This window comes from Solanum lycopersicum, chromosome 5, assembly GCF_036512215.1.
Source record: "Solanum lycopersicum chromosome 5, SLM_r2.1".
In the NCBI taxonomy this organism is placed as follows: Eukaryota; Viridiplantae; Streptophyta; class Magnoliopsida; order Solanales; family Solanaceae; genus Solanum; species Solanum lycopersicum.
Genome location: NC_090804.1, coordinates 37,932,840 through 38,004,928, shown reverse-complemented (window position 1 = coordinate 38,004,928; position 72,089 = coordinate 37,932,840).

Genomic DNA, 72,089 nt, shown 5'->3' with positions numbered 1-72,089 from the left:
TTACAATATAAGTAATGGGGGATTTTTAGGGCTTAGTAATCCCTTTGGGGTGAGTTGGAAAGCTAAATATTTCAAAAGATCTAACACTATAAGAAAAAAATGGGACACGGGGGAATCACATACATGGAAACACATGCTGCAAAATATAAGTCAAGTTGCACAATACATTGAACAGAAACTCAACTCGGGTAAGTTCTCTTTTTGGTAGGATAATTTGCTTCGTTTTGTTACATTAGCTCAATTCTCTAACGTTACCAACAGACTCAACAACTCAACTGTAGAAAAATTCTAGAATGAGGACAATGGAATTGGAAAATGTTCATTAAACAAGCCCCTGCTGATCACCTAGCAAATATCTTAGCTATTGAAGTTCCTCTACAACAAAACTTGCTAGATTAAGCTTTTTGGAAACTTACCACTGATGGAATCTTCAGTTGTTCAATTTCTTGGAATGAAATCAGGGAAAAGAGGAGAAAAAATAACTTCAACTCACTTATTTGGCATAAGAGCTTGGTTATAATAACATAATACTAGAGCTTGAATCCATACTTGTGGTGCATTGAATTCTATAGAAGGCAGCCCCTCAATGGAACATCATAACACAATTGGGGAGGATGCAAAAACATATCAATCAAACTCAAACATCAAATGCATGCATGTATTCAGAGAATCAAATTGGGTGGCTGGTGCACTATCTAAACACAGTCACAAGACAGCCACCCCACAGGTTTACTTCAACATCCAGCAAATGCCTAAGGAAGCAAAGGCGTACTATCATCTTTATTTTTTCCTAGATTTAAAAGGAAGAAGATCAAAAGGATTAAGAAACCTCTGTGAAAATAATTTGTATCTTTTAAACTTAGCTATAATTAAAAATATAGCTACTTTGAATAGGTTAGTTTATTTTAGAGGCTTTCTTGTAAAGGGAGAGTCTCCCTAGTTTATGTTTCCTAGATACTTTGTATTGAGAGGATTCCTCTCCTTAGGTGCCTAATATTTTGGTTTCATTTTTTTGTAAGGGGAGGAGTTTAATTTCCTTGGGAAGTTGATTCCTAACCATCTTAGGTTGGAGGTTAGGTTTATACCCCCCTCCCTGTACTTTGTTTTTTTTTATTAATGATACGGCCAGGGGGTGTTTCTCAGCCCCTACCCCTCCAAGGGTAATTCACCAGAAAAAAGAAAAAACAAACAAAATACAAAAACAAAAACATTAAAGAGTGAACCATAGATTTTAAATCTCAAATGCTAAACCCTGAACTATAAAACCTAGAAAACGCCTACAGTGTAACCCTAATCCTAACCCTAACCCTAAACCCTAAACTGTAAGACAAAAAAATCCCAAAAAAACTCTAAGTCCAAAATACCTAAACAGATACATTAAAAACTAAACCATATATTTTAAAGCAAAAATCCGAAACAAAAAAATCTTTAAAAAAATAAAAATAAAAAATTAACCCTAGCCCTAACCCTATCCCTAACCGAAAACTTAAACCTAACCCTATACTTAAACCTAACCCTAAACCCTAAATCCAAAGACAAAAATACAAAAACCTTAACATTAAACACTAAAGGCAGATATTACACCTTAAATTCTTAACCCCAAACTCTAAAACCTAAGATCAATCTAAACCTAATCCTATCTTTCACCCTATCATAAAGCCTAAACCCAGGCAAAAATTACCAACACCAAAAATTCAAACTAAACCATTGATATTAAATCTAAAATTGTAAGCCCTAAAACAAAAAACCTAAAAAAAAACTAACCCTAACCCTAAATCATTAATTCAAAACCCTAAGCCAAACATTACATACTAAATCATAGATTTTAAACCTCATATGCTAAATCATGAACCATAAAACCGAGAAAAAACCTACATACTAACCCTAATCCTAACCATAAACCTACCCTAAATCCTATGTACTAAAAAAACCTAAGTCCAAAATACAAAACCTCAAACATTAAACACTAAAGCATAGATTTTCAACCTCAAATTTTAAAAAAGAAACCCTAAAACCTAAAAAAATGTAAACCCTAACCCTTACCTTAACCCTAACCCTAACCCTAAACCGTTAACGGGAAACCCCAAAACCAAAATATCGAAACCCAAGAATTAAACACAAAACGATATATTTTAAATAAAAAATCCTAAACTCCAAAAGCTAAAACTATAAAAAAAAAAAACCTAAACACTAATAGTAACACTATCCCTAATATGAACCCTAACACAACCTTATCCTTATACCTAACTCAACACCCTAAACCCTAAACACAAAATGCTAAAACGCTTACATTAAACACTAAAACATATATATTACAACTCTAATTATTAACCTCAAACCCCAAATCTAAAAACAACAAAAAACCAAACCATAAACCATAAACCTGAAACCCTAACGCTAACCCTATCGCGCCTCACTTTATGGAATTTTTCTCTCCCTAACAGACGCTCTCTCCTCTATCTACAATGGCTAGCGAACAGTCACATTCACGCACCACTGCACAGGCGCGTGCGCTTCAAGTGGCCGGTCAAACACTGTCAGAAAAAAGACATCTGCAACGCCTTTACAGGGGAAATAAATCCCCGGGTATCACGGTCAAAGATGAATCTCAAAACATTCCAAATCGCAGTTAAAAGATGAGATGAACACTGCGCAGGAAGAAGAGTTCGATAGAGAATGTGAAATTTCCAAAGGATTTTCTAGGTGGAATCAGTTAGAAGGGATTATGAAAAAAATCCACATCAGATGTATCATATATCCAAAAAAAGCTAATTCTACTGTCCGAGTCAGTCAAAATGGAGATGCGAATCTTAAAGAATCCGCTAGTGCATTGGAAGAGTTGCGCAAGAAAATTTGGTCGCTTTCAAGCAAACTTCGTAAGGATTCCATCATTGGGGTTAGTTCCCCTAGTGATGGCATCCATCTTACAGGATTTTCAGGCTAAAAAGAAGGTGAAATAGCCGGCGAGTATAACTCCAGTGTAAATAGATGTCAAAATATGGGAATCCATGGAATCTTGTCGATCAACACTGTTTCTCAGGCTAAAGACACAGGCCTGACAGTCTTCTCTAATCATCTTAAAGGAAAAATCAACATCAATAACACTTTTACAGCTTCCAATGATTCTACTATAAAAACTCTGAAGGAAAAACATGATTTTAATAAAGAGCACTTTGCCTCAGATCGTAATGATGTACAAGGAATTCCCCTAGCCGATTCTCAACCAAACGGGGCAACAACTACGGGGGAAGGAAGCAATTTCAATGATGGGGAGAAGTCGATGGAACAACGGCCTACCAACAGGTACACTAGGAGGCCACACACAACAACCTCATCAAATGACACACAACCTTAAAGTGTTTCCTTTGGTATTGCAGGTAGCTCATCATATCTAAGTCGTAATGTTGTTGCAGGTTATTCACAAGACACAACAAACATGAATATCAAAGGTGAGGAACCTGTAAAATGGACAACTACAAAACCAACGACAGCCAAGTCAACAAGTTGAGTAAGGAGGCATCGAAATTTAGAATGGGAAGAATGGACAACACAATTTTAAAGAAGAGAAGCAGGCTACTAAACAAGTTCAAGGAGGAGAAGGAAGGAAAAAAGAACAGCCTATGAACAACTACATTCTGGCTAGAGCTAGCCCATCAAATCAACCAAAAAAAACATACGAACTATTGAACAATTTGCCCAAGATATCCAACAACATGACAAGGTATGAGCCTAACTGTCAGACTTACAAAATTACTAAGCAATGCAGTAATGATGGACAAGGTACTGCTAGAAATAATCAGTTGCAAGGTAAAAATTCCAGCAATAATTCTAAAATTGATAAAATCTCTATGCCAGCTCCTTATACTGTTTTGCAATTTTTTGGTAAAAGATTAAGCTATAATAAAGCTAAGAACGAAATCCCTATAGTTTTCAATGATCCTATACATACAACTACGCAAAGAGTTCAGGTTGTGCTTCTTGAGGAGGATGATTAATATGTGAAGATGGTTGAGGTGTGTATGTACACAGTGGTGGGCAAATTTACTAATACAATGCCTAAAAATGGAGTTAGTAACGAAAAGTTTCAAACTCTAAACTCAACTAACAAGGAGTGTGAATATCACACACTTCAATGCTAGGCATGTATACATTGACCTTGACAGTGAGTTTCATTGCCATACTATTTGGATAATGCTTAGGCTGAACATTGAAAGCCAAGTAATGAGAATACAGACATGCACTCCAGATTTACCCCCTGAAGATGAGACTCCCATCGTCCCAATTTTGATGGCTATCCGAGGTTTGCCTTGGCATTGTATACAAAGTGTTGTTAACAACTAATCTTAGTTCAATTGGGAAGATGTTATTCTTAGAATCACAATCCTCTCAAAGAACTATACGTAGCACACTTAGAGTCAAGGTTCAAGTGGATCTTACAACAAAATAGCCTTGTAATGTTTGATTGGGTTTTAAAAACTCTAACCCCAATAAAGAAAGGGGGTTAAAATTTAATATGAGGGCATCCCAGACTACTGCATGTATTGCAAGAAATCAGGGGCATATGGAAGAGTAATGTACAATTAAGAGGACGGATGGAGAAATCAGGAAAAGGAAGGAATGTGAAACAGAAAGAAAAGCCAAGGAAGATCAGGAAAAGGGTCGTCAATTCATGATTCAAGGACAGGACACAAGTAACTCTGAGTTTATTGCAATAACTCAGAATAAACAAAATACAAGTCAAAAAGAAGAGATCAAGAAGCCTGTTATACACAATCAATCAAAGAATCAACAAAAGGAACAATGACATACACAAAATAAGAGGCAACAAAAAAATCAAGATCAAATTACTTACATGGCAATTTGGAAACCTTCCTGACATCCAAAACAAAGAACCAGTAGCAACCACCAAAAGGAGAAGGAAACAACAGGTATAACTAAATTTCAGACTCAATTTTTTTTTGCTAACCTTTATATGCAAGAACAGTAGGAGGTAAATAAAACAGGGGAAGGAAAGTCAAGGCAAGTAGTAGAAAAAGCAGACCAACCAAAAAATGGGACTTTTAAGGGCCCAACTATAAGGAACAACCTTAGCATTCATACCTTACAAAACAAAAAGCTACTACATAAAACAAGTTCAAAAGCACAAGTATTGACTCAATGCACGCAAGTTCCCAAACCCCAAATATTATTAATTTAGATGTTTGTTATATTGAAGAAATTTCTACAGGAACGGATGGGGGGTGTAAGGAGATAGCCACTAATTTGCAGGATGGGGCTACCAAAGGGGGGAATTTGCCTCATGTTATGCCCGAGGGGTTGGATTTTGAGCCTAGTACTTACCATAGAGCCTTTACTAGTACCAATAACAGACATTAACAAGAAGAACAACGGAAAATTCAGCAGCAGGTGCAGAATAGAGACACAAACAAATAGACTGCCAAGGAAAATAAAGAGAAACAACAATCTGAAAAAAGAAACGATAAAGATCAACGGAAACAAAGTGATACACATACTCCTGACACCACACCTAAGAGGAGGAATAAGCCTAGCAAACAAAAAAGAGATGCTGCAAAAAGGAGGCAGAACAGGCACCAAGACATGGACAATGAACAAGACAAGGAAAGAAGGAAAGAATCATGTAACAAATTTATCATGGTGGATGATAACCATGGGGTTGGATATGCTTTCCTTAAAGGCTCAGTATAATACTCCTCCAAACGAAGATCCTCCTGATAAGAGACAACAATAGTGTAAATATAATACAGTCCCTACATAGGAGGAATATGTTTTGGATAGTTCTTAAGATGAACATTTTGGTAATAATCATCTCTAGAAGATCCAGATGATGATGATGATACTAGTAACGCCCTTATTAAGGACTTTAGTCCTCATAATAATCAGACCCTAGAGAATGAAACCCAACAAGTAACTCAAAGTTAGGGGCTATCTCCAAGGGGTTTTCAACCTGAAAAATTCCACTTCAAAAAAACAAGATATTAATACTGTCACTGCCGGCAGACCTAATACTAGGCTCTTCTCCTCTAGATCTTCCCAGTGATTAGTACAGTCATATGGAATATGAGAGCGATCAACATTCTAGGAGTGTTGGGGAGACTCAAGATGTCGAGGAAGCTCCACCATTTATAAGTTATTACCATATTTGAACCTTTCTCAGACAGTGTTCATGTTTATAGATTTATAGTGCAGTTAAACATGGAAAACGCTACTAGTGATTGTAATAGTACGATTTGGGTTTTCTTGAGTAGAGATATTGACTGTAAAATTTTTGATGAAGATGAACAAATAATCACTTGCAACATGATCAGCAATATCAATTTACTAGTACCTTTGTCTATGCTTAATGCAAAGATCATCTCAGAAGACCCTTATGGGACAAAATGATTCAACAAGCTACTTTGAATTATAACCCTTCATGTGCTGTTGGTAATTTTAAGGTTATAACTTCTATGAAGGAAAAGCTTGGGGGTGTCTTATAACATAGGGAAAAGTATGGATTTTATTGTTGTCATTGAATCCCGTGGCCTTTTGGACATTGGTTTTAGTTGTATGAAATCCTCTTGGTCCAACAAGAGAGGTATTAATCACAGAATCTGGAAGAGGCTCGACAAGGCTATGGTAAATGATTTTTATTTGGAAAAGATGCCTCAAGCACTATAACTCACTTGTCATCTACTGGGTTTGATGACTTCCCTCTTCTTATGGAAATGATTTCCACATGTAGTGATCACATCAAGTACTTTAGATTTCTAAACTTTTCGGTTGACAACCCTCAATTCTTGGAAACAGTAAGAACGTGCTGGGAGAAGGAAGTAGCAGGTACATGTATGTGGAGATTACACCAAAAAATGAAAAGGCTGTCAAACACTCTTTGTGGTTGTTCTAAGAATGAATTTGGTGATATTTACCAAAAGGTTAGGGTGTATGAGGAAAAAGTGTACAATGCAGAAGTAAACTACATCATTAACCACATCCTCCATGACATTAATGCAAAGTACATCAAGTTTCTCAAGATAAAAGAAAATATTTAGATACAAAATACACAGCTTCAATAATATAAGGTGGGTGGTGCTAACTCTAAATACTTCCAGTATGTGATAAGGGGAAGAAGAAGGAAGTTATTTATTCAAAAAGTTGTCAATGAAAATGGAGAATGGATACAAGGTGATGACAACATTGCTCAGGTAGCTTGTGACAAAGTTCAAATAAATCTTTACTGGTGAAGAAAATTTTATCAATGAGCATACCTTAGAATGCATTCCAAGGAAGATTAATCAAGACCAAAATACCCAGATATCGATTTTTCTAGTATGGATGAACTTTAAAAGGTGGATTTCTATATTAATCCTAAGAAAGGAGCTGGTACTGATAGTATGAATGGGTACTTCTTTCAAATATGTTGGCATATTATCAAGAATGATCTAATGGGAGTTGTACAAACGTTTGTTAGTGGACAGATGATTCCTAAATACTTCTCCCATTCGTGGATTGTGATGCTCCCTAAAGTGAATAATCCTAACCAGATGACTAAGTATAGGCCTATATGTCTGAGTAACTTCACAAGCCAAATCATTTCTAATCTAATGAGCATCAGACATAGCCCTATCCTTCCTAATTTAACATCTACTAATCAATCTGGGATTGTTTAAGGTAGAAGTATTTTTGAGAACATCATGCTTTCTTAGGAAATCATCCACTAAATTAAGAAACCCAATATTGGTAGCAATGTAATCATTAAACTAGATATACCAAAAACATATGACAGGGTCTCTTGGTCATATATTTGCCTAGTACTAAGGAAAATGGGATTTGTTGAGGTGTTCATTGATATGGTGTGGAGAATACTGGCTAATAATTGGTACTCAATCATCGTCAATGGTAAGAGATATAGTTTCTTAAACTCATCTAGAGGTATGAAGAAAGGTGATCCACTTTCTCCATCCTTATTGATTTTAGGTGCTAAGGTACTATTAAGATCTCTAAAGAGGCTTCATAACCATCCGGGTTATAATGGTTTCTTCATGGAAAGGAGAGGGCCTCAGGTGAATCATCTTAGTTTTGTTGATGACATAATTCTATTCACATCTGGAAGATGTAAGATTCTAAAACCCCTAATGGAATCTTTAAAAGAGTATGAAGATACATCTGGGAAACTCATCAATTGAGACAAAAGCAACTTTATGCTACACTTTAATGTTTTTAATAGCACTAGAGATAGAATAAAGAGGCTGGTTTGTTTCAAACAAAAGCAAGTCCCTATTAATTACCTAGGCTTCCCTTTATTTGTTGGTAGGCCTAGGAATATCCATTTCTTTGATCTTGTTAACAAGGTTGTCTGTAGGATCACAGGTTGGCAAAAAAAACAATTAAATTATGGAGGAAAGGCAATTCTAACTAATCATGTCCTTCAGGATCTTCCTATCCTCCTTCTATCTGAAGTAACACATCCAGTTACAATACTCAGGCAAATCCAAGGACTTATAGTTGACTTTTTCTGGGGATGGAAACATTATAGAAAGAAGTATCACTGTGATTCATAGAAAAATCTAAGTTACCCTTATGATGAAGGGGGGTGGGAATGAGAAACATGAAAGATATTTGCAAATCCTTTCAATTAAAACAGTGGTGGATCTTCATAACTAAACAATTATTGTGGGGGGGGGGGGAATTTTTTAGAGCAAAATACTGTCAAAGATCAAACCTAGTAAGTGAAAAAAGGGATAAAAGAGATTCACTGACCTGGAAACAGATGCATATGAACAGACATCATGAGGAGCAACACAACCATTGGACGTTTCAAGTTGGGAATTGTTCATATTTGTGGGATAACTGGCAGGGCAGTGGACCACAGGCTTAGTTTAAAACCAATAGCAACAGATTTAATAATTCTACTGTGGATGAATATTGGGAAGAGGGGAACTGGAGTTGGAGTAAATTGTTATAGAATTCTCCTGCCAGTGAACTCTTAAACATCCACGCAGTAGAGATCTCTCCACAGTAGTAGCTACCTGATCTACCGGTGTGGAACCTCAATAACCATGGCAGTTTTAGCTATTCTTCAGCTTTAGAAGAAATCAGAAACAAAAGAGCCAAGAATCAATTTAACTTGATGCTACGTCATAAAAAAATTCCCTTTAAATCTTCTTTTATTTTATGGAAAACCCTAAGGGGTAAATATCCTACAAATGAAATATTGACTAGCTTTGGCATTGATCCATCACATTGTTTTTGTTGTCTTGATAGAGTAAGTATGGACAGCTTAGAACATACATTCAATTCAGGGCGATTTGCAGCCAAGGTATGGAGTTTTTGTGGAGGTAGTGCATGCCTACAGTCGGACTATTCTTCACTGCAGCAGCTGCTACAACAATAGTGGACATCCAAGCCAAGAAATGCAGCCCACAAACTGCTGCTACAAGCTACACAAATATTCATCTCCTGGAATCTGTGAAAGAACAGGTGTGTCAGCAAGTATAAATGTAAAGCAACAAACATCAGCAAACATAAATATGCAATCTACAAGGACAACTACAAGATGCTGAAAATTGTATTTCCTCAAGTTAACTTGCCGGCCATGTGGAAAGATTTAATTCAGAAGAGTGAAAAGTTTGTGCATGACATCAAAGTGAGCATGGTGAAGTGGCTTAAACAAGCAGACCAGCGGCTCAAAGTGTACACTTATGGCAGTGCACTCCCGAACTCTGGCAGGCTGGGGGCTGAAGGAATCCTTAGACACTAACAAGGAAAAGTGGTGATGGCTTTCGCAACACCACTTGGTTTAGGAACAAAAACAATGCTAAAATAGAGGTAGCCATCTTTAGTTTAACTTTGGCACTTGAGCTTGGATACGGGAATATAATTCTTAACAAGTAGTGCAATGGGTCATAAAGAAGGCAGTCAGCAAATGAAGCATCATGACACAACTTGGAAGGCTGCAACATCTTATCAATCAAGTACACAACTTCAAATGAATTCATGTATTCAGAGTAGCGAATTGCGTAGCGGATGCATTATCAAAAACATAGTCACAGCATTGGCACTCATCATGTATATTTCAATAGCCACCAACTATTAAAAAAAGCAAAGGCCTACTATCAAATCAACTTATTGGACATACCTAACTTAAGAATAAGGAAGAGAAATAAATTTTTTTAACCTCGTTGAGGTTGCATATCGTTTCAACTTAGCTATAATTAAAATTATAGTTACTTTGAATAGGTTAGTTTAGTTTATACGCTTTCTTGTAAAGGGAGAGTCTCCTTAGTTTATGCTTCCTAGATACTTTGTATTGAGAGGAATCCTCTCCTTAGGTGATTCGTATTTTTGTTTCATCTTTTGTGTAAGGGGAGGAGTTGACTTCCTTTGGGAAGTTGACTCTAAACCATCTAAGGTGGGAGGTTCGGTTTGTGTCCCCCTCCTTGTATTTTGTTTTTTTTATCAATGATAAGGCCTAGGGTGTTGCTCAGCTCCTACCCATCTAAGGGTAATTAAAAAAATAAAAAACCATAATTACCACAACCCAAACATGAAATACTAAACAATTGATTTTATACAAAAAATTCTAAACCTCTAAACCTAAAACCTTAAAAAGAACCCTAAACACTACCCCGAACTGTATCCCATACATGAACCGTAACTCTAACCCTACCATTAACACTAACCCTAGGCAGCAAACCCTAAGCCCAAAATACTCAAACCCTAACATTAAACCAGAAACCACAGATATTACAACTGAAAACATTAACCCTAAACCCTAACACCTAAAAAATATCCTAAATTCTAACGATTACACTAACATTAACCTTAACCATAAACCTAAAATAAACCCTAAACCCCAAGCCCAAAATAACAAAACCCAAACATTAAACACTAAACAGTTGATATTAAACCTCAAATATTAAATCCAATACACAAATACATAAAAAACCATAATTTTAACCCTAACCCTAACCCTAATGATAACAATAACCCTAACCCTACAACATATACCTAAAACCCTGTGCCAAAAATACAAAAACCCAAATATTAAATATGAAACCATAGTTTTAACCTCAAATTCAAAACCCTAAATCATATAACCTAAAAAAACTCGACCTAAAACCCAATTCTAACAATAACACTAACCTCAAACCCTAAATCCTAAACCCAAAATTAAAAAAAAATGTCCAAAAACAATAATACTTAGGAAAAAATACGAAATCCCGAACATTAAACACTAAACTATAGATTTTAAACGTCAAATCCTACGCAACAACCGTAAAAGCTAAAAAAAACAAAAACCTAAACCATAACCCAAATCCAAACCCTAAACCTAACCCTAACTATAAACCCTTAACCCAAAACCCCAAGCCCAAAATACAAAAACCCAAATTTTAAACACTAAGAAATAGGTTTTAAACAAAACATCCTAAACCACAAAACCTAAAACCTAAAAAATCACTAAATGATCGCGCCTCATTTACTCGATTTTTACTTTATATATATTTTCTCTCTCTTATCATAAACTCACTCTAACGGATGCTGTAGAGTATTCTACGAGCATCGCTGCGTAGGCACGTGCACCGCCGGTGGTAAGCCAAATATTGATGGACCAAATCAAACTTGAGTGCCTCAACAAGGGAAACAAAAGCCATAGTAGCACGGTACTCGATAAACCTTAGAACTCTTCGAAATTGCAGTTCGAAAATGCGATGAAAACTACGCATGAAGAAGAGATCGACAGATAATTTGAAAATATTTCCCATGGTATTTCTGGGTTGAATCGAGAAGAAAGGATGATGGAAATTAATTCGTCACATCATGATCTACTGCATAACCAAATATCAGCTAATTCCATATTCGTAATCGACCATAATTGAGAGGCAGAGGTTCAACGAATAGCGATTGCCATCGGCAGAGTCGAAATCTAAAATTTTATCGACTTCCAGTAAAATTCGAAAAGAATTAACCACTAGGATTTGCTCCCCTATTAATGAGGTCTATCTCACCTAAATTTATGGTTAAATGAACGGTCGAATAGACGACTGGGAAAACTTCGGTGGAGAAAGAGTTTGAATCATCAGAATTCATAAAACCTTGGCAAACGAGTATCTTTCTCAAGCTAAGAACATCCATCTAACAGATTTCTCCAACAAAGTCAAAGGGTCACACAACAATAACAACAATTCAACAACTTTCATTGATCCAAATTCCAGATTACATCAAGAAAAACATGAAAGCGAAGGGGAGACCTTTGTGTCTGATCGAAAGGCCAAGCAAAATACCAATGTTGAGTCTTCAAAGTCAATCAAAGCAACAACAATGAGAAATGAAAACAAAACACAACTAGTGAAAACTCTATGGACCAGCAGGGCAACAACAGAAGCAATATGAGGATGCAAATGCAAATAGAAACCTCATCAAATGATACAAACTCATCAAAATTTTCCTTTTGTATAGTTGGTTATTCATCCTCTATATAACTCCTTCATTTAATGAAGGTATTGTGCAAAGCACATCTCACCAAAATGATCAAGGTGAGGAGAATGGGAATGGACAAATGCACAGGCAAGCACACATAAGCCAAAAATAGGATCAACGATCCAAAGAATTGCAGAATGGAGTAGAAGATCAAAGGAATGATGGAAATAGTAAGCAGGGCTAAGTACAGCTGCAAGGTAGTGGTGGAAGCAGAAAGAACAATCGAAAAATACCATCAACCAAAGAGCAGTAAACTCATCGAATCAGGCAACTATGGAGTACCACAACAATTTTCATTACATATCAAAAAAATATTCATGGTATGAGCCTAACTCTAAACTTGATAGAGTTAATAAGCAGGGTATTAATGTGATTCATAAAACTGCTAGAAATCCTAACTCTCAACAGCAAGTTCAGAATGCTAACAACAATGTTAATAATGACAAAAGTTCTGAACCTAAACCATATACTATGGTGCAATCCTTTGCTGCAAATTTTAGATACAATCACTCTAAGAATGAAATCCCTATTTTTTTAAATGATCCTATACATACAACTACACAAGGATTTCCATTTGTTCTTCTTGAAGAGGATGACAATTATGTGGAATTGGTTGCAGTTTGTAGATACACTCTTGTGGGAAATTTTACCAATCGTATGCCAAAAATGGAATTTGTGAGAAAAGATAATATTTTACAAATTCCACTAACAAGAAGTGTAAAGATAACTCACTTCAATGCTAGACATGTTTATATCGACCTTCATAATGAGTTTGACTACCAAACAATTTGGAAAAAATTTAGAATGAATATTGAAGGGCAAGTGACGATAATACAAGCATGGACCCCTGATTTAACCCAAGAAAAAGAATCCCCCATTGTTTCTATTTGGGTGGCTATCCGTGGCCTACCATGGAATTTTTATAACAAATCTCTCTTAACAACTAAAAGTAGGCCCACTTATGTTTGACCGGGATTCAAGAACTCTGACCCTAACAAAGGACGATGGTTAAAGGTAGAATATGAAGGGATTCCAAACTATTGTCTGTACTGTAAACATCAAGGCCACATTCTTGAAGAATGTACAATCAAAAGAAGGGATGATGAGTTTAACAATAAAATGAAATGTAGGCTGGAAAAAACAATAAAGAGCAGGCTAGAAATAAAAATTCTTAGGAACAGGAAAAAATGACAAATGAGACTGCAGGAAGGACACAAAATCAGTAGAACAAGGTGGTAAAACCAAACTCTTCCAAATAAATAACTGACAAGCCATCAACAAGAGAAAGAGACGTACAGCCAGAATGAACTAGACCAGCATGTAGAGTTAAATGAAGAGTAGTGGCATACTCAAAGGAAAAAATAGCACAAAAACAAGGAAACTAATAACTCCAAGTTAGTCCGGAGACCATTTTCACCACAAACATAAAGAAGCAGGAACAGCCAACATTAGGAACAAGAAACAATATGTATGACTAATATCCCAACTCAAAATATTTTTTATAACGTTGGAGTGCAGCAAAAGCAAAAGACATAAAATAGAGAGAAAGAACATAATAGTGGAATAGCAACACAGCATAACAACCAAAAACAAGGGGTTAATAACATCTCACCTAAAAAAAGGAACAACATAAAAATGAACAAAAACAATAGGCTGCTGCAGATCACAAACGCAAGACCTTAGGTATTGACTCAATGCTCCAAAACCTCAGAACACCGAATATTATTAATGTTGATGCTGCTTATATTGAAGAAGTTTCTTGAGGTATGGATGGGGGGCTGTTAGGAGATAGCCACTAACTTGAAAGATGGGGCTACCAAAGGGGGGAATTTGCCTCATGTTATGCATGAGCGGTTGGAATTTTACCCTAGTACAGACCATAGAGCCTCTAACAGTGCTGAAAACAAATAGCAACAAGGGGAACAACCACAACTTCAGCAACAGGTGCAAAACATAGATACCAGGAAACAAAATGCAAAGGAAAATCAAGAGAAACAAAAAGCTTAAAAAAGAAATGAAAAGATCAAGGGAAACAAAGTGATAAACTTGATACTGAAAGTATACCTAACACTAAGAATAAGCCTCGTAAACAAAAAAGAGATGCTGCAAAAAGGAGGCCGAACAGGCAGCAAGACAGGAACAGTGAACAGGAACAGAATGGAAGGGAAGAATCTTGTAACAAATTTATCATGGTTTATGTTAACCATGGATTTGATATTCTTACTTTACAAGCTTCGTACATGACTCCTCCTACAGCAAATCCTCCTTTTAAGAGACAACAAAAGTGTAAACTTAATACAGTGCAAATTTTGGATGAATATGGTGTGGATAATTACAAGGATGAAATAGATTGGGATAATCACTCCTTAGAATAGGTTGATGAGGACGATGAGACTTGTGAGGCCCTTATTAAGGCCTTTAGTACTCATAATGATCAGACATTAGAGGAAGATATTCAACAGGTAACACAAAGCCAATGTTTATCTCAAAGGAGTTTCAATCATGAAAAATTTCATTTATAGAAGCAACATGCAAATATTGTCACTGTTGGTAGAACGAACACTGGGATCTTTTCCTCAAGATCGTTCAAATGATTAGTAAAATCATATGGAATGTCAGAGGGATAAACAATCAAGGGGTGTTGGAGAGACTGAAGATGGTCAGGAAGATCCACCATTTATCTGTTATTGCCATTTAGGAACATTTCTTAGATAGTGTTCATGTTCAAATCTTAAAAGTGCAGTTCAACATGGAAAATGTTACTAGTAATTCTAATGGTAAGATTTAGGTTTTCTGGAGTAGTTATATTGACTCTAATATTCTTGATAAAGATGAACAACAAAATCACTTTAAACATGAAACATAATGATTTACAATATAAATTTAGTAGTACCTTTGTATATGCTAAATGCAAAGATCATCTCAGAAGACCTCTTTGGGACAAAATGATACAGAAATCGACCTTGAATGATAATTGTTGGTGTGATGTTGGTGATTTCAATGTTATAACTTCTGTTAAGGAAAGACTTCGAGGGTTGCCTTATAACATGACAAAAAGTATAGAGTTTTTCTGTCATTGAAGCTTGTGGCCTCTTGGACATAGGTTTTAGTGGTCAGAAATTTACTTGGTCCAACAAGAGGTGTATTAATCACAGAATATGGAAGAGTCTTGACAGGGCGATGGTAAATGATTTTTGGCTGGAAAAGATGCCTCAAACCACTATGACTCACCTATCATCTATTGGATCTGATTATTGTACCCTTTTTATGGAAATGAATTTCACAACTACTGATCACAGCATGTACTTAAGATTTTTCAACTGTTTGGTAGACAACCCTCACTTCATGGAAACTATCAAAACTTGTTGGGAGAAGGAAGTGGAAATTAATGGTATGTGGAGATTTCTTTAATAATGAAAAGACTATCAAACACTTTTAGTGGTTTGTTTAAGAGGGTATTTGGTTATATTTTCCAAAATGTTAGGATGTATTAGGAACAAGTGCACAATGCTGACGAAAACTACATCATACACAAAGTGTCACAAATAGAAGTATACTCTATAAGATTAATGCTAAGTACATCAAGTTCCTCAAGTTGGAAGACACTATTTTGAAACAACAAACGCTGCTTCCATGGTTTAAGGAGGGTGATACTAACTCTAAGTACTTCCATTCTGTGAAAAGGGGAAGAAAAAGGAAGTTATTTATTCATAAAGTTGTCAATGAAAATGGAGACTGGATACAAGGTGATGACAACATTGCTCAAGTAGCTTGTGATCACTTTAAGATAATATATAGTGGTGAAGAAAAGCTTATCAATGAGCATACTTTGGAATGTATTCCAAGGATCATTAGTCAAGACAAAAATACTCAGCTTAAAAATAGGCCTAGTATGGATGAACTTAGAGAGGTGATCTTTACTATGAATCCTTATTCTGCAGCTGGGCCAGATGGTATGAATGGGTATTTCTTTCAAAAGTGTTGGCATATTATCAAGAATGATCTAATGGGGGTTGTACAGACATTTTTCAGTGGACATGATTCCTAAATACTTCTTCCATTCTTTTATTGTGTTGCTCCCTAAAGTCAATAATAAAACAAGAATACTGAGTTTCGGCCTAAAAGTTTGAGTAACTTCACTAGCAAGATCATATCTAAGCTAGTGAGTCATAGACTAAGTTCTATCCTCCCTTCCGTAATCTCTCTTAATCAATCCGGATGTGCTAAAGGCCGAAGTATTTCAGAGAAAATTATGCTTTCTCAGCAAATCATTCATCTTATAAAAAAACCCAATATTTCTAACAATGTAATCATTAAACTAGACATGGCTAATTCTTATGAAAGGGTGTCATAGTCATAGATCTTGGTAGGTGTTGATCTTTTGGGAAGTTAAGACTTGGACCATAGCATCATTAAAGAGAATTTGAAGTATGTTCATATTTGAGTCGAGGGCATAGATGTCTTTGATGTTTTCCATTTCAAGTATTGTAATAGACTAAATATTTCTATATTCGTGTTTTGAATGGGTCGTGTCCCAAGTATTCTTGAGTCTAAAGATGATGATATTAATACTTAATATTTACTATGAGTTTATTTAAAACAGTTTTTAAAAGTTATGTTAAGTTTTGTGAAAAGTTTCAATTCAACACAACTTTTCACTATGTTTATACAATGAATGATCAGTAAGGGCTTGTACAAGACCTCCGAGATGTCAAGTACGCCGGTTGCAATCTGAGATTTCCTTAACTTCTAGGGTGTTGTTTCGGGATGTGAAAATATTGGTATCAGAGCGTAGGTTGTGACAGTATTAGTAATTGAAAAGGCTCATCAAGTCACGTCTAGTAGAGTCTTGAACATCGGTTTGAGTCACGACACATATATGGGCAAGACGCTACAGGACGATAGAGTTTCCCTTTTTATCTACTCCTATTACGTGTGGTAGAGTTAATGTTATGATTATCATTCTTAATGTGTTTCTTTGTGTTTCTAGGAGATGAATACTAGAAGGATAGTCGTTAGATGGTTGGAAGAGGAAAGGGTGAATGAGGAGATTCCTCCTCAAGTTGAGCAAGTTCCACAACATGAGAAAGTTCTTCAGGATGAGAAAGGATTTCAAGGTGCTCAACTGCTTCCCCAAGGTGATGATGTCCTAATGTGGAAGGAGGTAATGATGTTCCGGTGGTTCATCCGGATTTGACTAATCAAGAGATTAGAGAGACTTTGATTGCTTTAGCTCGATTCGTAACTACTCAAGATAATTTTATTATGGGGCATAGGGTTGTGAAGACAACTATGACCTTTAGTTTATTAGATTATGTGAGGATGAATTCTCCAATATTTCTTTGCACTAAGGTGGGAGAGGATCTTTAAGTGTTTCTTGATCGAGTGTACAAGTTGTTTAGGGCTATGTAGGTTACATCTAGGTAGAAGGCGGAGTTGGCTTCGTATCAATTGAGGGATGTCTCTCAAATATGGTACACTCAACGGAAGGATAATAGGCAGGTATAGTTGGATTCTATTGTGTGGGAAGAACTTAAGGAACTATTTCTTATTAAGTACTTTCCCCGTTAGAGGAGGGAAGTTAAGGTGGAGAAGTTTATCAATCTCAACCAAGGAAAAATGAGTGTTGAGGAATACCCTTTGAAGTTCTCAATGCTATCTAGATATGCCCCTTTCCTGTGTCTAATCCTAGGGATGAAGTGATTCGTTTTGTGATGGGTGTGGCAGATCTAGTGAGGGAGAAATGTTGTACAACAATGCTACATGATGGTATGATCCTAGATAGAGTCATGGTGTATGCATGGTCGATTGAAGAGTTTAAACATAGGAGGGTGGCTAGAAGTTTGAAAATGAGTTGTGCTATTGATCAAGATCAACCTAGTTTTAAATATAGGGCTCAACCTCAAGAAGAATCTAGGAGTACTAAGTTCAATATTGAGAAAGGAGGTGATTCAAAAAATTCCAAGCCTACATGTGTCACTTGTGGCAAGAAACATTATGGTGAGTGTCTATTAGGTACCGGGAGTCACTATTGTTCTGCAAGGAAGGACATAAGGTGAGAGATTGCCCTAACATTTCTTCTAGAAGAAGAGAGGCTAAGCAAGTTGCCCCTTGTGTTCCAAAGGATCATGCTCCAACAAAGAAGAGTTTCTAAGCACTCCAGACTAGATGATCCAGGTGATGGTGATGATGAGGGTAAGTCCTTGTAATTCTTATTAGTGATATGAGTTCCTTCTATGTGGGGGAGTATGATTTGTAGATGGGATAGAATGACATAGAAGTTGTTGCATTTGCATGATGCTTAGGAATTTTGTGGCAATTGAATTTCATTTAAATTCTTGCATTGTGATTTTTATGAATTTATGATTATGTTATAAGATGTGTTTATATTATTTTACTTTGCATTATAGCATGTTTATATCATCAATAAACTAAAAGATGGATTTTTGGAAAAATGACCTAAATCATTGTAATATTTTTCTCTACGAACTGCAAAATTTTTGGGAATTTGACTTATTGATTCTTTGGTCTAAATTTTTTTTAATGTTGTTAGAACTTATATGCATGAGTATGATATTGAGTATAAAATGAATTTTTACTAATTTGAATGAAAGATGTGAGTTTTGTAGTGTAAGGAGTTATAGAATTTTCTTCTAGTTTCTTGTTCTGTTGTAAAATCTCTTGACTATGTGGAAATAGATTTTTTATCCATGGTTATGTGTTATATGTTTTGATCATGAGCTTCTAGTTGATTCTCTTTTCTTGGAAGTGTTCGGCGAGTGGCAAATATTACTTGAGGACGAACTTTGTCCAAGTGGGGGAAATTGTAAGACCCCAAAAAATGACTTAGGTGAACTAGAGACTAAAATTGTTGTCTTCATGGTCTAAGGTACTAAATAAGTATGTAATTTTGTATTGAGGCAGTAGATAAGAGTTTAGGTGCATTAGAAGTCAAATGTCAAGGGGCGACTAAGACGTTCGACGATTATGTCACCTATATTCCTCATATGTGGTTCTATCTGTTTATATGTGATTTATGTTGTTGTGAAGTCATTAAATGAGTTATTATTATTTATATAGTGAGTGTGTCGATTTTAGTGAATTTTGAAGGTCAAATATCCAATAACGGACATGACGTTAAAAAGAAGTGCCTTGAAATGACCTTATGTGTCTAAGAATGTTTCGTTAAGTTTTACGTTTTTGTTTTTGATGAAATTAATGTGAGAGGTTTTAAAATAGTATAAAGTCCTCTTTGGGTTGTAAAATTCCGGGAAAACATCCCCAAGGACCAACCAAGGGTCCTTGAAGAAGGACCCAAAACTTGGTGTCAAGACACTCCAAGGCAGCCCCAAACGACGGAGTCATTGACGGTTGTGGGAAAATCAATGCACCATCAATGGTTGCCATTTTTAGGGACTTAGGATTTGAAGGTAGGATACTAATTTTGAGTCTCTAAACCAACCAATGGAAGAATAGGATGGTCTGTTTGTGGACAAACATTCCGTCGACTGCCAACCGTTGGTGGACTGCCTCCCTGCATGTAGTTCACTGTTAAACGAGTAGTGAAGTTTAAGGTCACCCCTATTCAAAATAGAAGGTTTGGCGGTTACTAAGGGGTATTTTGGGTATTTTGAGTGTACATATAATTATTTAACACTTAGAATATTTCATTCTTAAAAATCAAAACCCCATAATCCCTCGAAATTCTTTCTAAACTCCAGTGAAGTACAAAGTCAAAGAAGATCTTGGTATGACAAATTTAATTGAGATTCCTCATACAAGTGATTAATTATCTTCATATTGGTATGGATTTTTATCCTTGAAACTCTCTTCATCATGTAGCCCAACTCTCAAGATGTTTTCTTAAGTTTTCAAAGTTGAATTGTTTAATTTCATGATTCTACCATGGGTTCTTGCATCAATTATTTTTAAACGTTTAGTATGGATAAAATTTTTATTTTATTAAATATTTTAACCTAAATTACCTATGAACCCATGAATTGGAGGAACCCTAGATTTTTACTAAGTTATAGGGTACTTGATATTGAACTAATGTTGGTGAATTGAAGTGTAGATTTCAATGGGCTTTCTAATGATGAATTATTGTGTTCATTTGATTTCTAGGTTTAATTAGATTGATGAATTTACATTGAATTTTATCTAGTTGCATTGTTTATTATAGTTTCTATATTGAATTATTGTTCATGGTCATTGGTAAGGGCATTATGGTATCGAATTAAGTGATTTAGCATTGAATTGAGGTTTTCAGGGGTAAGATTCCCTATTTCCTTTATTTTGATGTTAATTAGGCTCCAATTATTTTGTGATTTTTATAGTCCACTTATGGTGGCAGAGTTATGTGTTTTACTTGCATTTGGTGTGGCCTTGTCGGTATTATTTTAAGTAATGTAATGATCATGTCCTTGTTGATAACTACTTGATGTAATGTGATTATTTGTGTAGTTGATTATGTTAATCATTAACATATGTATTTACTTATGAAGTCATATATATGTTCTTCTATTCATGTTGTAACGACCTGTTTGGTCGTTTTGAGCAGCAGATTTTATTTCTGGAAAAACAGGCTGAGACGACGGAACCCACGACGAAACGTCATGGGCACGACGGACCGTCGAGGGTGTCTCGTCCCAAAACACTTAGAAATTCTGAAATTTGGGTGCTGAAATCGACTCTCTGAACTTTGTAACGAAATGGCAGGACGGACCGTCACAGGTGTGACGGACCGTCACAGACCCTTGGTGGAAATTTGGGTCTCTGAACTTTGCGACGACCTGCAGGACGGACCATCGCAGGCACGACGGCCCGTCACAGGTTGCGCAATCCCAGTCCGGGTCGGATTTCTTGATACGTTTTAAGGGACTTTTTTGACTATTCTTGCCTTAATTATTAAGTTAGTGGGTTAATGTTAATAAGTCTAATTACTTGGGGGTTAAAAGAGGTAACCTTAAGTTGATTAGTGGGTTATTATTGTCATCTTTTATTCTTAATTATATACTAATTAGGGTAAAAGAAAGAGGGTTTGAATAAAGAAAATAGAAAGATAAGAGAGAGAGGGAGAATCGAAAGAGAGAAAAGGGAAACGAAGAGGATAGCAAAGGTCTTGAAGATTTGCTTGCTTGATCACGAATCTTCGGTGGAGGTAGGTTATGGTTTTCATGCTTTCATAGTAAACTCTTAATAGAGAATGATATGTATTGGTAGTATTGTAAACCCTGCTATGTTCTTAATTGTATGCATGCATGAACGTGATTATATAATTGTGATTATATTAAGCATGATGAAGTTATTAAATCCCAAATCTTGATAAAAACCTAATCTCTTTTTAATGATGATGCCTTGGTAAGGGAGAAGGCTTTATGAACTAAAGTAATGAGATTGATGATGCCTTGGTAAGAAAGAAGGCTTGATGAATTGATGGAAGGAGATTTAGGGGATATGGTGTCACGAACCGACATGTAGATTTAGGGGATCGGGTGTCACGAACCGACACGTAGATTTAGGGGATCGGGTGTCACGAACCGACACGTAGAATTAGGGGATCGGGTGTCACGAACCGACACGTAGAATTAGGGGATCGGGTGTCACGAACCGACACGTAGAATTAGGGGATCGGGTGTCATGAACCGACACGTAGATTTAGGGGATCGGAGTGTCACGTACCGACACAAGAGGAATAAAGATAATGAATCTTGAAAGATGTTAATATACTCAATCTAATGAACATAATTCCCAAATGAGTATGGTATTGAGGCTTGAATCCTCATGCGTGAACTTGATGGTAATTGTTAATGATATAGTACTTGTTGTTGCTACATGATGAGTATCATGGTTGATTTTATGAAATTATTGGTATATATTGATTTCTATTTTGAGTTGGCCGATGATATCTACTCAGTACCCGTGTTTTGTACTGACCCCTACTTTTATGTTCTCTTCTTGTTTATTTGTGGAGTGTAGCAAACGTGCCATCGTCTTCAACTCAACAATAATTCAAGTCAGTCTTACTACATCGGAAATTCAGGGTGATCTAATGCTTCTAGCTTGGACTGGATCTTCTTCTTCAAGTCTCGATGCCTTGAACTTCAGGCATGGACTAGCTTCTTATGTAGTTTTAGCTTTTAGAATACTCTTAGTCTAGTCGTTTGATCGTAGATGTTCTTGTGATGATAACTTCCAGATTTTGGGGAATAATAGATGTTGAATTTTAGAAGTTAATGAATTGGTCTTTATTTAATGAGTTTATGTCTTCCGCATTACTTTCTGTTGATATTATATTGAAATGTTAAGGTTAGATTTGTTGGTTCGCTCACATAGGAGGGTAAGTGTGGGTGCCAGTCGCAACCCGGTTGGGTCGTGACAAACTTGGTATCAGAGCATTAGGTACGTTGGTCTCATCACACAAGAACGAGTCTAGTAGATTCTTAAGGAACGGTAGGGGGACGCCTTTACTTTTCTTTGAGAGGCTATAAGACTTTAGGAAAAAATTCCATTCTTTCTTTCTTTCTTTCGTGCTACTACTTGAATCCAATTGGTATCTAGGTGATACAAATTGGTATCTGACCATCTTCACTCTCTTTCGCATATGGTTAGAACTAGAGCAACGACTACGCCAACACCAACACCAGCACCGGCGGGACAGGGTGCGTCTAAGCAAGCCACTGGGGCTGTTGCTCGAGGAAGAGCAGCGGCAAGAGGCCGTAGTAGAGGTCGTGGGAGGACGTCCTCTAGGGGAAGAGGACGAGCACCTAGCCCATCTGATACTAGGGAAGTGACTCCTCCACCGACTGAGGAAGTAATAAGAGAAGGGGAGGATGGGGAAACTGAACAAGTGCAGAATGAGGGATTGCCACCCCAACCTACCCCAGAGATGATCAATCAGGTTCTCGCCTATCTCAGTGGGTTGTCTGATCAAGGTCAGGCACCTCCAGTGTTTTCTGCGCCAACACCTCCGGTTTCAGAAGTACAACATGCAGCCACTAGGGCTCCTCGTATGGATGCCTCATTGGACATAGGCACATTTCCACGTCTGACTACTGGGCCTATAATGACAAATGATCAGCATGAACTTTTCAGTAAGTTCTTGAAATTGAAACCTCCGGTCTTCAAGGGTGCTGAATCGGAGGATGCTTATGATTTTCTGGTTGACTGTCACGACCTACTACACAAGATGGGTATAGTAGAACGGTTTGGTGTGGAGTTTGTGACTTACCAGTTTCAAGGGAATGCCAAAATGTGGTGGCGGTCACATATTGAGTGTCAACCAACAGAGGCACCACCTATGACTTGGGCCTCATTCTCTAGCTTGTTTATGGAGAAGTATATCCCCCGAACTTTGAGGGATAGGAAAAGGGATGAGTTCTTGAGCCTAGAGCAAGGTAGGATGTCGGTCAATGCATATGAGGCTAAGTTTCGTGCATTATCCCGGTATGCCACCCAACTATGTTTCAGTCCACAAGAGCGGATTCGCCGTTTTGTGAAGGGGTTGAGGTCAGAGTTGCGGATTTCAGCCTTACAGGTAGCGGCTATGGAAAAATCCTTCCAAGAGGTGGTAGACTTCGTGATAGAGGTGGAAGGAGTGAAGCCAGATGACTTCACCACGACATCGACATCAAAAAGGTTTCGAAAGGGAGGCGAGTTTAATGGTTCTTACTCTAGAGGACAAGGTTCCGGAGGTTACTCAGTTCGACCCATTCAGTCTTAACTACAGACTGTAGTTGGGGGTCCACCTCAGACCGGTCAACACTTCTCTGAGAGACTATGCTTGACTCCACAGAGTGTTATGAATGTGGGGAGACTGGACATATTAGGAGGAATTGTCCAAAATAGAGTTATAGACCCCCAATGGCTAGAGGTAGAGGTGGTCCTGGTAGAGGCCGTCATTCTGGAGGACGTGGTAGTCGAGGTAATGGTGGTCACCAAAACGGCCTAGGTGATGGGCAAAATGGAGCCACTACATCACAACATGGTAGGGGCAACGGACAGATGAACGATAGGTCCCATTGTTACGCTTTCCCTGGGCGGTCTGAAGCGGAGGCATCTGATGCTGTCATCACAGGTAATCTTCTGGTTTGTGATTGCATGGCTTCTGTATTGTTTGATCCTGGATCCACATTTTCTTATGTATCTTCCTCATTTGCTAACGGTCTAAATTTACATTGTGAATTACTTGATATGCCTATTCGTTTTTCTACTCCGGTGGGTGAGTCTGTGGTAGTTGAAAAGGTGTATAAGTCTTGTTTGGTGAACTTTGTGGGGAGCAACACTTATGTAGATTTGGTTATCTTAGAAATGGACGATTTTGATGTAATTCTGGGTATGACTTGGCTTTCTCTGCAATTTGCGATTTTGGATTGTAATGCTAAAACGGTGACATTAGCCAAGCCTGGGACAGATCCGTTAGTGTGGAGGGTGACTACACTTCCAATCCGGTGCGTATCATCTCCTTTCTTTGTGCTAAGAAAATGGTTAGTAAAGGGTGTTTATCTTTCATGGCACATCTCAAGGATGACACTACCCAAGTACCTTCGATTAAGTCGGTTTCAGTGGTCCGTGAGTTTCTAGATGTGTTCCCTGCAGATCTTCCTGGTATGCCACCAGATAGGGATATTGATTTTTGTATTGACCTTGAACCGGGTACTCGCCCCATTTCGATACCCCCTTATAGAATGGCTCCCGCGGAGTTAAGAGAGTTAAAAGCCAAACTTCAAGAGTTGTTAAACAAAGGCTTTATTAGACCTAGTGCATCTCCTTGGGGTGCTCCGGTTTTGTTTGTGAAGAAGAAGGATGGGAGTTTTCGAATGTGTATAGACTACAGACAACTAATCAAGGTAACCATAAAGAACAAGTATCCTCTTCCCCGCATTGATGACTTGTTCGATCAGTTACAAGGTGCTTGTGTCTTCTCTAAGATTGACTTGAGATCCGGTTATCATCAATTGAAAATACGGGCAATGGATGTGCCAAAGACTGCTTTTTGAACGAGGTATGGGCATTACGAATTTGTAGTGATGTCTTTTGGTCTTACGAATGCCCCTGTTGCGTTCATGAGCTTGATGAACAGGATTTTTAAGCCATATTTCGACCTCTTCGTGATCGTATTTATTGATGATATATTGGTATACTCAAAGAGCAAGAAGGAACATGAAGAGCATTTGAGAATGGTATTGGAAATGTTGAGGGAGAAAAAGCTTTATGACAAGTTCTCTAAGTGTGAGTTTTGGCTAGATGCAGTGTCCTTCTTGGGGCACGTGGTTTCTAAGGATGGAGTGATGGTGGATCCTTCTAAGATTGAGACAGTGAAGAATTGGGTAAGACCTACTAATGTGTCAGAAATAAGGAGCTTTGTTGGGTTAGCTAGCTACTACCGTCGATTTGTCAAGGGATTCTCTTCTATTGCTTCCCAATTGACGAACTTGACTAAGCAGAATGTTCCATTTGTATGGTCGGACGAATGTGAGGAAAGCTTTCAGAAGCTCAAGACTTTGTTGACTACCGCACCTATCCTTACCTTGCCAGTAGAGGGTAAGAACTTCATTGTTTATTGTGATGCATCCTATTCTGGTTTGGGTGCAGTACTAATGCAAGAGAAGAGTGTGATTGCTTATGCTTCAAGGCAACTAAAGGTGCATGAACGTAACTATCCGACCCACGATTTGGAATTGGCTGCGGTGGTGTTTGCATTAAAGCAATGGAGACACTATTTATATGGGGTTAAGTGTGAGATCTATACGGATCATCGTAACCTACAGTATGTCTTTACTCAGAAAGATTTGAACTTGAGACAGAGGAGATGGATGGAACTACTGAAGGACTACGACATCACTATTTTGTATCATCCGGGGAAGGCGAATGTTGTAGCGGATGCTTTAAGTAGAAAGGTGGGAAGCATGGGAAGTCTAGCTCACTTGCAAGCTTCTAGACGCCCATTGGCTAGAGAGGTTCAGACTCTAGCTAATGACTTGATGAGATTAGAAGTAAATGAGAAGGGAGGATTGTTGGCTAGTGTGGAGTCAAGATCTTCTTTTCTTGACAAAATTAAGGGAAAACAGTTAGATGATGAGAAACTAAGGCAAATCCAAGATAAATTATTGCGAGGAGAGGCTAAGGAAGCACAAATCGATGAGGAAGGTGTTTTGAGAATCAAGGGAAGGGTATGTGTACCCCGCGTCGATGATTTGATCAACACTATTCTGACAGAAGCTCATAGTTCAAGGTATTCTATACATCCGGGTGCAACCAAGATGTATCGTGACCTAAAACAACACTTTTGGTGGAGTAGAATGAAGTGTGATATTGTTGACTTTATTGCCAAGTGTCCAAACTGTCAACAAGTAAAGTATGAACACCAAAGGCCCGGAGGAACACTTCAGAGAATGCCCATTCCGGAATGGAAGTGGGAGAGAATTGCAATGGACTTTGTGGTTGGTCTTCCAAGGACAATGGGTAAGTATGACTCCATTTGGGTGATTGTTGATAAGTTAACTAAATCTGCTCATTTCATTCCGGTAAAGGTGACTTACAATGCAGAGAAGTTAGCCAAGATCTATATCTCAGAAATCGTTCGATTGCATGGGGTTCCACTATCCATCATATCAGATAGAGGTACGCAGTTTACTTCTAAGTTTTGGAAAACTTTGCGTGCAGAATTGGGTACTAGGTTGGACCTTAGTATTGCGTTCCATCCTGAGACCGATGGTCAGTCTGAAAGGACGATTCAAGTGTTGGAGGATATGCTTCGTGCATGTGTGATAGAGTTTGGTGGCCATTGGGATAGCTTCCTACCCTTAGCGGAGTTTTCATACAATAATTGCTATCACTCAAGTATTGATATGGCCCCATTTGAAGCATTGTATGGGAGGAGATGTAGGTCTCCCATTTGTTGGTTTGATGCGTTCGAGGTTAGACCTTGGGATACTGACCTTTTGAGGGATTCGATAGAGAAAGTAAAGTCTATTCAAGAAAAGCTTCTAGCGGCGCAAAGTAGACAAAAAGAATATGCAGATCAAAAGGTTTGAGACTTAGAGTTCATGGAAGGTGAACAAGTCTTGTTTAAAGTTTCGCCAATGAAAGGGGTGATGCAATTTGGTAAGCGAGGTAAACTTAGCCCAAGGTATATTGGTCCATTTGAAGTACTTAAGTGAGTAGGGGAGGTGGCTTATGAGTTAGCCTTGCCTCCAGGGCTGTCCGGAGTGCATCCGGTATTCCATGTGTCTATGTTGAAAAGATATCATGGGGATGGAAATTACATTATCCGTTGGGATTCAGTTTTGCTTGATGAGAATTTGTCTTATGAGGAAGAACCTGTTGCCATTCTAGATAGAGAAATTCGCAAGTTGAGATCAAGGGAGATTGCATCCATCAAAGTTCAATGGAAGAATCGACCCGTTGAAGAAGCCACTTGGGAGAAGGAGGCGGATATGCGAGAAAAATACCCATATCTGTTTACAGATTCAGGTACTCCTTTTCGCCCTTGTTTTCCTTCTTGTGATCGTTCGGGGACGAACGAAGGGTAAATTGGTATCTAATGTAACGACCTGTTTGGTCGTTTTGAGCAGCAGATTTTATTTCTGGAAAAACAGGCTGAGATGACGGAACCCATGATGGAACGTCATGGGCACGACGGACCGTCGAGGGTGTCTCGTCCCAAAACACTTAGAAATTCTGAAATTTGGGTGCTGAAATCGACTCTCTGAACTTTGTAACGAAATGGCAGGACGGACCGTCACAGGTGTGACGGACCGTCACAGGTGTGACGGACCGTCACAGACCCTTGGTGGAAATTTGGGTCTCTGAACTTTGCGACGACCTGCAGGACGAACCGTCGCAGGCACGACGACCCGTCACAGGTTGCACAATCCCAGTCTGGGTCGGATTTCTTGATACGTTTTAAGGGACGTTTTTGACTATTCTTGCCGTAATTATAAAGTTAGTGGGTTAATGTTAATAAGTCTAATTACTGGGGGTTAAAAGAGGTAACCTTAAGTTAATTAGTGGGTTATTATTGTCATCTTTTATTCTTAATTATATACTAATTAGGGTAAAAGAAAGAGGGTTTGAATAAAGAAAATAGAAAGAACAAGAGAGAGAGGGAGAATCGAACGAGAGAAAAGGGAAACGAAGAGGATAGCAAAGGTCTTGAAGATTTGCTTGCTTGATCACGAATTTTCGGTGGAGGTAGGTTATGGTTTTCATGCTTTCATAGTAAACTCTTAATAGAGAATGATATGTATTGGTAGTATTGTAAACCCTGCTATGTGCTTAATTGTATGCATGCATGAACGTGATTATATAATTGTGATTATATTAAGCATGATGAAGTTATTGAATCCCAAATCTTGATAAAAACCTAATCTCTTTTTAATGATGATTCCTTGGTAAGGGAGAAGGCTTGATGAACTAAAGTAATGAGATTGATGATGCCTTGGTAAGAAAGAAGGCTTGATGAATTGATGGAAGGAGATTTAGGGGATCGGGTGTCACGAACCGACACGTAGATTTAGGGGATCGGGTGTCACGAACCGACACGTAGATTTAGGGGATCGGGTGTCACGAACCGACACGTAGAATTAGGGGATCGGGTGTCACGAACCGACACGTAGAATTAGGGGATCGGTGTCACGAACCGACACATAGAATTAGGGGATCGGGTGTCACGAACCGACAAGTAGATTTAGGGGATCGGAGTGTCACGTACCGACACAAAAGGATTAATGAATATGAGGGATCGGAGTGTCACGTACCGACACAAGAGGAATAAAGATAATGAATCTTGAAAGATGTTAATATACTCAATCTAATGAACATAATTCCCAAATGAGTATGGTATTGAGGCTTGAGTCCTCATGCGTGAACTTGACGGTAATTGTTAATGATATAGTACTTGTTGTTGCTACATGTTGAGTATCTTGGTTGATTTTATGATATTATTGGTATATATTGATTTCTATTTTGAGTTGGCCGATGATATCTACTCAGTACCCGTGTTTTGTACTGACCCCTATTTTTATGTTCTCTTCTTGTTTATTTGTGAAGTGCAGCAAACGTGTCATCGTCTTCAACTCAACAATAATTCAAGCCAGTCTTACTACATCGGAAATTCAGGGTGAGCTAATGCTTCTAGCTTGGACTGGATCTTCTTCTTCAAGTCTCGATGCCTTGAACTTCTGGCATGGACTAGCTTTTTATGTAGTTTTAGCTTTTAGAATACTCTTAGTCTAGTCGTTTGATCGTAGATGTTCTTGTGATGATGACTTCAAGATTTTGGGGAATAATAGATGTTGAATTTTAGAAGTTAATGAATTAGTCTTTATTTAATGAGTTTAAGTTTTCCGCATTACTTTCTGTTGATATTATATTGAAATGTTAAGGTTAGATTGGTTGGTTCGCTCATATAGGAGGGTAAGTGTGGGTGCCAGTCGCAACCCGGTTGGGTCGTGACACATGTCATCTTAGGTTATCATGTTATACTATGACTTTGAACCTGTCTATATAGTCTTAGGCATGAGTCTTGGTTGTTCCTACTTGACTATATGACTCTATATTGCTCATATTTATGTTGATATGATAGTATATAGGATGACTTGAAAATGATATGGTTATGTCTATGTGCTCCTAGAATGACATGTATTGTAAGTTAAAGTGAAGTATGTGGTGTCTTGTTTTATTTTACTTGTGTCCCTTACTTACTGTATGTATAATGTTAATATGTGATGTCTTGACTAAGGATGCTAAAGTATCTTATATATATGAATGAAATGTGATTTTAAATTAAGTTAGGAGGGTCTTTTATGAGAAACCTTGAACCTACTGGTAAGGTTATGAATGTTGAAGTTGTTAATAAGAATGGTATCCTTCTATGTAGAGGAATGATGGACTTAAGCTTAATTTTTATTGGAATGGAATCATGTTAATTTAGGAAAGTCATCATGATATTCTTTTCACCATTGTAACGTAGACTTAAAGGACCTCTTTTGTAGGGTAAATGTTATTGGGGTTTGAATTTGTTATGGAACCCTTTTATGTGAAGCTTAAGTGTGAATTACTCTATGAGAAAGAGCCTTAGCACCGAGTAAGTATAGCAAGTGAAGTAATTTTAGTCAAAGAATGAGACTAGAATACAAAGAATGCCCTTCATATTCCTTAACCATTTACCTAAATGGGATATGTCTAAGTTCTACCATTGGCAAGTAGAACAACCTCATTGGAGACGGATAAAACATCGAATTCCATGTATTGATATCATGGTCTATGTCGGTTATTGATTATTCTCAACATATAGAATACATATTAGCATTTATGAAGTTCTATGAAGTTAAGGTGGTGGTATGGGACACTATCTAGACATTGCACAATAGGCTTTGAAGGTGTTATCCGGAGTTCCTAGGTCTTGTCAAAGACCATTATTTGAATTCCTTTTTTGTGATGTATGAGTCTCAATGAAATAATGAACTTATGAATTATTTTATGAAGTATGTAAATGGAATAATTACTTATCTAGAGTAGTTAAGGGTTGTCTAATTAAGGTGTGAAGAGCACATAGGAATAGTCACTTCATATCTTACCTAAATGAGTCTTAAGAATGACTCTTGTAAAGGAAGATGTTGACTGTGTGGACATGATCCAAACTTAGGAAGTCATACGATTTATTTACGTAGTCTTGAAGAGGTCAATCATGGACGTTATCTTCTTTATATTATTAAGTAAGTCTTTTGATAGCCTTGATGAGGATATGTCACATTATCTATATATTGATACACTTAGTGAGAATGATTCTATCCTAGGTAGTCTATAGAACTCTAGGATCACTTGAATGTGTGTGTAAAAGTTCATATGTATGGTCATTTCACAACTAACTCAAGTGAGACATAAATTCACCTTTGGTAGAAGAATCTTACATTGATGTTTATGATAACTTGTAAGTGTCTGTATATGACTCATCATGTGTATTCTTGAGGATCATTTAGGTATGCATAAAGAGGTTGTATGGGTTGTCTCTCTTTGTGTAACGTAAGTGAGTCTTAGTACAGATTTAACTGAGATAATCACATACTAAGAGATCTCTAAGGTGAAAATAATCAATTTTAGTGTGACAGTGAAGAACTACATTGCACATTGAAATGGGTTCACTGTAAAGTGACTCAAAATTATGATGTTTGGTTTAAATGCTTTATTATGTTTTTCTAAGTTTCTAAATTTTGTTCCTATGACTATAGTATGATTTTTAAATGAAAAGATGCATATTTCAAATAAATATTCGTTTTCATGATTTCTATGCAATGTGTCATACTTCGTACATGTGGTTGTACTAATCTATGTTTTTATCTATCTCTATAGTTCTTGGTAGGTGAGGAGCTTTTGGGAAATGAATACTTGGAATGTAGCATCGTTCAAGAGAAGTAGAAGTATGTCCAGATTTGACTCGAGGGCACAGATGTCTTTTTTCTTTTCCATTTGATGTATTGTAATCGACTAAGTATTTCTATATTACTATTTTAAATTGGTCGTGTTCCAAGTATTCTTGTGTCTTAAGATTATGAGATTTAGATTTAGTATTTCTTATGAGTTTATTTGAAAGAGGTTTATAAAAACTATGTTATGTTTTGGGACAACATATAATTCCGCACTACTTTTCACTATGTTTATACGATGAATGATATGTATGGTCTTGAACAAAAACTCCGAGAGGTCAAGTACGACGGTTGCAATTCAAGATTGCCCTATGTTCTGGGTTTTATTTCGGGATGTGACACAAACTTCATCAATTAGTAACGTATGGGATTCCTTTAACCTCTGGGACTTGTTTCCCCAAAGGGTTCCATCAAATTGATTTCAAAAGTATGAAATTCAAGTATTTTTCATCTAATACGAAATTGATCTTCTGAATTGCTCTATTTCTGAATTCTTTTGGATATTATGAGTATATTAACCTGTATTATAACTCAATTATATTAATTATTGATGGATTGGTCTAGTTTGTAGAAGATGAAATTTTTCCCTTCACCTTACGTTATAATTTTTAATTGAATTTTATAGTATGGAATCAATTGGTTTTGTTATTGTGTGAATTACTACTCTAGGTTGTCATCATGCTAATTATGAGTATATTGTGGTATATTTTAATTAAATTTTACTACTTTTGAACTTGATCTAAGTCTTAAATTCTAGTTTATGAACTAGTGATTAATTGTTGCTTACTGATTCAATTTTCCTTGTTATTATATTGGTAATTATTACGTCATACTATTATACCATTGTTGTGTTATGTTGGAGGTTGATGGTAAGATCTTGATAATGGCATTGTTAGGAGATTGAATAAGTCTTGTGATCTCTATTGTTTATTTCATTAATGGTTACTTGTGATTATTTGATGATGTAGTATTGAGGTATACCTTATGTAAGATTGATGAGGTTGGTATGATGTTGAATTGACATGTCTTGAACTATGGATTGTGAGTTGTTGGGTAAGATGTAAATAATATTAGGATGGTGAAAACTTACCAATTATGATATGACTATGTAAATGTGCTAACCTCACTTGTATGAGTTGTAACGAAAGGACAATATTCATGTAATTCTTATTGAGCTATGATGATGATGATTACATAAGAAATAGACCCTATGACCAATATTAAGTTATTATGATTATTTTAGGCGTTAAAGACATTTATGAAGGGACTCTAGCTTAGATCTGAGTGAGCTAGTGTGAGGAGTCTCCCATTACATATAGAGAAGATAGAATCACTAATTTTCTCATGAGATTGGAGACTACAATGCATGTAGCATAAAGAGGGTCCCAACTATATGTACTAGTTCTTTAACTATGTTGCCCCATAGGAATACTAGTTAGTGGATCCCCCTAGATGCTATGTTCATGTTTTGGTACTACCTTTGCAAGTAGTCCGCCTTCCTTTGGTGTAGTGTTAATGAAATCGAATTCCACATTAGCTCATGTGCTACATGTCGGTTACGGTAAGATGTTCCCAAAAGGTAAAATGAACTATAAGAATGAACTCTAACAAGGATGACCTAAGGGGTTTAGCTTAGTCTAGGTAGGGGTATAGGACTCTACCTAAACATTGCACTAGTTAGATTGTAGGGAAGTCTTAGGAGGATGTTCTAATATATGTATATACTTATAACTGTACATGATATGTATATAATGAACTTGCATATTGGGGATACTCTATGATGATCGGTTTCACTTATGAACATGTGTTTGGTCTCCATTGCTAAGGTGTGATGATATGTACTCTTAATGATATGCTATGTACAATTGGACATTGGTTATGGTTCTTGATTGGGTTTACTTGAATAAGCAAGGTTATGGGGCTTCGCTTAGTCATTGCAGTAGTAGACTTAATGAGGGTTCATGAGTAATTGTCTTACTTTTGTTATGTTGTAGTGAACTCTTATTCATGCTTTTTGATGGTATAGCTTGATGGTATAGTTTTCTTGACTATGTGTTCAATTATGTGATATGAATGTTGCCTTGATAATACTTAGTATTGTGTATCTTGTGATGTATATGATCTTGACTTAATGAATGTGTCTCAATGATTAGTATGGTCTTCTTAAATGTGCATAAAGATTTTCAAGGTAAAATGCATACTTTAAAGAAATGTCCCTTTTTAGCATGATTTTATAATGTGTGTACATATGGTCTCATACTGAGTACAAGTGGTGTACTAATACCATTTTCTCCCTTTTTCCCAAACATTTTAGGTTCAAGTCGTTGAAGAGCTTTTGAGACAACTTTGAAGGAAGACTTGGAATTCTCACTAATCCATGTTGGATAGGTCCTAACTTTCCTAGGGCAATACCATCAAGATTTTTATGTTTTTCAAGTTATAAGACTTCTAGTTCTTTCCTTTTCATTTGAGTACTAAAGATTGTATAGCCTATATGTGGCTTCGTTATATTAATGTTTGGGATATGCCCAGTTGTTATATTCTTTTTTAGATGGTTATGAGCTGAGACATACGGTTTAAGACTTCGTTATATCTTCTATATCTATGTGCAATAGAAGTATAAGACTATGTATTCTTCTTATATGAAGGGTCTATGTATAATCGATATGAATATGTTATATGTATGCAAAGGTCTAGGTAAACTTCAAGATATATGTAGAAAAGTTTTAATATTTTCCATATTTTTATCCTATGAATGTAATGATGTAAGCTAAGAGGTTACTTTTAGTCTTCGATGAGAACGACACCTTCAGTTACGTCTAGGGGGTGCTCCCTGGATGTTACACCCCCATACTTATTTGGACTATTAGACATGTCAAACTCAACTTCTGTTTTCGAAATTATCTTCGGGGAATAAGTCCTCGTCGCGGAGCTATCCCGCATTATGTTTTTCAAAATATTTTCTGGGGTAATTGAGTGTGTGTACTGTCCGTGATGCGGAAAAAATTTTTGACCTATGAAGGACCAAGTCCGCGTCCCAAACCTATTTCACCAAGGAACAAAAGTTGTTGCCTTGGGCAGCTAGTTTACCCAAGGTTTGGTCCTCCTCAAGGACCCTTTGGTTGGTCCTAAGGGAGTTTTGCCTAGATGTTTCAACCTCAAATAATCTCGTATACATGTTAGGAACCTATACAACAATCTTGAGCATCAAACAACATATAAAACATACCAAGGCACACTAGAACACACACGCATGTTTCAAGAGTTCTGTTTCGAACGTCTCAGACGTTCTTGGACGTTTGACCTCCAAATGAATTCAAATAAAATATACATACTATAAAAAAACTTATTTAACTTATTTTAAACTTTTTTAGGAAAATTCAAGGATATAATCACCTTAATTCATATTGAGGATCCTTATAGAGTAGCATGTTGGTATGGGGTTCACAATAGTGGACAATTATGTCATTTGTAACTCAAAATGCTTAATACAAACTTCATGTGCATTCACCTTCTGTCCAATGTTATATAATTCACCTCTCAAATCCTTTAAATTATCATCACTAGCATCAAACATCCTCATCATCTTCTCTAACATATCCTTAACTCACGCCATACTACCTCCACCATCCCTAGGAGCAGCTTCCCAATATTGTAGGGGATATAGGTCCCCATCTGATCATTCCTGTTACCATACTTATTACGGTTGAATTTTTTGTCATGGCTATAATTCACATTCATGCATATTGACCCTCTCGATTTTAGTTACAATGATTCCGACCTTTGTTTCCTTGACCTTGGATAAAATTCTCCTGATTGAAGCCTAGGGAGTATGGTCAAAAAACCCCTGTAAGATCACTCACTACAGAAGCATCTTCTTCATTATGGTACTCATCTACCGGCAGTGGTGGTTTAGTCAAGTTATTTCCCACATTTACCTTCTCTGCATCTTTTCTCACATGTTTCAAGACCATTCATAGCTCAGTTCTCATCTGTGCCATCTCTTCACGAGTCTCATTTGCAAATGGGTTGTTTGTAGATTGAACCACAAAGGTGTTTCTCCTAGTGTCCATGTTTATAGTGCTCCAAGACTTGTTGCGAGATATCTTTTCCAACTTCTCTGCGATCTCTGCATATGTGCATTCTTCATAGGAACCACCCACAATAGTATCAAGAACTGCCTTGTTATCATCTTGTCCTTTGTAGTAGTACTCTATTAGCGAATGCGGTGGTTTGGGACGCCTATCAAAAATTCAAAAGACTTGTCCCAAGAGCTACTCACAAACTCTCTAGGGAATGGCACAAAGTTGTTCACCTTATCCTTGTGGTTGATCTTCTTGGACACTAGATAGTAATTTGCTAAGAACACATATCTCAACTGATCTCAAGTATAGAATTAGTTGTAGGGTAGCTACGCAAACGATATCGCGACATCTTATGTCACTGATAAAGGAAACAGTCACAACCCAATGACATTCATAAACAATTCTGGCCCAAACCAAACAACTCTTACACACATACATTAGTTTGGCTATGTGAGAATGTGGGTCCTTTGATGATAATCCTGCAAACAAGCCCCTCACGGGTAGCATCTGCATCAAGCTACTCGACACTATGAATGTGTTCCTATGGGGTAGATAAGGTAGGACAAGAGGCCCATCATAATTAGTGATGTTCACATTTCCCTTATAGAAATCTTAAGGTGATGGGGCTATAGGCTACATCCTTAAAGCACTATCGAATTGATTATCAACACGAGCTTGGTTATGTGCCTTAACCGATAATGGAGGATGACGAATTCCCCATCACCTAGATTGGCTGAGTAATGTGGCATTTAGATAAAAATTGATTATATTATTGACATTTAGTAAACAATTTCTTTATATTACTACTCTTGTTGTTTTTATTTCTTTCAAGTCTAGCTTTAGTGTAATGATATTCTAAGAGAGGGGGAGGAGATTTGAGTGTTACACTGTTGTTAACTAGCTATCACTTGGCCGGTTAGTCCTGCAAATGGATTATCTATTAGAAGCTAGGAAAGGATGATAGGCCCTTGTTCAAATTAGCCAACATCTAGCCCAAAATAAGTTCACCAAATGAAAGAAACCTTCTTGATAAAAATATGTTGAGCGTATAAAATAAAGAAAATACCACCAACTAACCTTCCCAAGGTCTAATGTTTAGGACCAAGTCCCTCCTTGGACATGTGTACCTCAACATAGGCCAAAAGACTAAGTTGAGGGTGGCTAATGCAGTAAATAGCCTCCTTTTGGTCCTGACTTGACTTCGGTATTGTGCAACTGTACTCATGGCAAAGTTGTTAGTTGAGGGTGACTTTTATGAGTCAGGACCCATAAAAGAATATCAAAAAGAGTTTGATGTTAAAAGAAAAAAGAAAGTGTGAAAAAGATGTGACTCGGTGAAATTAAACAATTGATTGAGATTAAAAAGAAAAATAGTAGAGGAAAAAGATTTGAAGACAAAAAAAATGCAAAAAAAAGTAAGAGTCACGTCCAAAAAGGGGAGCAAAGCAATGAAAAGAAATAGAAAGCTTAACGGATATTTTAAGGAAGGCAAAAAGTAATTAAAGTATACAACAAAATGCACCATATGTAACCCTGATCCTACGTTACAAGCCAAGAAAGTCCTACCATGATCCTAGAGTCTAGTATGGTGAACCTAAGCAGTGAAAATAAGGTAAAGCTTGTGGCAAAAAGTATTAAATGTATTTGAATTCATTCTTGAGCGTGAGTGTTCAACAAAGATCCTTGTAGCCAAACTTATGATAACTATGTGAAAAATGAGGATTTCTTTTGAAGTGAGGGAACTAGTTGCGGTGTTAGAAAGTTGGTAACTTGGTGAGAGAAAAAATTGTAAGGTGTTTGTGCATGGTGTTTTGTGTCATGATGTGATCCACATGAGTTAGCTTGTCAAACCTTAGAAAGTAAGCCTTCTCTGAATCAAAGAAAGTGTCGGGATTAATAGCCATGTGATTGTAAAATCGTAAAATAGTATACTTTTGTACAAATGTTGTTTTATGTCATAGTTCATCTCTTGAAGACAAACAACAAACTTAATTTGAGGGTGTTGATCTACCGTGGTTTTATGGTGCTTTCGATGTATTTTTCTTAAGAGTTGTGTGTTTCTAGAGCCTTTTTGTGATTCTTGACTATGAGGTTGGTTTTGAGGTTCCCATTATCTAGGGATTCCATTCCATGCCAACGGATGTACATTAGTTTTTATGGAAAAGGGTATATGATGTTTTGGTTGAACAATGAAGAAACAACTTTCAACATATGTAGGTCCCTTAAGTATAATAGTGAGCTCCACATGGTATCTTCTATATCAACAGGGTTGAGAGTGTATATGAGGTACAAATTAAAGAATGACTAGTTTTTGATGCACTAGCGGTAGTGATCATGAATTTTGACAGTGTTTATATTGACGAGTATAAGTCTTTTTGCACTTGAACGAAATGATTATCGGCCAAAAATCGAAGAAATTGGAGTTAGATATGAACCATCCATGACCCCACCGATGAAACCATTTATTGAGGAGGCCCTAAACATAGAGATTAATTTTACACCACCTCATCTGAGGTATGTTTTCTTGGGTAGATATAACAATTTGCTAGTGATAATACCACAAATTTGAGTGAACAACTAGTGGTGGTATTCAAGAGGTTCAAACGATCCATTGGTTTAAATATTACGGACATTATTGGGTTTCCCTCCATTTTTTGTTCCCCTAAAAACCAACTCATGCTTGATCACAAACTAAGTATTCAGCACCAAAGAAGGTTGAATCCACCCATGCAAGAGGGAGTGAAAAATGAGATCGTCAAGTGGTTAGATTCCAGAGTCATTTATCCTATAGCAGATAGTAGTTGGGTATGTGATGTTCAGTGCATACCTAAAAAAGGGGGATGATAGTTGTACCTAGTAAGAGGAACGAGCTTGTTCTAATGCGACAAGTGACCTGATAGGGAGTTTGTATGGACAACCGAAAGTTGAATGCATGGACTGAAAAAGACCATTTCCCTTTTCTTTTTATGGATCAGATGTTAGACAGACTCATAGGAAAAGGGTGGTACTGCTTTCTTAATGGCTATTTGGGTTAAAATACAATTTTTATTGCCCTTGATGGTCAAGAAAATACCACTTTCACTTGCACTTATGGTACATTTGCCTTTAAAAAGATGTCGTTTGAGATATATAATGCACCGTCTACCTTTCAGCATAGCATGATGTCAATATTATCTGATATGGTGGATACACTATAAAGGTGTTCATGGATGACTTTGTATGGTTGGTGACTCCTTTGATCGGTGTTTGAGCAATTTGGCTAAGGAACTCAAAAGATGTGAAGATTGTAATCTGGTGCTTAATTGGGAAAATGTCACTTTATGGTGAAAGAAGGTATAATTTTGGGCCATCGCATCTCGAAGAAAGGGATAGGTTGATAGAGATAAAGTGGAAGTGATAGAGAGGATTTATCTACACATCTCTGTAAAAGGTGTAAGAAGTTTTATTGGACATGTCGGCTTTTACCGGAGGTTTATTAATGATTTTTGAAAATTGCACATCCTTTTTGCAAACTAATCAAGATGGAATGTAAGTTTCATTTCGATGAATCCAGTCTGAAAGCATTGGGAGAGTTGAAGGAGAAGTTGGTGCGCGCGCTTATGAATATTTAACCAGATCTGAATGAGACATTTGAAGTGATGTATGATGCTAGTGGGGTTGCACTTGGTATTGTATTGGAAAAGAGAGAGGTATAAGATACTTCACCCCATTTACTACGCGAGTAAGGCCCTATATGAAGCTCACAAGAACTACACGGTAACTAAACATGAGTTTTTCGCAGTGGCGCTTGCATTCGAAAAACATTTCTCCTATTTGCTTGACATAAGGGTGATAGTGCATAAAGAAAACTCTGCTCTGAGGTACTTGATGTCAAAGAAGGATGTGAAGCCAAGGTGTATTAGATAAGTATTGTTGCTGCAAGAGTTCAATTTCGAGGTGAAAAATAGAAAGGGGACTGAGAACCAAGTGGCTGACAACTTTTCTAGATTGGAGGATGAAACAATTAGGGAAATTGGGCGAAAGGGTTGAAATTGATGATGCATCCTAGATGAACATGTATTCTCAGCCTCTGAAGATCTGATTCCATGGTTCGCCGACTTTGCAAACTATCTGGTGAGTGACTTGGTTCCGTTGGACTTTAATTTCCATCAGAGAAAGAAGTTCATGCATGATGTGAAAATGATCTTTTGGTCCGAACCTTAGTTATATCGGACGGTGCCTAACATCTTGCAGTGTGGGTACTATTTACCAACCATTCACCAAGATTCTCACTAGTTCTCTAAATCATGTGATTGGTGCCAATGATATGGATGAATTTCGAAGAAGCAAGAACTCCCCTTAAATCATATTCTAGTGATTGAGTTGATTGATGTATATGGCACTGGTTTCATGGGCCCATTGGTAAATTATAATGGGATGAAGTATATACTTGGAGCGATTGAGTACATGTCAAAATGGGTGGAAAAATTGTTCTTCTTTAAAGTGAAGGAAAGAGTGTCACCGCGTTCTTGAGATTAAGAAAATCCTTGTGAAAACGTTGAATCCTACTAAAACAGACTGATCAAGGAGTCTTGATAATGCTTTTTGGGCCTACCGCACTACATACAAGAGTCCTATAGGTATGTATCCATACCAACTTGTATAGATGAGGACTTGTAACTAGAAGGTTTAGCTAGAACAGAAGGCAATATGGGCAATGAAGAAACTGAAGATGGATTGGATGGAAGCGCCAGAATAAAGACAAAATGGGTTGAATGAGCTTGGTGAGTTTAGCCAGAAGGCCTATGAAAGTTAAGACATCTACAAATAGAAAATGAAGAAGTATCAGAACCAAAAAGGTTAAAAGCGAGAATTGGCAGTTAGTGATTTGGTACTTAAATTAAAATCTAGGCTACACTTACTTCCAGGCAAACTCAAGTCCAAGTGCACTAGGCCATTCCTCATCACTAAAGTGTTTCCACATGGAGCGGTCGAGTTGAAAAACAAGGAGGGTGCAAAGTTCACATTCAACGGGCAAAGGATAAATATCTACCTGAGGCATTCAGAGAGTGCTCATAAAGTGGTTAAGGCCTATAAGTATGATTATTCAAGGGGCCTGCGTCTTGCAGCAACATTAAATTAAGCACTTCTTGGGAGGCAACCTAAGGTGTATCCTTTGGTTAACGAAATGTTATGTTTTTCTTGAAGGATAGTCGTATTTTTTGTTTCATTTTATTTTTAGTCTTATTCCATTGTTGCTTATGAAATAGTGCTGGCTTAAGATTATTATAGGGTCCGTGTCTCAAAAGTGTCTAGAAAAACACATAAAGAATGGCCTAATGGTTGTTTCATGTGCAGACACCAAAGCAAAAATCTATAGAAAATATGCTGCTGCAGAGGTCTACGAACCCCATAGAAGGGTCATCGTTCCATCATCGGACCGTCGATAGTGTCCGTAGATCCCATGTATGTTTATCAAATGCTCAAAGTCTGTAAGTGAAGGACATTCTTAATCTACGGACCATCGATTGACCGACGGACCGTTGACGGGGTCTCGTAGGTCAAAATCTGCAACTAACCCGACACGACCAGGCCAATAATATTAAAAGTCATAACCTTTCAAATTCATTCCCTCTTCAATTTATTTTAAAATTTCCTTCCATCACTCTTTTTTTCCTTTATTTCCTTTTTTTTAAAATTTATTAACTAAAACTCATTCTCCAAAATCCCATATCACTCACAAATCAAAACCCTTCAATTCCCAAACACACTCTTCCCTAAATTCTCTTTCTCTCCACTTCTCTTCGACCGATGATCCAGTTTGAGCACATAGGCTACTAAGTTCATATTCCAACAAAACCACTTAGAACTAAAGGTATTTTTATTTCTTTTAACTTTGAATTCTTGTTCATAGTGTTAACAGAAATAGAAAAGTGGGTCTTGGCCGTGGGACTATATTAAGTGAAATTTGATGCTAAAACTTGTGTACTAATGTCCCTCTAAGTGATAGAATGTGGTTCTGTAGTGTATAAAGTCTATCTAGCAAGTGGGTGTCTCTATCTTTCTGATTTTCGACCTAGGATTTCGTACTGTGACTGAATTGGAACAAAAATGTGGAAACAAATATTAGGAATGATGAATTCAGCTTTTTGGTGTTAAAATAGCATGTCCAAACTTGAGTGTCCAAAAGTGCTTAAAAATTGGACCTTGAAAAGAAGGCTTGAAGTCTCAGGCCAATAGTACAAGACCTCGTCAACGGAACGTTGATTGATCGATGGGCTATCAATGGAGTCCATCGACAAGATCAACGTAAAATTTTCTACGTCCTAAACAATGGAAGTGGACTACGATTTATCTATTCATCAATAGACCTTCACGTCTATTTTTTCTATTAGAAATTTTGTTTTCGATAACATCTAAAAAAGTCAATATGTTTGACAATAAAAGTGGACTATGGCCCGTCGATTAGTCGACAGACCGTTCTGCATCTCCGTCATCTCTATCTGAGAAGTTTGATTTTTTCCAACCGTAATAATTCAAAGTTTCCATCAATGGACCCCATCAACTGATCATCGTTTGCTCTATAGAGCGTCAATGGTGCCCGTCGATCTTAATATGCATAACAGAACTAGCTTGTTTATTTTTCAAAGTTTCTTCGCCATGTGTGTTTCAAGTGTTTAGTCATGCTGAGTTAAGACTAAAAACTGGTTTACAAGTACAAATGGCTCCCATGGAGGATATCGTCTACACAATGGGCAATTCAAGTCAGTTGCCCCATCTCGTCACATGATTGTTGACTCTGATAACGATCAAGACCTAGCTTACGTCTCTTCGGGTAACACAACCCCAACATCAGTTGCACAATTCACTAGGGGTACCACCCGAAAGGTGGTTACCTGTGTAGTCACGACCTCGAAGTCTGATGAGGAGCGCACAGTGACCGGTTCGTTGTCCGGGTCTGAATCTAGCTCTACTGACCATCATGCTCCGAATCTGTTTCTGCATCAAGATCGTCCAATCATCTTGGTCAAATGCATCCACTACCTCTGGTTTCATCTCTCAGGGAGCCACTAGTTCGGAGGGCCACAATCACCAAGCCTCTTCTGATGAGATTACTAGCTCGGAGTTTGCACCCGCACCCTGAGCATATAAACCCGCACATATTGATGAAGAACCCCACCGTGGTGCGTGGATGGCCAGTACCAAGTGTATAGGGATGCAAAAATATTGAATGAAAAGGGGGTGATGACCTGGTTGGTAATAGTGGAGCATCGAGTTCTCATGGGGTGTTTCCAAACAGTCCCCGAGGTGCATAGATTTTTTAAAATATCATCGACAAATGTTGATAATGTCCTTACATAAGATAGGGCACTGATCATAGAAGTTGTGATAGCCAGAGACTTCTCCCCTATAGTTTGCAGAGCACATGGTGCTCGATGCTTTATTTAATGTTCATGTTGAGTCTCCGACTGAGAAGCTCGTGCATACCAAGAGGCACCAATCCATCCACACCACTATGGCCGACGATGAGGCCCGTGCTACAAAGAGATAGAGGAAAGAGCTGGAGCGGGCTAGGAAGGCTTCCCTGGTGAATGAGGAGTTCGTCAAAGGAAGGCACTAGAGATTGCTGCTAGGGCATCCATTTCTTTACCTATGTTTTATGATAGAAGAATTATTGATGGTGCGGAGGTTGCAGTGGGACTACTGAGGGTGACCCAAGTGTTTATCTTGTCGTTTCCAAAAAATCAGAGCCACCCAGATGTTCATAGTTCTTCAGCGCTATACACATAAGGTTTGATTCACCTTCCACTCAATTGAATTGGGGACAATTGTTTTTTTTTGTTGGGGGTCGGTTAATTGGAGAGCTAGTGGTAGGGTGAACTCAAAGTAACCCAACTCACAATCCTCTTTTGGGTTTTTTAGCATTTGTTCTTTTTCCCAGGAGACTGTTTACTTTTGTGTTAAATAGGTATGTCGTAATTTGGACAAAGTAGAAAAGCATGAAAAATGAAGAATGATTGCTGATTAAATGATACCCCTTCTTTTATAGTGCTTACATGTATGTATAGATGAAAACAAGTTAAATGTGTTGGCTCTAAGCATAACAAATATAGGCACCACTGTATGGTTTGAAACTAACACCTAAAATAGGAAAGCTTATTATATAATACTGTAATGAGATGCCAATAGAGGGTGAGGATATTTGAGTGTTTAATAGTTTGTACCTAGATAGAACTTGCCCAGTTAGTCCTGAAAGGAATGTGTCTTAGAAGATAGGAAAGTATAATTGACCCTTGTTCGACTTATCCAACATTTAGGATGATCATATGAATGAATTGACCCTTTTTATCCAAATATGTTGAGCCTGAAATATACAAATATTATTTTTCCACCAACTTACCTTTTTTAGGTCTAATGTTTTGGCCCTAGTCCCTCCTTCGATATGTGCACCTCAATTTAGGCCAAAAGCCTAATTTAGGGTGGCTAATGCAGTAAATAACCACGTCTTGGCCCTGACCCAACTTTGGGTAAGGTGCACCTGAACTTATGGAAATCTCGTTAGTTGAGGGTGGCTATTATAGTGAGGACACACAAATGGGTGTGAAAAGAGTAGGATGTTAAAAAGAAAACAGAAAGTGAGTAAAAGATGTGACTTGGTCAAATTAAACAATTGATTGAAAAGAAATCAAAAAATAAAAGAGCAAAAAGAATTTGAAGAGAAAAATATTCAAAAGAAGTAAGAGTCACATCATAAAATGGGGAGAAAGACAAAGCTAAATAGAGAAGAAAAATAGAGTGTAAAAGGAAATGAAAGGAGGTGAATAGCTTAGTAGTATTGTCAGGAAGGGCAAAATGTCATAAAATGCACCAGAATGTACCATACCTAATCTGAGCCTACTTTTCAAGGTAATAAAGTCCTACCGTGATCCTAGACTCTAGTATAGTGAAACTAAGAAGTGAAAATAAGGGAAATCCTATGGCGACGAGTACTACTGTATTTGAACCTGTTCTTGAGATGAATATTGAACAAAGATTCTTCTAATCAAACTTATAATCACTGTGTGAAAAACAGGAATTTTTTTTTGAAGTGTGATCACAAAGTGAGGTGTCTAAAAGTTTGTACCTTAGTGAGAGGCAAAAGAGTAGAGGTTTTTGTGCATGGTGAGTTTTTTTCATGATGTGATCCACAAGAACTATCTTGTAAAACCTGAGAGAGTAAGCCTACATGAAATCATAGAAAGTGTTGGAATTGATAGCCATGTGATTTCTAATACTTAAAAGAATAAACTTTTTTTCCAATGTTGTTTTGAGTCATAGTGCTTCGATTGAGGACAAACAACGAATTTAAGTTTAGGGTGTTGATGTTTCATGGTTTCACGTTGCATTCAATGCAATTTGCTTAAGAGTTGTGTATGTCTACAACCCTTTTAAAGTAACATGTTTTTGTATTTGTTTTGCACTAAAGAAGTGCAGTTTGAAAACGCAGAAGGCAGCTTAAAAAAGTTCAAAATACAAACTACGAAGGGCATCGACGTCCCATCTTTCAATCGACGATTTGTAGGTGGTGACAATCAATGAAAAGTTCAGGCTAAGGCAGAATATCAGGAAAACTGAGTAAGTGTGGAACCACAATAGAAAACCACGGTTTGTCGATTGATCGACGGACTATACTACTGAAGCATCAATTGGTATAGACAAGGTTCAATTACCTGACTTTTCAAGTTTATATATATCGAGAGACGGAGGAGCATCGATGGACCGTAGATGAGTCGTCGGACCATACTGTAGTTCCTTCATTTTATTCATGAAAGATGCTAAAAATATGAAGAAATATAATTCTATGTCTAGACTGACAGAGGCAGTCAAATGTCCGTCAGTGGGGTCATAGATTGAAGCCACGCAAATGAACAAACTTTCCTTATTTTAATTCTTTTTTGTTTAGTACAATCTTTTCTAAAATAGGGGATTGAAACCTTGTTTTTTAGGTTACATACTCTTGGTTTTGTTCTTTTTGTGTTGGAAATTATTGGTTGCAAACTTTTAGAAATTAATTAATTTCCGGATTCATGTTTAAGAATTTTCGTGCATTTTCAATTTTAATTTCTAGGTTTATTCTAATTGTTAAGTAAGTTCATGAATTCTTCATTAAAATCTATGAATTGTGATCTTGCTTGCATGGGTAACTAAATTAACACCTAGGGTGTTGGGAACTAGTACGCTCAAACTTTCTACTTAAATAAGAAATAAAGCGGTCGTATCAAGTAAAGGACCCTACTAATGAGGTTGGGGTAGATCCCACGAGGAAAATAGTTCACACTTAACTTTATTCTATTATTACTATTATATAGTCAACTAATTCCTTAGAAAATAAAAGACAGAAAAGGGGTTTTTTAACTCTAAATTAGTGAAAATAATTACCTAAATTAAAGTTACTGACTAATAGATTCAAATTTCAGAGCTTAATCAATTAATAAAAGTAACTAGGGTTTAAGTGTTCTCCACAGGTTCCTAACTTGATAATTCTAACTATAACAATTCTTTCCTAGTATCTTGCAGGTAAAGTGATAAGTTATATATTTCTAAACCCTTGGTCCGGCATCTAGAAAATTTCACTCCGCACCTTGGTCCGGCTGCGTGTATTGCTATACTATCCCTTACATTTACCTCATATTAAGCATTGTATTCGATATTTGACTACGTTATTACCTCGTACCAACCGACACTAGCCTATTAGATAGTGTACGTTAAATCTATATTGATAATGCCTTTCCTATTATCTACCTCCTTGGTCCAGCAAGTAGCATTAAGGCGAGTTCTAACGTTGGCCTTCTGTTAAAAATACTTTTAAACAAAAAAATTATTAATACATGCAAGACACTATTCTAGAATTACAATTTTAGTTAGATTTTACTTCAATATTCACCCATGGTTCACACAACCCTAGTTATGGAGTTTAGTTACCCATGGTCATAATCACACTATTCATATATTTAATATAAGAATGCATGCACTTACTTTAATGAGAAAGAATAAAATCCAGAAATTTACTTGATTAATAAACAAAAGCACCAACAATCAATTCTATGAAAAGTGTATCAATTGCTGAAATCAATATTTCAATACTTGAAAAAGAGAACTAAAGATTATCCAAAAGCCTAACCGTCTAACCAAAAGTCTAACCCCTAAAATGAGGTTTTTCGAACTATTTATAATAAAAACAAAAACCTATTAAAGAATGATTTTAGTTACTAAAAATCTATCAAAATGCTTCTTAGTCGATGGACTTCATGACGGACCGTCGTGGTCACGACGGGCTGTCATGGCTTCTGTCATCTCATACTTCACATATTTTTCTGCTGCTCTCTTCATTACCCTCAACGAACAAGTATGATGGACCATTCCAAGCACGACGGTACGTCAAGGGTCTCCGTTTTATTTTACTTTTACTTCTTGGATTTTTGGTACTAGGACTACTCTCTGATCATTACAACAAACCAGTAGGACGGACCGTCGTGGCTATGACGGTCTGTCATGGACCTCCCTAATCGCACACTAGGTCAGAATTCCCCATCTTACTTCTTTAGCTTCTCTCCTCACTACGATGACACCTACGGACCTTCATAGACTCGAAGGACCGTTATAAACTCCGTAGGTGGTCTCTTCTGCATTTCTCGCTCAAAAACTTCCACCTTCATCTTCTGACAGATTTCCTGTAAATAAGGACATACTTACATAAAATACAATACAAAAAGGCTTTTGGACACATACTAAACTTAAGGAAAAAGTATTAAAAGTACTATGAAACAATGGTACATCAACATCATCAACTTAAATTCGTTGTTTGTGCTCAAGCGACGCACTATGACTCACTACAAAATCTTTGTACAAAAGTATCCATATTTTAGCTTTCGCAATCATTTGGCTATCAATCCCAATCATTCTGATCATGTTTATAAATGTTATCACTATTAGGCTTGAATTATCTTGAACCAGACCATGACACAGCCACACCACGCACTGACACCTATCCTCTTCAATTTCTCACCGAGGTGCTAATATTTCTGGTACTGCAACTACTGTCCTCACTTCAAAACAACATCCTCATTTTTCACAAAAGGATTTCAGTTTGAGTATAAGGATTACTTTTAAACACTCACTCTCAGAAAAAATTCACAACTCATTCATACATATTGTCATAATCTTGCCCTTATTTTCACTGCTTTAAATTCGCCATACAACTCTTTGGATCACTATAGGACTTTGTTAGCTTGTAACATAGGCTCAGGGTCAGGTAGGATATATTAAGGTATACTTGAGTGACTTTTTGCCCGCCTTGACATATCTGCTAAATGTACCACCTTTTTATCATTTTATTTCGCCCAATTTCTTAATTTTCTTTTTATCTTGTTGTTTTCCCTTTCTTATAATTATGTGTAAGTGACTTTTTTTTTAATTACTTCTTTTTTGTTCTTTCTTTCTCTTCATTCTCACAACACTACTTTCCGGAGTATTCCTTATAACAGCCACCCTCAACCCATGACTTTGCCATGAGTCAAGGTTCACAATACCCACGGTTGGGTCAAGGACACGAGAAGGTTGTTTTCTGCATTGACCACCCTCAACTTATGGTTTTGGCATAAACTGAGGTGCACATGTCCAAGGAAGGACCAGGGCCATTACATTGTTCCTAGAGAAGATCAGTTGGGGTGAAAAAGAAAGATCTATTTTTAGGATCAAATCATTTAGATAAATACGAGATTAACTTCATGTTTTTATTTGGGCTCAATATTCACTATTTTAAATAAAGGCGTATGATCCTTTCCTAATTTTTCATTTTGGCTTACTTTAAGCAAGACTAACCAGGCAAATTCTAGTTCAGTCTCAATGGTGGATCCTTCAAATTTTTCTCACACTTACTAGACATTAATTATATTACAAGATTATTAGATACCTAGTTCAAGTCTTAGATTCAAGGTCATGCAGTAGTGTATCTCTATGTCATGTTTAGAGCCACCCAATTATCAATTACTATGCCTAGTCATGCATCATTTTTGTATAGAGATATCATATTTGTTTTATCCATCATGCTTCATGGTTATACTTTGTATACAAGATATAACATGCCGGTTCAACAATAAAAGTAATCAATCTTTTGGGAAAAAAGAACACAGGCAAGAAAACCCCAAAAGAGGATAGTGAATTGGGCTACTCAGACTTCACCCTAGCACTCACTTTACATTTACCCCACCTCAAACAAAAAGATACGCAATTGTCCCCAATGCATAAAAAACTGAAATAAATGAGTGGTAGGTAAAGCAAACCTGAGGTGCAAAGCGCCGGCGATCAGCAAGCTGGTGGGTCTGGTTCCCCGGAACCCACTACCTCATCAGCAATAGCACTATCAGTCGTGCATCCCGCTGTCTCCACATGTCTGGAGTAGCAATAAAACATGACAGACCAGGTTACGGCTCGTCGTGCGTATGATGGACCGTCGTGATAATGACGGTCCATCGTTGATGTCCATCGTGCGGTACTTTGAAAGTATGGAGACCCTTAGGAGAGGGGTCTCTGACCGTCATGAAGGTTGTGCAGGATGGACCATCGAGTATATGACGGTCAGTTGTAGATTTCCGTTAGTGGAATCTTAGAAAAAAATAGAGACACTTAGGACAAGAGTCTCTGACAACCATGACAGTTGTGCACGACGGATCGTCTGGGTATGACGGTCTGTCAGATAACACTTAGAAAAAGTTTGAGATCCTTAGGAATAGGATCTTTGACAACCATAACGGTTGTGCAGGACGGACCGTCATGAACGACGGTCCATTGCATATGTCCGTTGAAAATAAATGAAAAACGTACCTGGCAGGACCGATATGCGACGATCCGTTGCAAGCATGACGGTCCGTCAATGTATCCGTCAGTGAATGTTGCAGAGTGATTTTCTGCAGAATTTCTTTGTGATTTTCTACGTATTGGGTTGCCTCCCAACCAGAGCCTGATTTAACGTCACTGCACGACTGAAGACACTCGATTACTCAGACTTAATTAAGAAAATAGTACCACCCTTTTCCGGCAAGTCTATCAAACATCTGATCCATGAAGGACATAGGGAAATGGTCTTTTTGGGTCCATGCATTTAATTTACGGTAATCCATACACACCCTCAATACAGTAAGCGGTCTCATTGGAACAAGTTTATTTTTCTCATAGGGGACCACATTCATTCGCCCTTTCTTTGGTACACATGGAACAGATCATACCCAACTACGATCGGCGATCGGATATATTACTCTGGCATCAAACTGTTTAATGATTTCCTTCTCCACTACCTCTTGCATAGGTGGATTTAAGCGTCTCTGTTTCTCAATACTTGGCTTCTGATTGGGCATGAGTTGGATTTTATAAGAAGAAATACCAAAAAGGGATCCCAATAATTCCCGCAATAGTCCACCCTGTAGCTCTTTTGAACCTTTTTAGCACTTTCACCAAACCCTCAACTTGTTGTTCATTCAGGTCTGATGCAATGATTACCTACAAGGTGTCATCATTTCCTAATAATTCATACATGAGATGAGGTGGGAGAGATTTTAGTTTTAACTTTGGAGCCTCCTCTATAGATGGTTTCGCGGGTGGAGACTCGCGATTCTTTATGTCTAACTCATATTTTTTCATTTTAAACCAAACATCAACACGATCAAGAGTTGTTAATGCTTATACACCTAGACGTACTTCTATTTGTGTCTCGTACGACTTACCAACTTTGTAGGATATAGAAGATACCGATTGGAGCTTACCATTCTGCCTCATGGGTCTACAAATTTTGAAGGTCACTTCTTCATTGTTCAATCGAAATTTCATCTGCACCTTTTCCATATCAACTAAGGCTCTACTCGTAGCAAGTAATCGCCTTCCAAGAATGATATGCACTTCAAAATCGACTTCACAATCAAGAATAACAAAATCTTCCGGAAATATGAACAACTCCACTTTAATAGAACATCATAGAGTATCCCTATAGGCCTTTTTATTGTTCGATCGTCCATCAGTAGTCGCATCACAGTGGGCTTTGGATCACCCAAACCCTACTTCTTGTAGATCGAGAGGGGCTTGAGATTTATGCTTGCCCCCAGATCATGTCATGCTTTCGAAAAATGTAATGACCCAATTGTACAAGGAATATTGAACGCACTCGGATCTTATTTCTTTTGTACTAGACATCTTGTGCAATTGCACTAAAATGTTGCATTCTATCATCATCTTTAAAAGTTACCGATCCTTTATTTGTAACCAGATCTTTCATAAACTTGGCATACCCAGGCATTTGTTCTAGAGCTTCTACCAAAGGGACATTGATAGAAAGATTCTTCAACATTGTTATAAAACGCCGATATTTACCATACTCGGTCTTTTTCACTTATGTTTGAGGAAGGGGGGGTTCTAGGAATGGGAGTTACCTTTTTAGGTACTTCAGCATCTTTTCCAGTGTTATCTTCTACTTCACCTGTAATCTCTACCACTTTATCATTATCTTTTATCACCTTTTCCTCATTAGAACCGCATTGGTGGATCAATGATTTGCTTACCACCTCCGAGTAGTGATTGCCATACAGTGTCCATCACTTTTCGGATTTTGGACAGTGTTGCTAGGAAGAGTGCCCGGTTGCTGTGTGTTCACAGTCGCAGATAATTGAGTTATTTGCAACTCAAGATGTTTAATCGATATTGCATGTGTATCGAATTTCTACCCAATACCCGCTAAATCAGTCCTTAACTCTTTAATGTGCTCGTCACTAACTTCAAACCTCCTTATCATTTTGTGCAACATAACCTCAACTCGCACCATACTACCTGCACCATCCCTAAGAGCAACTTCATGATTTTGAGGATGAACGCAGGGCCCATTTCTATCATTTCTGTTACCCTAGTTACCCCTTTTGAAGTTGTTGTCGCGGTTCTAATTTGAATCTCAGACATAATTACCCTCACCGTTATAGTTACCATAGTTCTGACCTTGGTTTCATTGACCTTTGCGCCAATTCTCTTGATTTGAGCCTTGGGCATTTGGTTGGAAACCCCCGTCTGCTCATTTACCGCATAGAAATCCTCCTCATAATAATATTCATCATTTGGAGGGGGTGGTTTAGACAAGTAGTTCACTTCATTTATCTTTTCTACACCCCAATTGATATGATCTAATACCAACCGAAGCTCAGTTCTTATCTGAGCCATCTCTTCACGAATCTCATATGTGGTTGGGTTGTGTGTGGATTGCACTGCGAAGGTATTTCTTCCAGTATCTGCATTCCTAGTACTCCAAGCTTTATTATTACAGGAGATTTTCTCTAAATTTTTGGCATTCTCGGCATAAGGACACTCCCCATAAGAACCACCCGCTATATTATCCAATACCGCTTTAATAGTATCATCCTGTCCTAAATAGAAATATTACTTCAGCAACTCATCATCTATGCGGTGATTGGGGACACTTCTCAAAAATGAAGTAAATCTATCCCAAGAATTGCTAACTGACTCTCCTGGTAGTTCCATAAAGTTATATACTCTGTCTTTGTGATTTTGTTTCTTGGAGACCGGGTGGTAACGTGCTAAGAAAATGTCCCATAGTTGGTTCCAAGTGAAACTTCAGTCATAAGGGAGCTCACTGAACCAAATATCAGCCTCTCCCATCAGTGAGAGAGGAAATACTCTTAGCCCTATTATATCTAAATTCAAATCAGTCCTCCATACACAGCTTTTACACACTGCTTTTACCTTAGCTATATGGGCCTGTGGGTCCTCAAAAGATAGCCCTAAAAACAAACCTCTAGCAGAGAGAATTTGCATCAGACTACTAGTTACCATAAAGGTGTGGCCTTGAGGTAGAGGGAGAAAGACTAGTGGCTCATCAGAGTCTCCAATATGGCCATAACCTCTATAGTATTCTTGAGAACGTGTAGCGGGATTTTTTCCCCTTTGTTGATTTTCACCAGGATCATCAAGTAATAACTGACAATGGGCATCAACTGAAGCTGGGATGTTATGGTTTGGATCATCATCGTTAATACCCAAGTTTCGATTAATATTGCATAGTGTACACCCTAATTCGTGGTCGTAGGGAAACAAGGGTTCTCTACCCTCCGTTTATTTGGCATACAAGGAAATTAGTTCAGCAAGAATAAAAAAAAACAGAAAAGTAAAATTAAGAAAATATTGACTAAACTGTAGTTATAAGTTTAAGTTAATCTAAAAGCTACTTTCCACAGTAGCGGCGCCAAAATTTGACACGCTCAAACTTACATCTCAAATAAGAAGTAAAACGGTCATATCAAGTAAAGAACCCAACTAATGAGGTTGGGGTAAATCCCACGAGGAAAATAGTTCACCCTAAACTATATTCTATTATTACTATTATTTAGTCAACTACTTCCTTAAAAAAACAAAAGACAGAAAAGGGGGTTTTTAAATTTAAATAAATGAAAATAATCAGCTAAGTTATAGTAACCAACTAACAGATTCAAATCTCGGAGCTTAATCAATTAATGATAGTAACTACGGCTTAAGTGTTCCCTACAACTTCTTAACTTGATAATTCTAACTATAACTATTATTTCCTAGTATCTTGCAATGTAAAGTGATAAGTTATGTATCTCTAAATTCTTTGTCCGGCATCTAAAAAATTTCACACCGCACCTTGGTCCGGCTACGTGTGTTGCTATATTATCCCTTACATTTACCTCATCTTAAGCATTGTATTTGATATTTTACTAAGTTATTGCCTCGTACCAACAGACACTAGCCTATTAGATAGTGTACACTAAATCTATGTTGATAATTTTTTTCCTATTATCTACCTCCTTGGTCCAGCATGTAGCATTAAGGTGAGATCTAAAAAGACTTCCAAACGAAAGAATTATCAATAAATGCAAGACACTATTCTAGAATTGTTATTTAAGTTAGATTTTACCTCATTATTATCCCATGGTTCCCACAACCCTAGGTATGAAGTTTAGTTACCGATGGTCATAATCACACTATTCATATTTTTAATATAAGAATTCATGCACATAGTTTTATGAGAAAGAATAAAATCCAAAAATTGACTTGATTAATCAATAAAAGAACCAACAATCAATTCCATAAAAAGTGTATCAATTACATAAATTAATCATTCAATACTTCAACAAAAGAACTAAAGATTATCGAAAATTCTAACAGCCTAACCCCAAAAATGAGGTTAAAATGCGTTTGAGTCGACGGACCTCGTGATGGACCGTCGTGTTCACGATTGGCCGTCATGACCTCCGTCATCCCATACTTCACAAATTCTTCTTCTGCTTTCGTCATTACCCTCAATGAAAAAGTATTACGGACCGTTCCAAGAACGACGGTCTGTCGAGGGTATCCGTTCCATAATACTTTAACTTCATAGAATTTTTGTACTAGGACAACTCTCTTATCATTACAACGAACCAGCAGAACGAACCGTCGTGGCTATGAAGGTCCATCATGGACTTCCGTAATCCCACACTAGGTCAAACTTCCCCATCTTCCTTCAGCAGCTTCTCTCCTCACTAAGATTCTACCTAGACTATCACAGAGTCAACGGACCGTCATAAATTCCGTAGGTGGTCTCTTCTGCATTTCTCGCTCAAAAACTTCGGCATTCATCTTTGGACAGATTTCCTGCAAATAAGGAGAACTTACATAAAAATCAATATAGAAAGAGTTTTGGACACGCACTAAACTTAAGGAAAAAACATTAAAAGTACCGTGAAACCATGGTACATCAGGAATTATGGGTAATTAAAAAAGTAAAACTAGCTAATAAGCAAATCTCAAATAGGTTGTTGCATGCAATGATAATTCTTTCGCCTAGCAGTTTTTTTACAAGTGCACGCATTAGAACAAGCCTTGTTGCTACTTGTCGGACTAAGTAGATAGTTAATAAGAAAAGAATATCAACATAGATTTAGTGGGATACTATCTAATAGGCTAGTATCAATTGGTGTGAAGTAATAACTAAGTCATAAATCGATTATGATGTCTAATATGAGGTAAAGTTAAGGGTTAGTAAAGTATAAACATGTAGCAGGATCAAGGTATGGGGTGAAATTCTCTAGATGATGACAAAGGATTTAAGGATAAATAACTTATAAATTTACATGAAAAATACTAGGGAAGAATTGTTATTGAAACGTGATAAAAACTCAATCTTTTGCTTTTGCTTACTTGTTAACTTAGAATTTATTAATAAACTTATTTCATAAAAAAACCACTTTAGTTACATGATTTTAGAATGACCTTGGCTTAATATATGTGATTATGAATGGAAGTTAACTCTAAACCATTTTCCTCATGGGATCAACCCCAACCTACAAGTTGGGTTCTCTACTCGATTACGAGCGTTTATAATTTTTTAGAGAGGTATAATTTGAGTGTCTCACATATCTACTCATGAAGAGTGTCCACCCATGAAGAGCGTGCCCATACATTTTGGCCGTAAAGATGACCATCTATATGCTCGGGTTTCTTCAACTCATTTAATACTCCAAACGACATATCAAAAAACACAAAAACTTACAAAGCAACACTAGCACACACAATACTCGTTTCCGAATATCTTGGTCGTTCTTTAACATTTGACTTCTAACCTCCTTAAAACTTACTTGTAAAGTTGTTCCTCATTATTTAACACGTTATTAACTCAAGAAACAACTATGAATCTCTAGCTTTTCCTATTTCTATTTGAGGGTCGTCATAGTTTTTCATATGAATTTCGTTACGAACCCTCATCTAACTTGATGAAGGTGATTATTGTGGGTTTTAATCATTAATGGTGAAATTGAAGGTTTATGATAAACTCTTAAATCAAGTTCTTGAGTAGTTATTTAGAAAAGTAAGTGTCAAGGAAATATGAATTGAAGTAGGCCTTATTTATTAGGATAGACATTGACTTTTTAAGCGTGATTTGAACCTTATAGATGAAACATGGCTAGATTCATCTAGTAATGAAGAATGTGAATGACTTGCTTAGGAAGAAGCCTATTACTTAAATGTATTATATTCTACATATGAATGGGGATAGAAGGAAGTAAAGCTTGTGATCATAGGTTGTTGTGTGTGTTCTACAATTAAGATTTAAATTAATGAAAGTGATAAATCATTTGATCATGGATGGATTGTCAAGGACATCCTTCCATGAAGAGAAGTGCTAATCAAGGCTTATCATGAAAACCTTCGAGTATAAGCTTAAATCCAAGTGTATATGGCAATGGGAAAGAGAGTCACACATGGTAGGGTAGGGACTCCAAGAAGAGAGGAGAGAAACACCTAGTAGATGAGGATTATCAATGTTTAAGGGAGAACTCTAACATAATAGAGTGTGGGTTTTCCCAAAATTAAGTCTCATGAGATGGGATCCTTAATACAGTTGATTAAGGTTTCCTAGTAGATATATGAATATCATAAAGGTTAAGACATTCTTGAGAAAAATATCATAGGGTCCAAAGCATAATGAAGTAAGACTTACTAAATCAAGTAACTCATTGGGATCTAGATGTATGTATGGACAGAGAAATACCCAAGGTGGTATCTTATAGTGTTCATGAATATATATGGACTTAGACATACTATAATAAGTATCTCATATGGTCTATCTAAATACGGAACTTAGACATACTTAATGAAGTATCTCTTAGGGTTCAACCTAATAATGAACTATCTGTTTCAGATAGAGTACCTCATAAGGTTCAATAGTTAAAGATAGAAACTAGGTTAAAACTAAGAAGTACTAGTTAGTGGACCTAAAAGTAATACTTAGCATGACCAGTATTATGGGATTCTATGAGTGCATTGCAAAAAGTATAAATTGGTGTCACTAATGAGAATATTTGAAATAGGATTGGACTACAATTTGTTTTCCTAGTTATAATTTACTATAGGGGAGAGATTCCTTAGTTAAGAGAGTTAAGTTAATAATGAGGCCAAAGGAGCGTGAATATGAATAGGATGACTCCAAGGCTATGCTTAGTGTGAAGTGTCGTATGGGATGCCTTTCATGTATTGTACATGTGTGTTGTAATGTTTCATAGAAGTATGGTATCCTTGTGACATAGAGAGGCTTTAAAGTTTACCATATAACTAGAATATCATTAACATAACTAAAAGGGCGTACATGGCTAGGGTAGTATTATGGGACTCTATTCTTGCTTTGAAATTGTATGCTTTTGAGGTTACTTGAGAATGGTGCTAGTAAGGTGGATGACCAAGGGTAATTATATTAATATTATTATCTTGTATGCTCAATTACTATGTCATAGGTTGACTTTTATTATATAATGCTTATGTTAGAGATTTATGCTTATGTTATGTTATTGTCTCTTATGCTTATGTCTTATGTTGACTAACCATTTGAGATGCTATTCTTATGTTATGTTATCTTTCATACTTAGTAATTTTTTTTCCTATCACACATTGCCTACATTCTAACCAAATGTAGGTTTGGAGCATTGAGTTGCTAGTGAAGCCTAAAGATTCAAGGAGTTAAAATATTGAAGATTTCTGTGAGTCCTCATAGCTTTCGAGGACAATATTCATTAACCTTTACGTCATTTCTTTTATGTTAACACTTTGTACAGGTTGTGTCCTAATGTATGTTTCAAAGTTTAATAATCATGTCAAGTTAGATGCTTTGATAGAAAAGAGTTAGAAAAGACTTTTGTGATTTATGAAAATCACTTCAATTGTATATCTTAATGCTTTGAATTCTTTTATATTTGTAATGCCTATGTGATGAATGAATTCTAAAGACCTGTATAAGACCTCTTTCAGTTCAAGTACGTCGTATAACATCTACGGGGTTCGCTTAGAGTGTTATAGATCATGAATTCTTTAAGAGAATCGCTGAACACTCTTTATGCAAGAAGATTGTTCACCGAAATTTATAGAATCAATAAAATATAGCATTAGAATGAAAGGTGATCTGGATCATAAGGCGTAACGTTGAGTGTTTCGACGAGTCGGATCTAGTTCATCAAATAAATCCTCGTCCTTATTATGCTACCTTTTCTTGAGATCAGTCGTTAAACCTCTTAACGTAGAATTTAAACATGCATATCTTCAATTACTTCTTGATCTATAATAACAAATGTTTTGATATATTTGGGTTCTTTAGTAATCGAACTCAATTAAAAGTAAGCGCACCCAAGTGCATTTTTTAAGAAAGATTTAGCACACTCCAAATGGGTTAAATAGCTCGAAAGAGTATAAACATTACAGATAAAAGTGGGTTGGGAAAGACTAACTTTCCTGCAGATATGGACAAAAATATTATTCTAGGATACAACTTAATCTAGATCCAAGGAATAATTTTGCAACTAAGTAGGTGTGATTTTTTGAAAATCGGGAGTAAGAGAACTTGGTTGTAATACCCTAAAATGAACTAAGGTTAACTAGATCTTAGTTATTGTTTCTTGAGTTCATTTTAAGTTAAAATGAGTTATATAGATGTGCTTAGGTAGTGTGTGAAGTTCATTTAAGTTAGGAGGTCAAACGTCCATGACGTTCTCAAAGAGTGCCTTAGAAAGTTCTTGTGTGTTTTGATGTGTTTGATTTAGTTTTAAATGTTTGTTTTAATTGAAATTTGTGTGATATGTTCCTAAGACCTAGATAACTTAGTTTAGGGGTTTAATGTTCGGGAACGACCCCACCTAGGACCCACAAGGGGCCCAAGAGAAGGACCCAAACTTCTTTGGTAGTGTCCACCAACGTGACCAAACGACGGCTAGTGGTTCAACCAATGGACCGTTGACTAGACCTACGAGACCTGCATGTTTGGGAGCTGCAGGCACAACCAAAGAACTACCAAGAATGAACCGTCGATCGACAAATGGTTCGTTGGTTGGTCCCGTTGGTGTTGCCTGCAAAAGCTGTTAAAGAGGCTACCTTGGCTTGGGGTGTTTTATAAATTCACTCCAAGTCTTTTAAGGACCTTGGACATTTATTTTAGGGTTTATTAGGTCTACTAAAATTTTTAAAATCCTACGACCTAATGTTATACCTCATTTTCTAAAACCCATCCCTCTTAGAAGACTCTCAAGTCAACATGGAAGGTACAACTCAATAAGGAACTAGGAGGGATGTTGGTGGTCATTTATTCATTAATAAACATTGGCATTTATTCTATTTGAGGTATGGTATCTATCCTTGAACTCTCTTCTATTAAAGAAGCCCCATTCTAATAGATTTCAAAAAGAGTTCTTCAACCGTAGTTACTCCTATTTTCAACTCTTACTATGGGTCTTGCATGAAAACGCTTCTAATGATTCAAAAATGATGTGTCTAATGTTATTTTATGATTTTAATGCTAAAACTTCAATGAAAACATGTTAAACATTTTTATCAAATTTTGGCTTAAGAAATGGGTTATATGAGCATGAATTGGTAGTTTTTGACTTTGGTTTCTTATGGTTGATATTGTTGTTTAGCTACTGCTCTAAGGGCTAATTTGTGATGAAAGATTGAGAAAAATGTTAAAGATAATGGAAGATTGGATTAAATGATAATTTGGTTACGTTGTTTAGATTTAATTTTGAATTGCTCTTGAGTGGTAGGGTCCACCTTCTTGGTGGCGGTGTTTACTTGAATTGTATGAATGTGAAGTTACTTGTTTATTGTTAATGAGTCCATGAAGGATCGTTATGTGATGTAATATGATAATAGTGTTATTCTTGTTAGATTAGTCTTATGAAGCTATTATGTGAAGTAGGCTAGAGAGTATGCTTAAATGAAGTATATTATTATATGAAGCAGGTAAAATGTGTGAACTGATGAATTAAGGTTGAAGCATGTATAGAATGAATTGTAAACAAAATTATGTTTAAGTGTAAGGTGAGCTCACATGTACACAGTCACTCACACTTGAATGAATGAATGAATCTAAGTTAAGTCAAAAGAGGAGTTTTGGGGTGAACACTCTTCATAAGTTGAGATGAAGTGTTTAGTAGCAACCCCACTTCATCCTAAGAACATTCTAGGATAGGTTGGAGGATGAATGCCCTTTGTGAGTTGAGATAATGTGTTCAATAGTTATCCTTTACCTATAGTTTATAATGATTGAGAATCCGTGGGGAGTTATGCCTAGAAGCAAGAGGACATGAAGAAGAGGTGGTTACACTTTGTGAGTTTAGATGTTGTATTCCAATGTATGTCTTGAGATGAGTACTCCTCCTTAGTAGAGAATGAGTTTACTAGTAGAAATCTCGTTATCCCATAACTATGTGCCTGTATAGCTGTAGCTATTGGGCAAGCCAAGTAAAAACTAAGAGAATGACCTTACTCTAGGCAAGTGAGGATCCCTCATCCGATAGGGGTTAATATCAAGATTCCATGTCTAGATCTCATGGTCTATGTCGATTAAGCTAACCCTCTACAAAAGTAATGAAAATGCTAATTCTCCTAAAAGAGTGTACTAGTAAAGGTTGGTAGTTGAATGGGACGCTATTTATCCATTACACTAGGTACGCATTCCAAAAAAGGAGTCTTGGTGAGCCTTATGTGAATTGAAAGAACTAAGTCTCCTAAAAGAACGTACTGCATAGGGTAGGTAGTCAAATTGGACGCTATCTATCCATTGCACTAGGTAGACCTTTTGAAAGGAAGTCTTGCTGCCAATCATTCTAAAAGAAAGTCCTACTTTGGGAAGGTTGTCGTATGGGACGCCATCTACTCATCGCACTGATTAGGCATTCCAAAAGGGAATTCTTGGCTGCTTGTTTGGGCGTTCTTCTAGCTTGTTCTCTTGAGGTGAATAAGCCAAAATGGGGTAGTCTTGAGGATCAATTTGGTGTGTATTGAAGGAGGCATATGAGTACTTCCTTTATGTCTAACCTTGGTGAGTCTTAGAATAATCCTTAGTTAGGAAAACTCCTACGGAAATGCGTTCACTTCCTCTTTGCTTGGCCTTGGAATTTCACTCCTTACAATAGGATTAGTTCACCGTAATGTCAAAAACGATTCACTGTAACATTTGAAGGCTTACTTTAAAAAGGTCCTTTTCGGTTAATTTATTGAAATTCTTATCCAAGTGTTAAATGATGATTCATATGTTGTTTTACTTCTATATTCATGAATGTTTCACTTAATTTGCATTAAAATATCATTTTACTAAAATGTCCCTTTTTGCCTATTTTTGTATATGCCATACTTAGTACATTGTTTTGTACAAACCCATACTTTTCTATACTCTATATGTATAGGTTGGAAGTTTTTTCGAATATTTGAAGGTGAAGCTTGGGAAATCTATTCTCTCAAGATTCGGTATATCCTCATATATTTGAGGACATAGTTTATGTTTTTCTTAGTTTTAATATTAAGACTTATTATGTATTTTTCTTTCATTGTAAAGAGTATTGTCCCTAAGATATTATATCGTGTCTTTACGTTGGCTTGTGACTGTTAGATTCTCTAAATATTTATCAAAGACTTGCTTTTTATTATATGTCTTTAAAAGTTTTAATTTCGAACTACTTTTCATGTCTTATGTAATGAACATTAGTTAAGGGCTTGTACAGGACCCCAAAGGGTCAAGTACGCCCTGTCATGACCCAAGGTTTCTCCCTAAGTTCTAGGGGGTACTTTCAAGTCATAACAAGACATGGTATCAAAGAATAAGGTTGTGGGAAATAATTTAGGGTATAAAAGTCTCACAAGCCACGTCTAGTAGAAACTTGGTCATTGGTGTGAGTCGTGACATATCCATGGACAAGAGTCTATAGGAAGATAGAGTTTAACTTTCTTCATTACTCTTTATTCGTGCCATAGAACTTAATTTCATAAGGCCTCTCTCTTATGTTTCTTTGTCGGGTGGTCTTCTAGATGTGATTGCTTGGAAGGGGAGATGTTTCTATGTTTGAGTGAGAGAAAAGGTGAGTTTTCATGTTAGGATGGTTTTGTGGCTAGAGGAGTAGATATGATGGTAAGTTTTGAAAATTGTGATGTGTTGTCATTTATGGCTAGGTGTGATTTATGAGGTTGGAAGTGTTGTGATGAGAAATTTTATGGTGATGTAGTTCTAAGCATGGTAAGAATTATAATGATTGAATAAAGTGACTTTGAGAGCAAATGAGTTATGTTGTGATTATGTTCAATGATGCTGGAAATTCAATAAGGTGTAAAAGACCCCCGAGAAGTTAAGTATGTCAATTGCAATCTGAGATTGCCCCTAGCTTCAAGGGTATGGTTTCGGGATGTGACACTCACTTCCAATTTAAGGTAGAAGAACGCCCTCTTTCGTCAAGTCTCCCTAAAACCCTCTCCAAACTTGAGAGAAAATAAATAGAAAATAATATTGTAAGTCAAAAACTAAGGAAATATATTCAGATCTCTTCTTTTATAAAATATTAACTTAGAATAGTATTTATAGTTTTCAGATTAAGTGTTGTGGTTGACATTCGGCGAGGCAAGTCGCAATTGATGAATGACTCGGCGAATCACCCTTCTTCATGTTCTGGACCATTTGGCGGTAAAGCATTGTTTCATGAAATTGTTCAGTGAAGCGCCAACTGCAGCTTTCATCACCTTTTTGATCCACTTCCTTCAGGGCTTCGTGTGAAGGAATAAAGGTTGTAGTACTTCCCTTTGGTTATCCCCAAATGTACTTGGCAAAGGCTTCAACTTTTGCATCCTTTTCAGTCTGTTCCCTTTTGTACGCTAGTTGCCATGCTTGCACTAAAACTTCAAATACCTAAAACCTAAAAATTTTCATCAGATATTGAGACTAAATAAGCATTTAAGGACATAATTTCTATCAAAATAAAGGCCTAAAAGAGTACAATTTTTGTACTTATCAGTTACTATAGGTGGATCCATATGTCCACGTGACTAAAGTTATGAGTGTATGTATGAGTAGTGTGGGAAAACAAGACTTAGATATGGATGTTATAGATTTATGAGTATTCCTACTCTCATTGACAAGTTATGCTAATGTGTGGATCTTTAATTTTCCATACAATTCAATACATCTTGGGACTAGTTGCATAAGTTATTCATGGAGAAGTATTTCCTTATGTCATTGACATTGAATCTGGAGGTTAGGCTAAATAACTTGGTAGCACTTGTCGAGGAGGTTTTAAGTAGTTCATGGGATAGATTCAATGGGTTCATTAGGAGTGTCTCAAACCAACAAATATATATTTAGTAACTGAAAGAGTATTCCCATAGAGGGCATAATGACAATGGAAAATCTATGCAAGACATTATTACTGAAGGATCTTATGTAGCATTCACATTTGATGTTATTGGTGAAGTTCTTGAAAAGATCTACAAGAACAACAAGGAAAGTAGCACTACAAAAGCAAACACTAGCATAAGTTTAATCGCGGTCCTAACCGCACCACGTCGATGTGTTGAAGATATTCATTAGGAGATGTCCCAATTAAGAAAAAAATCAAGCTTGGTATTGAAACACATTAAATGGTAGTGCAGAAAATGTGAATGTTTTGAATTACCAACCTAGAGTTCTACCTACTGATAATTAATATTATTAGGGATATTCAAAACTGCTAAATTATTAGATCGAAGGTTTTCAGACTAACTCTCAAGGAACTAATTTGGAAAAATTGTGTCATATTCAAGTAAAAAAATTTAAGAATGATGTTAACTACAACCATAATAGTAACTAAGTCTGGGATAGGAACTTTAATCGGGACAACAACTACAATTAGTTATGGAAACAGGAATGAGAAGAGTGGACCTTATGTTCTATTTGGTAATAAAGATGTTGGATCAAGTATGACTCTCTTTGAGAACATGATGCAGATGATTATGAAAATATTTGAAAATATTGTTGAAAATGTGAAGGATATCCATATAAACTTTCCTGGTGACAGTCATAAGGTTGATGCCCATGAAGTGTCGATTAAGTAACATGAGCAACATTTGGGTCAATCATCCACAATGGTAAATCCACTTCAACGAGGAACACTTCCCAACAATAATAATCAAAATCCGAAAAATAGTGCATCAAAGTTATATAACATTCCAAAAATGTGTAGACTAAAATAACCCAAAGGAATGAGGGTTAAACTATAGGAAAATGGCAAGGGACTAAACAACAAAAGAAAAGTGAAGGAATTTTTTTATTTGAAATTTTGGTGAGGGGACATCATGGTCGCACAAGATACATGTCAAGTCTCCAAAGAGAACATGGCGCCAAATCACATATGGTCACCTAGTAGACTGTTCCTATAACCTCGCTGCTTAAAATTTAGACGAGCTAGGTAGGAGCTCACATACTAGGTTCGTGTATCTCCTAAATTCCATCCCCATTTCTTTGAAGTCTTCCACCTTTGGAGGCATTATTGAAATTTAGGTGGACCAAGGGTCCATTTGACGAGTGGCCTAGTTCCCTTGGCTAGCCAAATGATGCAAGCTAGATAGTTTTAAGTTAGAAATTTAGGGGTCTTTAGTTATTCTTCCTAAATTGATCCTACAATGTTTTACACTTTCCCTAGTAAGTATATAAGCCTTTTAGACTCAAATATCTATCAATTATGTAATATATCATAGGATTAAATTAAACCCAAAAGTTTATCTTCTCCAAAAGAATTTCTCTTTAGAACTCAAAGATGAAAAAGAGTAAAAATTGAAGCTAGGGCTTGATAAATAAGAGCTATTGCACTCAATTACTTTGAGTAAACTTTATTAAGGTATGGTAGCATTTCATACTTTGTAAACTTCCATCCAACGTGTCCTTCCAAATGGAATTTCAAAACTAGTGATTTCCCCAAAAGTTAGTGTTCATATTCAATCTTGTGTGTTCTTTCCAAAAATGTTGTTATTGTCTATATGTGATGTATTATGATTTAATTGATGATTTATTGTTTATTTATGATGAATTTCCACTGAAAATCATGAATTCCCCTACTCCCCTAAATTGGATCTAAAAGTGTATGTCAGTTATAGAACTAGTAGTATTATGAAATCTTGCATATAGTAATAATATTAATTGAATCATAATTTAAATCATTTTTAATGTATTAATACTATATATATTTATTGAATGTGATTATGGTCCTTGAAGAGAAAAGCATGAGAAGTATGTACAATTATGAGGTTTATGCTTATGCATTTATATCACTTTGAGAATAATGTGAATATGGTTATGATCTAATGACATGTTGATGGAATGAATATTATCATGTACACACTTTGGGTTCATTATGATATGATGGAAATGGTTGGTCACATATAATGATTCTATGGTTCGAAGAGTAGTCTAACCTTTCGAATTTAGGAGCTATAGTATGATGCATATAGATTGTGTGTCAAGACACCCTTCCAACAATATGCACTTATGTCAAGACTTAATATGAAATCCATAAGAATCAATGCTTAGCACCAAGTTGATATGAATATGAGAAGGAAGATTATACGATACTTGATTCTCACTTCCCCTTGAAATTTTCTACACTAGTTGAGTCCGACTTTCTAAATGGGTTCTTTATACATCACTTAAGTTTGGGTTCCCAAGGTAGTTGTCTCATGAGATATAAACCTTATATGTTAGTAGAGTGCGGGTTTCTTGAATTAATATCCTTATACCATAAATTATGTGCTCACATAGGTCTTTAGCTTGTCAATCCACCTAAGCTAAGAGTATAGTTCTACCTTACGCAAGTAGGGCAACCCTTTTTTGATTTGAGGTAGAGAACACATTACCTGTTTATCTTATATGGTCTATGTCAGTTAAGAATTTTTTCCTAATATGTTAATGTAGACAAGAATATTACTCATAGATCATTTTTACACAAGAATCTCTACTTAGTAAAGGTAAAATTATGGGATCTTACTTATGCATTACCTAACTAAACTTTGAAGGTATTTATGATATGGTTGCATTATGTTACGATGATTATTAATGACTATATGGTTATAGCTTATGATTTTCTGAGGTACTCATGATGATTTCAAACTTGATGTAATGCATTGTTTTTAACTAAAATATCCTTATAAGGTTGTTTAAATTATTTGTTTCATGGCTATCATACTTGGTGTATTTTTGTAACTAACTCATATTTCCTCTACATATTTTATAAGAGCGGTCCCATTTATTGAGATGATGTTGTCTTTATCTTATCTTAGATTGTCTATTCTCCTTTCTCATTGGTTATTCTAATGTTTCGAGTATGGATGATATGTTTCTAGTTGTCTTTCGTGTAGTCCCATTTGAGTACTATGTTGTAAGGGGTTGTAACCCTATTTTGGAAATTGATTGTAGTAGATGAATAATTGATACAAGTCTAGATTTCTCTTGATTTTATGATAATCTTTAAGACATGTATTGTATTTTTACTCTCTATTGTTCTTTATTTATGTTATGATATACTAAGTGGCTTAAATAGTGCCTTTAAGGGCCCTATGCTCCATGTTACATCTTAGGGGTACCCTTTGGTCATGACAAACATTTTAATTAGAGATGAAGTTTTAGAATGATTCTAGGATGATATCTCATAAGCCACATCTAGTAGAGTTTGGTTCATGAGTATGAAGCGTGCCATATTTATAAGTGAGAAGCTATAAGATGTTCAAGAAATATCACTGCTTTCGTTATTCTTGATTTGTACCTTAGAGTTTAGCTGTATAAAATTCCCTTTGGTAACCTTTCTATTGTGTCTTCTGGAAATGAATACACGAAGGGAAAACAATTGAAGTGTGTAGGAGGACAATGTATATCAAGGAGTTCCTCAAGGTAAATAAGATCCTCAATTAACCAAACTCTGATTGAACTAATAGTTTAAAATGTGACACTATCCGATTGTTAGATCAAGTTGCGAAAACTTAAGAAAATACATTTGTGATTGCTTTTGTGAACACGGACGTGAATTTTGCGGCTTCTAGATTGAGGGATTTTCCTAGAATGAACCCTCCCGCGTTTCTTGGTATCAAAGTGGGAAAGGATCCTTATGAATTTTTGGATAAAGTTTTAAAGATAATATATGCTATGGGCTTGACTTCGTTAGAGAAATAAGATCTAGATACTTATCAATTGAAGAGTATTGCTCATGTTAGGCATACGCAATGGAAGAGCAATAGGCCGGTAAAAGTTGACCTAATAGTCTTAGAACCGTTGAAATCAACATTCCTTGATAGGTTCTTTCCCCGAAAGTTGAGGGAAGCTAAGCTGGATGAATTTTTTAACCTCTGTCAAGGAGGCATGCGTGTTCAAGAATATTCTCTAAAGTATACCTTATTGTCACAATCTGCTCCTTCTTTGGTGGCGGACTTAACGGATATGATAAGTACCTATTTAACGGGTGTGTCTAGATTGGTAACAAAAGAATTTTGTTTGGTAATGCTTAATGATAATATATATATCTCTCATCTCGTGGTGTATGCTAAGAAAATAGAGAAAGAGAAACTACAAGATAAGATAGGGAGGTGAAAAGGATTAGGACCGGTGATGGGAATATTTTGATGCTAGGTCCGATTGAAAAGGTAGAATAAAATTCAAGCAAAGGTTGTCTAACCAAGGCTCTTCAAGTTCTACCACAAGGGCAAACAATTATAGGGTCTCTAATCCTAAACCTCAAGGAGGTAATAGTGGTGATTCTTATGTTGTTAGACAAAAATTTTCAAAAATGTGGCAAAAAACATGAGGGAAAATGCTTTGTTGACTGTGATGGTTTATATGGTTGTTGAAAGAGTTTCCACAAGATGAGAAATTTTCGAATGCTCAAGGTTAAATGAAGGGGAGATAAACAATCTTCTCCAAGAATTTCCAACACAAATGCTCAAAATCAAAACTACCTTTATGCTCTTCAATCATGAGGTAACCAAGATAGCTCCCCAAATTTCGTAAAAGGTACGTTAGAAGTCTTTTTATTGATGTTGATTCCTTGTTAGACCCCAATGCCAGTTTGTCCTTTTCTACACCTTTTGTGGCTATAGTGTTTTTGAAGTATTCCCCATTTTATCAGTAGAATATTTTTTGATCACTAACCTGGTTGGTGACTTAGTGTGGAAAAATAGTATATAGAAGATGTCTTATTTATTTGTCACATAAAGTTAATTTTGTGGATTTTAGTTTATTATGTAATACATTGATGTAATTTTGGGTATGTGATGGTTACATGCATGTTGTCCCTCTATAAATTGTATAACATAGATGTTTCAATTCAAATTTCAAAAGGATCCTATCTTAGAGTGGAAGAGAGGGAATTATAGACCAACATGTCAATTTGTTTCTTGTCCAAAAGTTAGGAAAATGATCTACAAGGGGTGTACTTACCAAATTGTTACGGTGATGGATATTGAATCCCGAACCCCTTATCTAAAGTAGATTCAGGTAGTGAGTGAGTTTCTAAAGTTTTCTTGGGTGATTTGTCCATTATTCCTCCCATACGAGAAATAGTTTTTTTAATTGGTATATTACCGGATACTCAACCTACCTCCATTACTCTTTATAGAATGTCTCTATCTGAGTTGAAAGTGTTGAAGGATGAATTAAGGGATTTGTTAGGTAAGGGTTTTATTTTTCCGATTATCCCTCAGTTAGAGTACTCTGTTGTTGTTTGTTAGAAACAAGGATGGATTTCTTTTAATGTGCATCAAATATCACCAATTGAACAACTATGGGACCATCAATAATAAATATCCCCTTTAAATATTGATAACTTGTTCAATCAACTCCACGGGTCTAGTTACTTCTCAAAAATTGAGGATTGTATATTAAGTCATCAAAGACCACCAATCAAATGTGAAGTTCAGTAAAAGTGAGTTTTGGTTAAGTATCCATAGCCTTCCTTGGTCATATTGTGTTAATCAACGGCATTGAGGTAGATATTGAGGATTCTATATAAAGTCTTCAAAGACAACCAATCAAATGTGAAGTTCCGTAAAAGTGAGTTTTGGTTAAGTATCCATAGCGTTCCTTGGTCATATTGTGTTAATTAACGACATTGAGGTAGATCCTATGAAGAAGGATGCGTTGAAGAGTTGTCCTAGACCTCTAACCTCTTCTGACGTTAAAAGCTTTTTGGGTTCAACCGGTTACTATAAAAGGTTTGGTGATGGTTTCTCCTACATTGCTTCTCTAATGATGAATTTGACTCAAAAGAAAACTAAATTTGAGTTGTTAGAGGATTGTGAGAAAATCATCCAAGAGTTTAAAGAAAGAAATAATTCCACTCTAGTATTAACATTATAAGAGGGCACCAAAAAGTTTGTGGTATATTACGACGCCTCAAGACTTTTGTTATGGTGTGTGCTCATGCAATATGGTAAGGTATTTCCTATGCTTCAAGATAAGTTAATCTACATGAGAATAATTATACGACCCATGATATTTAACTAGAGGATGTAGTATTTGCTTTGCAAATATTGAGACATTAGTCGTATGGTATCTATGTGGATGTTTTAACATATCACAAGAGGCTTCAATATGTTTTAGTCAAAATGAAGGTTGTTCGTACTTTTGAAGGACAAAGGCATGAGTGTCCTTTTATCACCCGACAGAGCTACTATTGTAGAGGATGAATTAGTTCATTATCCATGGGTAGTTTTGCTCATATAGAAGATGAAAAGAATTAGTTAGTCCGTTATGTCTATAGATTCGCGCATCAAGCAGTCAAACTATTGGATTCCACCAAGGGTGATTTCACGTTTCATATTACTTCCAAATAATCGTTTGTAGTAGATGTGAAGTCTAAGAAACATTATGATCCTTTGCTGGTTGATTTGAAAGAGACATTGATTATGATGTCCGTTGAGGCTTTCTCCTAGGGGGATATGGTGTACTTAGGTATATAGGTACCAAGGTCCATTATGTATTTGGGATGTTGATGGATTGATATAGAAAATTTTTGAAGAGTCTCATAGTTCGCGATATTTTTATTTATCCGAGCGACACCAAGATATAACGTTATTCATGGGAAGTCTATTGGTGGTATGATATTAAAAGGATATTGTGGGATTTGTAGCCAAATTACCTTATTGTCAACAAGTAAAGGTTGAGCATCAAAGGTGGGGAGGCTTTCTGCAAGATATAATAATACTTGATTGGAAATGGGAAGAAGTGAATGTATATTTCATTATGGGTTTGCCACGTTCCCGAAGACAACATGTTTCTGTTTGGGTCACTGTGGATACAATGAGAAGATCGGCCCACTATTTTTCCCGTCATAGTTTCACATTTGGTGGAAGACTATGAGAACTTTTACATAAGGGAGATAGTGAAATTAAATAGAGTTCCTTTATCCATTATTTTGGATATGGGTACTCGATTTACTTCACACTTTTGGAAGCCACTCCAAAAAGGTCTTGACACTAAAGTCAAGCTTCGCACGACTTCTCAGTCTCAAATGGATGGTCAAGAAAATCGCACCATTCAAAATCTAGACGACACACGTGTATTATAGATTTCTGATACGCTCAAACTTACTTCTCAAATAAGAAGTAAAGCGGTCGTGTCAAGTAAATAACCCAACTAGTGAGGTTGGGATCGTTCCCACAAGGAAAATAGTCTAGACTTAACTTCAACCTGTTATTATTATTGTTTGGTCAATGACTTTCTTGGAAAGTAAATACAATAAAAGGGGGGTTTTAATTTCTAAATGAGTGAAAATAACTAATGAACTTGAAAGAGACACTTAACAGCTTTGAACGTTGGATTTTAATCAATTAATCAAAGTAACTAGGGTTTACGTGTTCCCCATAAGTTCATAACTTGATAATTCTAACTATAACATTTCTTTCCTAGTATCTTGCATGCAAAGTGATAAGTTATGTATTTCTAAATCCTTGGTCCGACATCTAGAAAATCTCACTTCGCACCGTGCTCCGGCTACGTGTGTTACTATCCTAACCCTTATCCTTACCTTATATTAAGCATCGTATTTGATATTTGACTAAGTTATTACCTCGTACCAATCAATACTAGCCTATTAGATAATATACACTAAATTTATGTGAATAATTCTTTTCCTATTATCTACCTCCTTGGTCCGGCAAGTAGCATTAAGGCGAGTTCTAACGTTGGCCATCCGTTAAAAAGACTTCTAAACGAATGAATTAATAATACATGCAAGACACTATTCTAGAATTGTTATTTTAGTTAGGTTTTATGTCATTATTTGCCTATGGTTCCCACAACCCTAGTTATGGAGTTTAGTTACTCATAGCCATACTCACAATATTCAAATATATTAAATAAGAATTCATGTACTTACTTCAATGAGAAAGAGTAAAATCTGAAAGTTTGCTTGATTAATCACCAATATTCATTTTCAAGAATCTCAAAGTAATCAATAATCTCACAAAAAGTCTAATTATTATAAAGAATCTCACAGTACAATGTTTACCAATACGGAGTTTAACAATCTAAGAGTCTAACTATCCGGAGTCTAACCGTCTAAGAGTCTAACTATCCATAGTCTAACCGTCTAAGTGTCTAACCTCAAAAATGATGTTTTTCAAACTATTTATAAAATAGAAAAACCTAATTAGACAAGGACTCTATTTGATGGAAATCTGCCAAAATGCGGCTGGGTCGATGGACCATGCGACAGATAATCGTGGTCACGACGGACCGTCATGGACTCTGTCGTCCCATACTTGTGCAATTTCTTTTACTGCTCTCTTCACTACCCTCTACGGCAAGTATGATGGACCTTCATAGGCACAAAGGTCCGTTGAGGGTCTTTGTTCCAAAACACTTCAACTCTTGGAATCTCTGTACTGGGATCACTTCTCTAAACTTCATGACGAACCTGCAGGACGGACCGTCATAGACACGACGGACCGTCACAAGCTTCGTAACCCCACACTTGGTCAGACTTCCCCATCTTCCTTCAGCAGCTGCACTACGCTGCCACCTACGGACCGTCACAAGCACGACGGACCATCATAAGTTCTGTAGGTTGTCTCTTCTGCATTTCTTCGCTCAAAATCTCCGCAATCTGCTTTGGAAAGATTTCCTGCAAAACAAAGAGAAACTTATATAAAAATTAGCACAAAAAGAATTTCCGACACACTAAACTTAAGGAAAAAGTATTAATTATGCCGTGAAACCATGGTATATCAACACCCTCATCTTAAATTCGTTATTTGTCCTCAAGCGACGCAC